At 46.1% G+C, this 72,089-nt stretch overlaps 1 protein-coding gene across 1 annotated transcript; it reads right to left on the bottom strand.

The window, feature by feature from the left end:
- Nucleotides 1-27,362: 27,362 nt before the first annotated feature.
- WNT11 (Wnt family member 11) lies at nucleotides 27,363-58,479 on the bottom strand. The gene is given in 8 exon segments (XM_065647316.1): nucleotides 27,363-30,144; nucleotides 41,753-42,045; nucleotides 43,486-43,763; nucleotides 45,230-45,465; nucleotides 54,735-54,876; nucleotides 54,879-54,948; nucleotides 58,248-58,448; nucleotides 58,450-58,479. Coding segments are annotated over 8 exon segments (1,425 nt in total). The 3' UTR covers nucleotides 27,363-29,969.
- Nucleotides 58,480-72,089: the final 13,610 nt, after the last annotated feature.

Raw genomic sequence — 72,089 nt, 5'->3', positions numbered from 1 at the left:
AAAGCAAAGCAGCATTTCAGCAGGCACCTTGTTTGGCTTGCAGTAATTTTGTGTGATTTACCCAGGAAGAGAAATCCTGTCCCAGCATGTCACCCTCTGACTGTGACCAAACAGCAAAGCCAAACCAGACGTTTTATTTGCTAAGATTGTACGGGAGGAAGCAAAGACAGTGCCTGGTGAGTCATTCTCTAGGGGAGGAATACTCTCATTGAAGACCAGCATGACATTCTGATTCAAGCACCAAAGTCCAAATACTTGCACAGCATGAAAGAACCAAGGGGAGTGGAAAAAAATACAAGATGAGAAGGAAGACAGCCAAAGACCAGAGCTTACCATTCTCACAAGCTGGAGACCTTGTAGAACACCTTTTTGGGGTCTTTTCCAGACCAGACTATTTTCTTGGAACAAAACATGAACGTGAAAGAGCGCTCCATGTACTGAGAACTAAAGGGAGTATAAGAGAAAGCAGTTCTTTGAAGCCACAAGTATATTTGCCCACTGCACATACGAGCTACAGATGCAGATGTAAGAGATTACAGATCTGCTGAGACTTGACCGGAGGGAAACAGAAGGAACACAGGCCATGAACTAGCAGCAGATACAGAAATATATGCAAAATATCACATACCCCCAGAAGAAATACATTCTGGAGAGTTTCCTGTTCAAAAAACAAAGGTCAGCCCCAGTTCACTGCAAGACGTGCATGAGAGTTTGAAAATAGTCAAGGCCTTTGCATCAGGGGGTGAGGTCTCTGGTCCAGCTCACTGCTAGACTTCATCCCTGTCTTTTCTTACTCTATGGGCCAACTATGGGGCATACATTACCTATACATTCTGCAGCTAAGCTATAGACTAAGATGAGACCAAGAAACCTCCCTGAACTCAAAATTTAGCCTTATAATTCTTCAAAACCAGTAAATATCTGGCCAGTCTTCCTCCAAATGGTGGTGTTGTAACTATGGTAAAAAAACCCCATAACATAAAGATAGATGTTAAAGGGAGAACGTTGGAATGTGAAATACGGAAAGAGATTTGTAACTATTACCCGTTTGTGTTTTCAATTTTCCTTTTCAAAAAAAAAAAAAAAAAGAAAAAACATGGAAAAGGGCTTTACCGAAGGTAGCATCCTCTCAGGGGAAGGTAACATAATAGCATGCTTATGCTTAAAGCAGTTTTTGGAATGGAGGGACCCCTAATTGTGGGAAATGGTCAATAGAGGAGGATTGCAATGGGAAAGGAAGGGATCAGGTCTGCGTATTGAAAGTCCCTGTTTATGCTTGAACTCTGACATCTGGTACAGCAGATTTGCTGGAGGGTAAGTGAAGAGGGTTATGACATTAAAGCAGAGGAAAAATGTATGAGCTGGAAGTAATTTCTTGCTAGTGTTTTAAGTTTTGAGAGGTGGGACAGATTCCTTCCTGAGTTTCCTTACACCAAGCACAGGTTTTTGGAGGTTGGTGTAGAAAAATAGTCAACTATCTGTCTGGATTTTGTTACTAGAAAATGCATCTGTCTGCCTGACTGTCAATCATGGTCTTTATATCTAAACATTATTTCATTATGCAGGCAAAGGCTGGGCTGTACCAGGAAAGTGATCATCTGTAAGGGGTTGAAACCTTGCATGGCATTGAAAAAGAATCCCTTTCCCTTCCAATATGTCAGATTGATGGACCAGAAAGGGTATCAAATCCATCAGGCCTGGCTGTGTGTGTTTAGTATTAAATGGAATGTAAAACACATTTGGGGCTCACCTGCTGAGAAATTCAGATGAAAGTTTCCCTTCAAGATGCCTCATTTTCACAAACACCAAAACCCTGCATGGTGAGGAGGCCTGAAGAAACTCCTGCTGTTACTCAGCGTGAGGATTGCACAGCTGGGATGAACTCCGTTAATCAACAGTGCCCTCCGAAAATCCTCTTCTGCAGGACTGTGTATTCTCTACCTGGAAAGCAAAGAGGCAAAGGGCTTCAAATCTGTGAAATACTTTGATTTTCACCAGAGGCAAAGTGGCAGTTTCTATCTCTGAAACTTAAAGTACCCTAAATCAGCAGCGTTTGATCCTATCCATCTCATTCCATTTAATCCGTGTAATCAAGCAACCCTGCACCTAACATTAGTCTTCTGAAAATTTCTTTCTTCAGACAGGCAAGGTATGCCCGAGGGCAGCAAGTGCTGATGAAGCCCTGCTCATAGAGTAGATATCTGCAAACCCTGGTCTGACTTTCGTGGAAAAAGGACTGAAACTAAGTTTCTAACCGACGGTTCATTTGCTGACTTTGGGTAAGAGTACCTCAGATGTCCTCCTTGTTTTGTCTTGCTGGACTCTGTGGAGCAAGGTTTCCTGTGATGCTCTTATCGTATCATAGAATCATAGAATATTTTGAGTTGGAAGGGATCTTCAAAAAGATCATCCCAGTCCAACTTTGGGCTGATGACTGGGGAGAGCTGCATATGCACAGCATCTTAGACCAGAGGGATTTTGCTTTGGGTGGATCTGCGGGGAGAGACACATGAGTTTGCTGAGCTGGATAGAAGAATTGAATCTGCAAATTTATCATAGATTCATAGAGCAGTTTGGGTTGGAAGGGACATTCCAAGCCCATCCAGCCCAAGCCCTGCCATGAGCAGGGACATCTGCACCAGCTCAGGTTGCTCAGAGCCCCGTCCAGCCTGGCCTGGGATGTCTCCAGGGATGGTTCATCCACCACCTCTCTGGGCAACCTGGGACAGGCTCCCACCACCTTCACTGTAAAAAAATCCTTCCTCATGCCTAGCCTCACCATGCTGAGGATATCCTCACAGTTTTTGGAGCAGGAACAGGGATTAAACTAGTGTCTGCACTTACAACTGAGCCTTAAATTCCACCCTGTCAGATGCTCTTGGTCTCTTGGTTGTCTGTTGTCTTGACCTGAAAATTTTCCTGCCCTTATTTGAAGAAAAAGAATAGCTGCAGTGTGGAAAAATGAAGGTGGGTGAGAACAGCACCCTCCCCACAACCAGCGCGATGCTGGCATTGCTGCATCTGCTGACATGACTCTCTCCACTTGAATGTTCACATGGGGCTCTGCAGTCCCTCTCCCATCATTTCCAAAAAAGTCCTCACTTGTCCATGATTGTTGGTGTCAGCACTAACCACAACCATATTAGGTCCAGCGGTCAGGCTGAAGCTAGCAGTAACACAGCTGAGTGATGACACCCTCTCTTCTGTGACAAAGGCTCCTTCCCTCATCTCAGATAACGACTTTTTAAAAATTATTATTATTTATGAATAAGCAAATTTCCAGGGGATAAGAAGCAATGAAACAGCCCAGGCTCAGCTTTCCAGGGACACAGGAATTCACGCTAAATGGGATCCATCCCATGACTGTTAGTATAAATTAAACAGTTTCTGATTTAAGTGCCTAGACATGCACATGCTTGTAAGATAGTAACAGTTTTAAGCTAATGACGACCCTTGTGTGACTTGGTTAAGTCCTATCCAAACCGTTACATGTTTCAGAATCATTCAGGCCTTCATCTGACATTCGCTAATTGGAAGTCTTTCTGGCTGACTAAATATTTGCAGATTCCCTTTTCCCGGTGCTGCAAGCAAGTGCTGGAGTCTCAGCACTGACATCCTCCTGGCACCATGTCCTGGGTACCGTCCCCAGGGAAGGTGATATTGGACTTGGACATTATCTGGACCTGATTAGCATCGGATCTTCTGGCATCTGTCCCAGTCTCCATCTATTTTATGTTGTCCCTTTTTCTATTATCCCTATTTTTTTTTTTTTTTTCAAATAAAAGGAATATTTTTTACTAGCATCAGATTTGGAAGGAGACTGTAGCCCGTCAGGAGTCGCTTAAAAGATTCAAGACAATGCTGAGCTTGTTAATTTTTTCAAGGCTACTTCTTTTCCCAGAGGGAGGTTATTGTGACTTAATTGTGGCGAAGACTCCAGGGTAATGTAACTCCTAGACACAGTTATGGGTTGAGGTGGTTAGCTCCATGGGAAGGTGCTACTGGAATGACAAAGGAGTTGTTAGATTCAAAATAATTGCTTAATTCCCCATTTGGCTATAGCCTTCCTTTTAGCTTTTGCTGCCTCAGTTCCCCAGATGAAAAACAGAATTAATCCATCCTTTTTTCCACTCTTTTATCTGTACTTCTTACTGTAAGTCTATGAGTTTCCCCCCATCTAATAACAAAGGAAAGGCTGCGCTGGGTTAACCTCTCTGTCCTACCTCTGAGAAGATGCAGGAGCTCAGGAAAAAATGATTGAGCCTGATACAGCAAGATCTATTTTGATTCTGCTCTCAATTTTTTCCAGGACCTATAAAGACTTTTGTTTTCCATCCTCCTTCGGTTGCCGGCATTTTTCATTGAGGCAGTAGACTCAACATCTGAGGCAATTACAGTGCTGGGTGCTGCTGTTAGAAATGGAATGGAGGACACCAAAGGTACCTTCATAGCAGCAGCCAGACAGGAAAGTTGCATTCTCTCCCTGTCAAGCCAGGCAGTTTATGTCTTACCTCTTTTCCACCACTGCGATATTTTTCAAAACTCTGCCTGAACTATTTTGCAAGTTGCTGGGGATAAAATGCAAATGCACCATACCACTGACAATCCAAGAAGTAACGCGAGATGGCTTCATTTCTATTTTCTCCATCAGCTTAAGAAGTACACAAGTGCTTCCTAGCATTTCTCTCTTCAGAGATGTTAAGGATGGCAGAAACAATCGAACCCCGAATTTTACCTTCTGCATAGCACAGAACAGGCGCTTTCACCTCGAAAATGGACTGAGCCCAGTGACCTGGATTTGTTTAAAGTATCTTTTCCTGAAGGCACCCTTATGATTGGCCAACCCTTTAACCGTTCCTTGATAGATTGCCCCAGGCTGTCAACCTCCCCCTTCAATTTACAAGGCTCACTTGCTTGTAACCAACGTTTTTTTGGCTTCAGCTCCCAGCTGTTGGCTCTGGCTAATTTTTTCTCTGAGTAAAGTCCTTTATTATTCCCTTGTGTTAAGGTAATATGATTGTAGCTCTTGCTGGAAGCGTGGATGCTTTTGTCCTCTGAACTTATAGCAGCTCTTACCCCATATCTATGCTAAATTAAGAGCACTCTCAGTAACCAGCAAAATGGGTAGGCTTGAACCAACACAGCCCAGGATTTGGCAGAAGAGATTTCCTTTTTTTTTTTCTTTTTGTTTCTTTTTCTTTCTTTCTTTTTTTTTTTTTTTTCCCCCCCAAAGCTATTACCCAGCAATGAAATCACAGTCAGGTTTCTTTCTCAAGAGGAAAACAGGTCAAATTTGGGATCCCGACTCAGGAACACAGTTCAACAAATACCTAAGAACAACTCTAAGGGTTTTACCAAAAAAAATGTGTGCTTAAGCAAGTCTACTGTCTTCAGAAGACAGTAAGATTGGGGCAAGGCTAAATCCCTGTTGTATCAGAGCGAAAAAAAAAGAAAGCATGGCAGCGGGAGGAGAAGACAACCCTTTGCCTTTCTGCAGTGACGCCCCACTTCGCCACGTCACTTGAAGCACAAGTCTAACGAGGAGCATTTGAGGGAACTGGGGGTGTTTAGGCTGGAGAACGGCAGGCAGAGGAGAGACCTTATCACTGTCTACAGCTACTTGAAAGAAGGTTGTAGCATGGACGGAGTTGGTCTCTTCTCCCAAGTAGCAAGTGATAGGACAAGAGGAAATGGCCTCAAGTTGTGCCAGGGGAGGTTTAGATTGGATATTAGGAAAAAATTCTTCCCGGAAAGGGTTGTCAGATATTGGAACAGGCTGCCCAAGGCAGTGGTGGAGTCACCACCCCTGGAGGGGTTTAAAAGGTTTTTAGACAAGATTCTTAGGGACATGGTTTAGTGCTAGAGTTAGGTTATGGCTGGATCCTGAGGGTCTCTTCCAACCGAAATGATTCTATGATCAGCTCACTGTGCTTCAGTGATGTCCCAGAAAACCTGGCAATTTTATCAGTGGTCAGACAGGGGTGGGAGATGTTTATGATGGGGTTTCTGAGCACCAAGAGCCCTGTGGTTCCACCTCACAGACTGCCTGGCATCCCTGTACTGGGGAGACCTTGCTCTGTCCTTTTCCCCATCCTCCCTCTCAGCTGCACCTCCAGTGCTGTCCAAAGCTTATTGAAGTGAAAAATGCTTTTCTGCCAACTTCAATGGGCTTCAGCTCAGGCTCCCAGCGTGTGCACGTGTCTCTCATTTCCAAACACGGCTACCCCAGTGCAGACACGGCGTGTCTGAAGGCTCCTGGCATCCACCTCCTGCAGCTTTCCTCCCCAGCTCTGAGCCACATGGCCAAGGACTTCACGCCTTGAGTACGGGCCATCGCCTGGCGGGACGTGTGGCTCCTTCCAAATTGCCAGCGTTAGCGCCTTGTCCATCTGCAGCTTCAGCCCTGACCGGTGCGATGGTGTGGCTGATGTTTCTCGGGGCCCACCTACAGCTCTGCGTCCTCCCCCCTCCCGTCATGCACACATAGACACACATATGTGTATGCAGAGCCATGTGCATTTCCTGGCTTTGTTTCAACAAGCAGAAAATAAAATAAAATAAAATAAAATAAAATAAAATAAAATAAAATAAAATAAAATAAAATAAAATAAAATAAAAATAAAAAAGTGGGAACCTCTGGTCGAATCTACACAGGGACAGGATTCCTGAATTAATAAGTCACCAACATCTAATTCACCTCCCTGTCCTCAGCAGAAAGTGTAATGATTCCTTCTTTACCTCTAATAAAAGCAACAAAAAGAAAAAAAAAAAAAGAAAATTCCTGAACAATCTTTTTCTTTTCTTTTCTTTTCTTTTCTTTTCTTTTCTTTTCTTTTCTTTTCTTTTCTTTTCTTTTCTTTTCTTTTCTTTTCTTTTCTTTTCTTTTCTTTTCCCTTTCCTTCCTTTTCCTTTTCCTTTTCCTTTTCTTTTTCCTTTCATTTTCCTTTCCTTTCCTTTCCTTTCCTTTCCTTTCCTCTCCTTTCCTCTCCTTTCCTCTCCTTTCCTCTCCTTTCCTTTCCTTTCCTTCCCTTTCCTTCCCTTTCCTTCCCTTTCATTCCCTTTCCTTCCCTTTCCTTTCCCTTTCCTTTTCCTTTCCTTTTCCTTTTATTTTCCTTTCCTTTCCTCCTCTCCTCTCCTCTCCTCTCCTCTCCTCTCCTCTCCTCTCCTCTCCTCTCCTCTCCTCTCCTCTCCTCTCCTCTCCTCCTTTCCTTTCTTTCTTTTTTCTCCTAACATCAGTAAGTGGGGTACTTCCACAATCCTGAAATTAAAACAATCCAGATAAACAATATGTCGAGCTCTGTCCTGCTTCCTTCTGCAATTATTCTTAATGTTTGGCCTCAGATCAGAGGCAGCAGCAATCTCTATAAATACGACAGAGGAGCAGAGAGTTATTTCCAACAGAAACGCAAACGCCTCCCGAATCATGTCAGGAATTTATGAGGCTGAGAATGGGCCAAGATTGAAATATGTTCTGGATCAAATGGCATTGCATAGGTGGCTCTGATCAGCTTGGCAGTGGTAGGATGACGGAGGAATCCTCCAGATGGAGGAGTGGAAGGATATTTATTGATTTAAAAAAATAATAAGTTAAAGCGGAGAGTGACAAGAAAAGGCATTGGTATTTTAAAACTCAGGGTCTGCCAGACAGAGACAGCAAGGAAAAGGCTTTAACAAGTCTAGACTCCCCTGCTTCTTTTTTTGGTGTCTGTATGTGGTTATTCATACTGTTAAAACTCCCTGGACCACTTTGTGCCTGGTACATAGGAAGAAGGAAAAAAGTTGCAAAAGAAGCATCGGCATCTATTTACTTTCACTGCACTTGCAGACACTCAGTGTTAGACCTTTTCACTCCATTTTGCTGAACTATGAGGTAACCAGTACTGCAGGTAACGGACCTCACTCATGCAGAGACACAGTGACCAGTGCCAGCTCAGACAGAGCAACATTTTCTTTAGTAGGCAAATTGAACACATAGCAGCAGCATAGCCCTTGACCAGGATTTTCCGGGAGTAAACTCCTGGTTAGCACCTTGATAGGGCTTTTGGGGAGGGACAGCATATTTGGTGCCACGTTGTGCTGGGTTTGGCTGGGATAGAGTTAATTTTCTTCATAGTAGCTAGCATGGGGCGATGTTTTGGATTTGTGCTGAAAATAGTGTTGATAATACAGGGATGTTCTCATTGCTGCTGAGCAGTGCGTACACAGTCAAGGTCTTTTCTGATTCTCAGGCAACCCTGCCAGCAAGTGGGCTGGAGATGCATGAGAAGTTGGGAAGGGACACAGCTGGGACATCTGACCTCAACTGAACAAAGGGATGTTCCACATCATATGGTGTCATGCACAGCATATAAAGCTGGGGGGAGAAGAAGGGTGGAGAGGATTTAGGAGGGTCACAGAAATGGTGAGAGGGCTAGAACAGCCCTCCTGTGAGGACAGGCTGAGAGACTTGGGGTTGTTCACCTGGAGAAGAGAAGGCTCCAGGGAGACCTCATTGTGGCCTTTCCGTACTTGAAAGCAGCCTGTAAGAAAGATGGGGACAGACTTTTTAGCAGAGCCTGTTACAACAAGACAAGGGGTGATGGTTTTAAGCTAAAAGAGAGGAGATTCAGGCCAGACATGAGAAAGGAATTTTTGACCCTGAGGGTGGTGAGAGCCTGTCCCAGGTTGACCAGAGAGGTGGTGGATGAACCATCCCTGGAGACATCCCAGGCCAGGCTGGACAGGGCTCTGAGCAACCTGAGCTGGGTGAAGATGTCCCTGATCATGACAGAGGGTTGGGCTAGATGAGCTTTGAAGGTCCCTTCCAGCCCAAACTGATTCTCTCCCCCATACCACAGAGAGAGGGAGTGAGTGAGCAGCTGCGTGGTGCTTTGTTGCCAGTTAGGATTAAACCATGACACAGGTTTTGTGAGAATCAGTCAGACTCCATGAACACCAGGCTGCTTTCGAAGGATCTGTGACAATCCCAAAAGTCACAATTAACATTTTGCACTGAAACCACTCCTAGATGTCAACCCCCAAAAGCAATATCATATCTAGATCAAGATGGCATGATCCCATGTTCACACAAAGAGTAATGGGGTCATGGAAAGCTCATGACCTCTGTGAACTTTTGGACTAATTTGCTAATTGTCATGATAAATTAGCATTTGGTGTGACACCAACTACACTGTCTCTATAGTCGATGGAAGGAGACAGGCAATGCAAAAGAACAGTTTATTCACCATGGTCAGATATTGAGGATGGGATATTGAAGGAATGTGGACAAGAATTTTTGTCTAGATGCCAGGGCTTAGAACCAACACCTGCCGTTGGCTTCTTATTCATATGCCACCTCAGGGATGGGGTATAAACTCTATTTTTCACACTGCCCATGATGCTGATAATATATACATGATGAGGGGAGTTTGATGGGAAAAAGAAGAGGTCTTTTCTGCATAAATGAGGATATCCTACAGAGCCATTGGGAAGTGCCTATATACTGCCAAGGTGAGCGTAGCTTAGAGCTGACATGTCTAAGAGAAGGAGATAAGTAGCAGAAAAGAGAATATCTTTATAAAGTAGACCCTATCTCAGGGCCAAATCCTCCATTAGCTTCAGCAAGTGCTCCTGAGGTTGAAATGTGAGTCTGGTATAATTGCATTTGAATGCAATAAAACTGTACCCTAGACTCACCCATGTCAGAAGCTAAGAGGGCATTGCAAAGGAAAGAGGAGTCGTTACTTGCTTTTTTAAATACTTTTAAAAATATTTGTTTCTGACTACATCTGGGTAGGGGACGCTCTCTGTGGCCTGGTCTAATGTAGTCATTCTTTTAATCTTTTGTAAGGACAAGAAGTTAGTAGAGATGACTTTTTGAAGAGTCTCTCTCCAGTTTGTGAAGATTTAATTAAATTCTGCTGTGGAGGCAGATGAAATCATTTTAAGGGCAGGATGTTGCCCCAACTCACACCTACACAGCCTGCCGGGTTGTGCTGTATACTCTTCTCTTCTCCAACCACTTTGCGCATAAGCTGCACATATTTAGACTTCCTGGCTCTCCCTCACCAACGTGAAACTTAAATCTTCATCTGTGTGACCCCTGACTTTTGCCTCGAACCTTACAACTTGTATATCATTACTGAGTTCCTGCCCCATCATTGCTGGGCCTCCCTTGGCCTTTTCCATCAGCTTCACTGGAGATGGAGTTCCCATCTTTTTCCAATATTCTTCCACCCGGCGCTCTCATTCCTGGGGCCTGTCCATAATGCATAATGTTCTTCTTCATGTTCCTGCCAGGTAGGTCTTTATTAGTTTTGGCCTATGTGTTGGATCATTGTTTGGATCATCGCATGACTAAGTCCTGGACGATAACAGGTTTCTGTGCATTCGCTAGTGTTTCCGTCATCATTTCCAGGACAGAAATTTCCCCAATTAAAATGAAGACAAAAAGAAAATAAAAACAAAAGAAACGCACAAATCACCCACTGCTACCATCTACTTGTGAAACTCATCTCACCAGTGAAACAATGCTCCCGAAATTTAGCTTCAGATGTTACAACCCAAGTGCAATAGCCTTTGTCACCTTTGACAGCTTTTTATTGCTGTTTCCTTAAACACAGGTCAATATTTGCATAATAAAGTTTCTCTGATGCTGGAATGCAGCCATGTTTTTGGAAACAAGCCCTGGCTCTGTCGGGAATGCCTCTTAGAATGAAAGACATATCTGAATTCCCTTAATTTGTGCAGGGATTTCCCTTTCAGTAGCTTGGCTGGCCCTGGTGGAATAATAGCTAAAGGAGACACTGTGCCCTGCTATTTTCTTCTTTCTCTTTGTGCTTCAGAGGTCAAGATTGTATAAGCTGCAGCTCTGCTAAACTGGAGGGAAATGTTCTGATAATCACTGTAAAGGCACAATAGAAGATGCAGCTGGATTTTTGCAGGGAAGCAGCTGGGGGATATGTTTCGAATGGGTAGGATTTGGGGAAATTCCTAAAGGCTGGGAATACGTGTAGCATTTCTAAAGTGCAACATACCTGGCAGATACAGAGCTAACATCGATGTTTATTATAGTAATAACACCCATGGCCTCTGAGACCTGAACGCTGCACAGAAGGGAGATACTCAGGGCCTTGTAAGCCTGCTGAGATAAATTTGGGGTGTTAGTTCAAATCCATCCTGGTTTGATAGTGGTGATAACCTACCGTCTCCTCACTGCCTGGAGTCAGTAAATAGTCATGTCCATCTTATAAAAGCCACAGATGTCCCCTGTGATCTTCTTGTCAACAGAGACATGAGTGCTGAAGGAGCCGCTTCTTCCTCCAGCATCACTGCAAGAAGAATGGTTTCTCTTCCACATCATCTCTGAAGACATACCCAACCTCTCATATTGTTTAATCGAGGAACACCATTTCCACCCTGGCAGATGAACTGGTATCCCAGCTGGCAAGCCTGTCTTGTTTGCTCTACCTGACCTGGGATCTCCAGAGCAACTTCACGCAATGATGCCTGAAGACGGAATATGGTGACAGCTATCTCCTTTGAGGTGGGCCAGGTGAAAGTTTTGAGGAATCTTCTCCCAGCAGCTACAGAAAGAGGACAGCAGTGTCCCTGTACACTCAGGGATGACGGAAGAGAGTCATGAGGTTGAGTGGTTGGGAGGTGAGCTGCTGGCTTTCACACCTACATAGGCTGGCTCTTCCAGGCAAACAGCTCATTGTGTGAAGAAATGCAAATTCCTCAGAATCACAGAATCACTGTGTCCAGTTCTGAGCATTCGAGTTTAAGAAGAACAAGGAATTGATGGAGAGAATCCAGCAGAGGGCTATGAAGATGATCAGGGGTCTGGAGCACCTTTCTGATGAGGAAAGACTGTGGGAACTGGGTCTGTTCAGCCTGGAGAAGAGAAGCTGAGAGGGGATCTCATCAATGTTTGTAAATATCTCCAGGGTGGGTGTGAAGAGGATGGACCAGACTCTATTCAGTGGTGCCCAATGACAGGATGAGGGGCAACAGGCACAGACTGAAACACAGGAGGTTCCATTTGAACATGAGGAGAAACTTCTTTACTGTGAGGTGCCAGAGCCCTGGACCAGGCTGCCCAGAGAGGTTGTGGAGTCTCCTTCTCTGCAGACATTCAAACCCGCCTGGACACATTCCTGTGTGATCTGCTCTGGTGACCCTGCTTTAGCAGGCAGGTTGGACTGGATGATGTCCAGAGGTCCCTTCCAACCCCAACCAGTCTGTGATTCTGTGATATTCCTGTAGAATACATCCATTCTATTGAACAGATTTAGATCACAGGCATTTTGGCACCGTTTTGTATATATAAGAACATATCTGTGCTCATGCTGCATGGGGACCTAGAGGTTTGCTCTAATATATACAGCAATGTCAAGATATGCCTGGAATGTCAAATCCATGCATTCTGGATTAAAGACAAGCTGGGTTTTCTTTCTCACAGAGCAGTCAACATCTGCTGCCCCTTTATGGAGATGCAACCCATCATCTGTGAACAGCTGGATGCCGGGGTTCAAACACACAACCCATTTGTGTCAGCTGAACACGTTGCCACATGTTGGCTGAGATGTAGTAACTATCCCAGTGCATATTCTCCATGCAAGGCAAGCAGAAGTTGGACACTTGTGCATGGTAAGTTGAGTTGATGTGAATGACCTCACACTTGGCTGCCATGGCTTACCTTGCATTTGACAACCCTATTAAATGGCTCTGTTGTGCTGTGGGCTTAACCAGGAGTAGTTATAGAGACTTGCTGGGTTTTGCATGTTACCACATGTCTTACCAAAGGAAGATTTATCTAAGCCACGATTTTCATCACGTGAAGGTGAGCTGGGAAGTCAGTCAGATGAATGAACATCTCACAAACTGTTTCCAATGCCTGCATTGGCAGAAGTCTTTCTTACCTTCTAAGGACATGGGTCCTCTAAATCCACATTTTCCTCTGTAGTCCTAAAGCAAAGAGGGTTGTGCTCCCATTTAGCCTTGAAGTCCAGTCGCACAGCCTGGTTTGTATCACCACACACAGCTCGGGGCTGCCAGCAGACTGCCTGGTCCACACCACATGGCATTTGGCCTTCAGCCTCCTCCGGGTCCCGTGTGATGCCCCGTGGCCCTAGTTCACAGTAATTATTGGAGGAGGGATGGAGGGGTTCTGCTCAAAGTGTCTGAAATATTAAGTGGGCTGTGCAGCAGCCTGCCAGAGTAATGTTTTTATAGCAAGAAACTGAGGGTAGGTGTTACGAGCTCTGAGATGTGGCATAAAGACTTGTGGGGGTGTTTGAAGGTGCAAAGCCTGCCGGGACAGTGCTGAAGGACTGCGCAGGGCAGAGGGAGCCAAAAGCGGTCCAGTCTCATCAGCAACACCTACTCTGCTAAATGAAGCCGGTCGGGGCCAATTTGCTGGCCCTGAGGCCAAGTGTCACAGCATGGCTTGTGTCCAAACACCTCAGCTCTCCTATGCCTGAAAGCAGGGTTTGGGAGTGAGCTAATGGTGAAGGAGCATGGACAACCGGTCTTCCAAGACCTGACCTCTCTTAATGAGCAGTGAAGATATTCCCTGGGATTCCAGGAATGATTTCAGGAATCTTTAAACCAGTTCCTCTATGGTTCAGAAGCAGCAAGGGCCTTCTTATGGGGACTGCTAAGGACTTCAGATTGTATTTTATAATAGAGTCTGAAATTTAAATCATTGCCCAGATTTCCTTCATCAAACACATCAGCAGAACTGCCCACCTTCAAGTGCAAGGACACTCCAGAAGAGAAGACAACCACATCTTCTGGTTGCCCTTTCCACAGGCCATTCACACAGGCAACATCATTCCCAAAAAATGCTATTATTAAAATGGGTAATTTCACACAGGACTGACAGACTCAGCATTCCCCAGATAGTGAGGCCAGTCACTGGTCTCCTGTCGCTAAAATGAAGTGGGTCCACTTTCTTGGAGGTGCCTGTTTCTCATTACCGTTGTATCTGAATGATCCTCAAGCTGACAGGAAAGTTAAAACATTATCTTGCAGATATGGGGCGGGGGCGGAAAGGGGAAATACAGATGAAATATCATAAGAAAATCTCACACCAAAAATCTATACCTTTCATGTGAACCGTGTCCACACCAATGGCAAAGGTCACCTTGTTAAAGAAACTCAAATTTTATACTGTGTAACTCAATAGATTTGTACAACAGCATAACATACCGGTTATATCTTCTCAGCATCTTCCTGCATATGTTATGCAAAAGCTGGATAATACACCCCAAATGTCCCAGCTGCTTTATGACCAAATACACATTAGCCTGGCTAGCAATCACTCAGAAGAAGGCTTGTTAGGCAGCTCTTTGCCATTATTTTTTTTTTTTTTTTTGCTCAGATATTAAACAGCCTCATCCACCTAGATCATAAAATGTCTTCCTAACCCTGCAGACTGTTAAAAAGTGTGCCTGCAGACATCGACTGTCACATCTGGAAAAGCCCACACTATCATAATGCCTTCAATACAGATTTCATCAGAAGACACATGGAAATTAAGCTGGGTTCACCAAATCCCTTGCAGGCCATTCCACACTAAGCACAAAAGAGCTGACTCCCTCTGTTTTAGGGCCAGCTTGGTTTGCAGGTGAGTCTCCAGGACTAATGTTAGGTCAAGTTGCCAACCTAGAGTTATGCGATTTTCTCTGTTCCAGCGATCCTGTCCCTGACTCTGGCTCTGCACATTTTGGATTCCTTCATCCCCCTGGGACCCTGGTGTCTGATTCCTTCTCTGATACATGCTAGCATGATGAAGTCGTACTTCCTTTCTCTTGAAAATAAACCTTTGTAGAAACCTCAGGTTTGACTATGAGATATTTAACAAACAGTTTAGGTCAAGAGAGAGCCCCAGTGTTTGTTGCAGTGCTAGTAGGGACTGTGTGCTCCCTACGTATCTATGAGCTGAGATGACTGCATACTAAGTCCACTCTGTCCTGGTGGCGCAGTACCTGGAGTACTGTGTCCACTTCTGAGCTCCCTAGTTTAAGAACAAGGAATTTGAGGTTCTTAGGGACATGGTTTAGTGCCAGAGTTAAGTTATGGTTGGACTCAATGATCTTGAGGGTCTCTTCGAACCAAAATGGTTCTATGATTCTATTAATTACTGGAGAGAGTCCAGCAGAGAGCTACAAAGATGTGGGGTCTGGAACATCTTTCTGATGAGGAAAGACTGAGGGAGTTGGGTCTGTTCAGCCTGGAGAAGAGAAGCTGAGAGGCGATCTTATTTATGCTGACAAATATCTCCAAGGTGGGTGCCAAGAGGATGGACCAGATTCTTTTCAGTGGTGCCCAATGACAGGATGAGGGGCAACGGGCACAGACTGAAACGCAGGAGGTTCCATCTGAATATGAGGAGAAACTTCTTTCCTTTGAGGTGCCAGAGCCTGGACCAGGCTGCCCAGAGAGGTTGTGGAGTCTCTTTCTCTGGAGACATTCAAACCCACCTGGACGTGACCATGTGTGACCTGCTCTGGTGACCCTGTGTTAGCAGGTGGGTTGGACTGGATGATCTCCAGAGGTCCCTTCCAACCCCAACCAGCCTGGGATTCTGTGATCTGTGGAAAAGAGTGACTGGTGGCCAAAGTCATCATCTCATCCTCTTGTTTTCTGGTTGTCACCACTCTGTGATGTGGTGTAAAGTCTGCAGTGAATCGCCCATAATCTGATAAAATGATACGGTTTAATGGGGGCTCCAGAAAATCACTATTGCACATCTTGTGTTTTGCTCTGGCACCAGCTGTGGCTGGGGAAGAGCAGACCCAGAAGAGCCCTTGGCCTGTGGTTACCCTTCTCCAGCTGATGGAGCACAGATCAATTGGAAGACAGCCACGCACTTCACAGTGATATCTTCAAATGATCAAGGTGGCAGCACTATATTTCCCTTGTAAATGTCTCAATCCCCTCCAGGGGCTAGAAAATTGTGATTCTGAAGACTTTGCCTACAGAAAGGCTGTTTCCACACAGATTACTACAATATGAAATTTTGCAAAATGTAGACATAGAAAAACATTTCTTCCTTAAAAAAAAAGCCTGCAACGTCGCAAATCCAAGTACTGGAAATCTTGCTGAGAAAAAGCCTTTTCTCTTGGTGAGCATAGACTGGTTTTTAGTCCCAAGTTTGATTTCAAGCCAGGAAGGACAAAAGTCCTTTTCATGAAACTTTAAAATAACTGTGAAAGAAATACAAAGTTTACAAATTCCTTTCAATGCTCCTCCTTATTTTGCCATCGTTACTGGAAACCCACTGGACCTGAAACCTTTCTGGCTTGAAAACCAATCAGGTGACATTTTAAAATACAGCCTTGAGAAGCAATCAGTGACTTCATTCCCTTCTTTTCCTTCATTGTCCTGCTTTCTTTTCTCCATGGCTCCCGACTCTCTGCCTTTCAGCCCAGCCTTAAGCCTACTACCTGCCTTTTCATGCACACAAATGACCCAGACTTCCCACTCGTTGCTACAACCAGGCCACAATTGACTACATATGCTTAAAAAAAAACCCAACACACAAGCTCTGCAAGGAACTCCACCTTGAGCCATCCAACACTCCTAATTCTCTTTGCAGATCCTTTCCCATGGATGCAAAGCCATGATGAAGTGGATGTCAGTGCCTCCATACACACTGTTTTGCACCCTCTTTGCAGGCTGTGAGCTGGGCCAAGAAGAGGTCTGTATCTCTTAATCTTCCTTCTCCTGGCAGGGAGCTTTGGCCTGCTTTTGGAGAAGAGGGCACGTTTCTCCAGCCTGCTCTAGAAAAGGTTACAACATCTGCTTGCCAGGGAAGAAAAAAGCCACAGTACAAGGATCACATCTGCTTTCCATCTTGACATGAAGCCAGAAAAGCCGATTGGTTTTTCGTGTCCCACAGATACTTGTGGAGCTTAGCTCCTCATCTTCTTATCCATGCACCAGGAATAGAGGCTACTGGTGAGGTTTGGTGGTGCCATGAAGGTCTTGTGGGCTGGCTCTCCACCCCCCTGCCCAGCTTCTCAAGAAAGGGAGGCCTCTGCTTCCCCTGCAGACCTCACCTTGTGATACCTGAACATGTCTCCATGGTCTTGGGGATGGTGCTAAGGCCCCCAGCTGAGGCACAGACCTCTGTGACCCAGGTGAACCCCACGCAATGACCTCCTCAGGAGTTTGTTCTTGAACCCCCAGTGCCCAAAGTTAGCTGAGCTGAGGAGACGAGGGAAGTTACCTGCTCCTGAAACATTTTGGGATCAATCTCTTGTCCTTGTTGTGTGCTCCTCTTTCTGAGCAGCATATTAAGGGATCTCATACAAGGGTAACAAGTATAACAAATGTACAGAAATTTCCTGCCACACATGAGAGGTGGGAAAAATATCAGTTTGCTACTGGTCCTCGCAGGTTAGCTCTCTCATTCTCCTGTCCCATTGGGAGATATGGAAAGAGGGGGGTTTTGTGACCTCTGTTAGTACCCCCAAGGGTGATACATGCTTGTCTTACTCCAGAACATTTGTCTGGGCAGCCTTTCCAACTACATCTCATCTACATGCAGGCAAAGTGTGATCAGTGTTTCCAGCCTGTCATGGGGGGTCAGGGCTTGCTAGGACCTCCATCCTCTCCATCTGTCTGCAACAGGCTTTGGAGAAAAAACAGTAGCTCAGAAGAGCCAAGGGACCCACTCGTTCTTCCTCGGCTCCTGCCTCAGACTCCAATTTATTAAGCAAGAAGGTAAACGGCTAAATCAAAACCTGACCTGGTGTCACGGATGAGGATGATATGGTTCCTATCCTGTGTTTTTTTACCTGAAAAAAACCCCAAAACATTGTTTCTTTTCTCCTCACCATTCACCGTGTTGTGGCCAGGGAGCACTGTCTGAGCTCTCTCCTTGGGGTATGAAATCTTCTGGGAGGCACTGGGACAAGAAAAATAAGCAAATGTGACCCAGACCTGCCTTGGCTATCCCCTGGTGAAGCCTGGATGGATGTTACAGTGAATCCTGCTCCTCACAGGCAAAAAGCTGCAAGGGCTCATTTCTGAGGAGGGAGAAAAAGAGAGGTCTACAATCTATGTGTTGCTTGACTATGAGCTATAGTGATAGCAGGATATCCCTCTTATGCCTGTGTTACACATCCCTGAGGATGACGAGGGTGATAGTTACATGAAAATGAGAAGATATACCGGAGGGATGAAGAAGGATCTCTTTCAGTACAAGAACTTTCTAGTGTAGAAGGAAGACCAGGGGACACCAAATGAAGCTGTTGGGGGAGAGGTTCATGACAAACAAGGGAATTAGCTCTTCAGCCAACAGCAAGGTGAACTACAGGACTCTCTGCTGTGATATGAGAAGGTGAGAGGAGCTTAAGGTGAGAATGTACAATTTCAGGAAAGGAAATGCAAAGGGTTACGAAATGCTTTAAGCCCCCAAGGCTGTGTCTGTATTAAAAAGCCAGCTAGAGCCAGAGCAATGGTTCCAGCTTTGTTCCATGATCACCCAGACTGCTTATATCTTAGCTCAGTCCTCATCGTGTCTGAGGTCCACACCAGCTAGTGAGTCCAGACATCACCCATGCATGGTCATCTTAGCAGAAGGCAAAGATCACTGACAAAACTCAGTAGGAATGAAGTCGTCTGTTTGGGCAATAAAAGCCATCTGTTTGCAAGTTCTGCTGTGCCACTTGCCATGGGCAGCCAGCAAACAGGCTCCAGCCCGGTTTATTTACTAGTCGAATGCAGCCAAAGATGGCAGGTATCTCAGGGCTACACACAGGCGCTTGAGTCCAAGAAAGAAGTGTGATTTCCAACACGTCTCTCTCTTTGGCAGCGCCTGTTGGCTGGGCTGAGACATTCCCCTGTGAAGCACTCCAGGCTGCTGTGATGCTGAGATGCCAGTGGTCCTCATTTAGGCATGTCCATCTGGCCTTGCCCCATCCACTGGCAGGGCTTTGTCTCCACCAGTCCTTTCCCCATTCCTCTGATCCAGGGATTTTTAAAAGACAAGGACAATGTGAGCTGGGAGGGGTACCAGGAGGAGCATGACACCCATGGCAGGAACACAAAGTCCCATTAGTACCTCGCACCTTCCATGAGCAGCAGAGTTGTTCTGGTCGAAACAGTTTGCCTGATGGTGTTTCTGCAAGTGAGAATAATGTGGTCCATCTGGTAGCTCCAGAGCTGGGATTTAAGCCCAGCAGCTCAGTCAAAGTCCAAACAGAAAGTTCAGCCATAGCTGGGACACCATATTTAAAGGATAATATGTTTTTCCACTCTCAAGCACGCTCTTATGAAATCCCGGTTATAACCAAGCACAAAGGAGAGCAGGAAAATGAATTTGCATTTCACAGAGAAAAGCCTTTCTTTGACTTATTATGCACATAGATTTGGCATGTTCCAAAGGCAATTTAGCCAGAACAGAGACAGGAACCGAGCTCCAAGAGTTTGGGATTATTATCACTAAATTAATTTACCTAGCGCTACATGGAGTACAGTTACTTTGTTTTTCCCTCTAAGTATAACAAGTATAATTGATCATCTAGGAGACTAATGCTGAACTACCCTGGCAGCATGCTGCCTACATCAGAGACGTTCTGGGCTGTTTTACACAAAGATGAAACAAGTCCCTGATGCCAATTTCTAATCACTGTTTATAAAGTCCAGGATGAACTAGCTCAACAACAGAGTTGGCTTAAGTAGGCAGATGGAATATCATCCCACCTTTGATGCTCTTGAAACTCCAACATCCTGCCAAAGTTTGCTGGAACTCATCACTGAGAGCAGAAGGCACCTGAAAGGACAGAAGATGGACATACAGACATTCATGAAGGCAGAAGAAGAATGTTGCAAAAGGCTGATATCCTCAGAAAATCAGAGCTCAAACTGCCATCCCTCCAGGTTACTACAACTTGCCACCTCTCCCACAGCTCTCAACTCTGATAGACGAATTCTGGCCAAGTTTTCTAGATGATTTAGGACATTGCCACTGCCAAGTGTTCATTCCTTTCCCAACCCTCTGCCAGGCACAGCTAAGCCTGTGAGAGGAGCAAACTGATGTTCACCGGGTTCTCAGATGCCCCTGATCAGAGGTCCATATATCGATTGTCAGTCCTTGGCTTCATTTGCCCCAGGAATAGATCCAACAGCCTTTCTGAGAAAATGAAATACATTAAAAACAAACAAACAAACAACAAATATTGCTTCCTATTTGCCTTCTTACTGCACTTCCATCACCATGGTGGTGGACACCTATTCCCACTTCTTTCCCTCCTGAGCATCCAGCCTGTGGGCTGCATCCATCACAGCTCCAGATGCCTCTGGAGGCCCCTTAGATCCCTCTAAAGCACTGTGGGCTCCAGCGGGGCTTGCAAGCTGTCAATACCTCGTATGGGATATTCAGCACCTCAGCTTCAAGTCACTTGCCCATGATGTAAGAGGGAGCTTAGACCATTATCACCCAGCTCCTGGTCTGTTCTGCAATGACAAGTCCATCTTTCCTCTTGTTTAATCATGCAAACAACATGGGAATATAAAGTATATTTAAAAAAAGGCATAAAATACAACTGTATTTTCACAAAATGTTCTCGTAGCTAATATAATACACAGTCCAATGCACTTTACAAGGCAGAGCCTCTAAAAGCTGCTACCAAACACCAGAATTCATATGTTCAGCTGGTATAAATCATTGCTGCTGATTTACACCAGCTGAGAACTAGGTCACAATTGCCTAATTAAATAGCTTCTCTTTGAGCAAAAAGCTACACATTTTAAAAGTGTAACTGTGAATTACTTTATATAGCTCATTGATGGAAAGAGAGAGAAAGCAAGAAAGAAAGCAAGAAAAAGAGATGAAGAACAAGAGAAAGCAGAAGAAAGAAAAATAAAGGAAAAAGAACAGAAAGAAGGAAGGAAAAAAGAAGGAAGAAAAGAAAGAAAGGAAGAAAATATTTATTTATTTTGGGAGCTCAATTCCTTTCATTGGGAAAGAATGGGGAATTTTGGGAAACCCAGACTAAATCACTCACAATGATAACAGGGTGATACTAAGAGCAGTAAAACTAATTTATTGGGCTGAGTTTATCTGATTCCAGGGAAAGTGAGTACTGCTGAGTGCAGTTCTGACTCTGTTTGCATCTGACAAGACACACAGTTCAGATGCAAAATTACATTAAGCAGATGTAGCCCATTAAGAAGCTGAGTCTGAAAATGTACTTCATCCTGTCAAGGCAAATCCTAGTTGAAAACTTTGGGTCTTTCAAAAAAAAAAAAAACCTCCTGCAAGAAGATGTTCTATTTTGAGTTTTATTGCTTTAATCTTTTTTTGTGTGTCAGTCCCAGTTACAGGGTGATGATAAATATAAACCCACCTCCGCCGGATTTCTAACATAACATAACATAACTTCATTACCCAGCATCAGCTATAGAGGTGAAAAGTCCTCTAGCATGAAACCCAGCAGAACCAGTCCTGGATTCAATTAAAATCCAGAATTAGGTGAGGCTGGCCAGATCTCAGAAGCAAACCAGGTAAAACACAAATCATATGTTCCTACCCCAGACCACACTAAAAAGCAGAATAACAGATGAAAGGCAGCCAGTTCATCCCTTCCTTGCATCCATCTGTCCGTCCATCCATCCATCCATCATGAAGATGGTGCAGGGTTAGCTCAGATGGGGGTGTCTCCATCCCCATCACCTGAAGCTGTGTGAGATGATTCTCCCCCCAAGTGCCTGTCTGCATGACAGCATCTGAAAAATATGTGGGATATGGCACAGAAAAAAAACTTGGATTGGATTTGGGGTCTGTGGAGTCGCATTTGATTGTGTTGGAAGAGAGTGGGAGTTTTATTTAACAAAAATTGTGGTGAATTCCCAGACCCATTCCTTTATATTTAACCTATTTATAAACCCACATTAGTTGTAAAGCTGGGAAGGAACAATAACTCTGGACTAAAAAAGGTTAAAATATACAGGAATATATTAGCCACTGAGGGACTCCATCCTCACTATTGAATTTAGGTGCCTAAAAGGAACTTTAGATCATCTTACCTCTAAATGCTGATTTATTGATTCATTTTTTAATTTTTGCTTTGGAGTATTTAAGCTCATTGTCCATGATTCCTTTATTCTCCTGCATTTCACCCAGTGCACACACCACTGAGAGAAGTGTTCAAAAGTATGAGCAGGATATCAGCAACAAGAAAGAAGGTCAATCTTATTAGACTGGCCAAGATCAGTTTAAGGAGAAAAAGGATGATGTTGAAAGGATGATCAGTGCGTTTCTATGCAGGAAGATCTCTGAGCTTATCTAAGTCTCCTAAAGGTAAGCCAGGGTGCTTAGGCTATTAACCAGCTTACACAGAGTAATGGAAAATATTTTGGAAGGAGAAATCTTCTACCAGCAATTCAGTGTTAGTGTAAAACACAGTTACTGCATGGCATTCGTTTTGTTCTTTGAAGTTTCTTTGTTTACATTTTATTATCTGGAATAGCCTCTTTAATGGCTGAAAAAAAAAAAAGATACTTTGTACAAGAGCAATTAACAATATGGGTCAAGTTCAGGGGACTGGAGTCTGACATTTGCAACTGCAAAGTGGTCAGTGCACTTGAATGGTTTTAATTTCTTCATAAACTCCACAAAAAGTAACTTTTTTAGTTTCCTTGGAATTATGTGCAAATCCCAAAACGAAAATGTTCCCCCTAATGGAGAGAAGAGGAAAAATAAATCTAAGCAGCTACATTTACATGTTTATAATGCTTGATTTAATCCATTGAGTCTTACTGTTTTATTTGGAAGTATCTTTAAGCAATTAGTGTAAAATAATAGGTGCCAGCTGTAATTATTTTGGGTATAGGACTTTTACAAGATCATGCTCTAATGCTAATAGTCCAGTTATGCTTAACCACTCATTAGCTTGGTTTATAACAAGACCAAACATCAAAACAAAAGGACCTCTACACCAAGCATCAGGCTAAGGATAAATCTCATCTGACTTCTGACATCTGCTGTGTGGATGTCTACATGAAAAGGGTCATGCTAGCTCCCAATGGACACAGCTTGTCTTATCCCAATCCGCTCTTTGGCGGCACGCCAGGTTTCTAGCACTCTAGAAATATCTTTATTGACAGCGCAGAGAGCTGAGGACAGCTTGCTCAACAACCTGTGTAATGTCAGAGTAGGTGAATTCCTCCTCGGGGGAATTCATTCAACAGCTTGGAACCTTTCGCTATGGTCCTGTTTAACTCAGAAGCCTCTCTTGGTGATTAGGGGCCTTTAAGGACCAGATCTGGAGGTCCAACCTGGCCTATGTGTGTCAGTGGCAATTATGAGGCAAGATCAGTCCTGTGGCTTTGCAGAGCTCATTCTTCTGTATCACCTCATTTGTTGGTCCATGGTAGACCTGGAAAAGCCCTTAGGACAAGTGCTGTGGAGCAAAGAAAGTGTCTTTGAGATCTTGCATCACCCTGTTGTGATAGGACAAGGGGTGATGGTTTTAAACTAAAGGAGGGAGATTCAGGCCAGACATGAGGAAGGAATTGTTGGCCCTGAGGGTGGTGAGAGCCTGTCCCAGGTTGGCCAGAGAGGTGGTGGCTGAACCATCCCTGGAGACATCCCAGGCCAGGCTGGATGGGGCTCTGAGCAACCTGAGCTGGTGCAGATGTCCCTGCTCATGGCAGGGGGGGCACTGGGGAAGCTGGGAAGGTGCCTTCCAACCCAAACTATTCTATGATTCTATGAAATGTCAATGCTATTTAAAATGTCCTTGGGTGTCCCCTTGATGTTCCTCTTCCAGCCTTGGTGGGCAGGGGACTCCTGCAAGTTGAACATCACTCCAAAGTCCTGTACAAAGCCTCGAATGACACCAGATGCTTCACTGCTGAGAGGACCCCTACATCCATCAGAGGAAGAGTTATGTGTGGGGGTCAGGTTGAGCAGGGGAGTTGTGCCTGCCTTAAATTAGCCTTAAATTGCAACTGTCAGCTTGACAGTTTTATGTCAGGACGAGCGCTGCTCCTCAAGCGTGGATATACAGGGAGTTGCTAGCCATCATTTCCCACTTTCCCCAAATGCAAAGAGACTTCCAGCTCACCCCCCCTGCAGATTTCACACTGCCTGAAGCCGGGAAGGAAGCACCTGCAGAGGTGAGCACTGAGGTGGTATTTTAATCTATCCCAACCAGATGAGGAGTGGAGCCCTGGACAGAGCAGGGAGTTTAGAAGATAAAACAGTTTTCCTGTCTTAAGCCTGGCCCTGGTCAATATGTGCAGCACTTTGTAAAATTAATTGCATATTGAGCAGGTAGCGGACTGGAAAGCAGCTGCAGGTGGTTACGTGTTTTCAGTGTCTGCAAGCAGCAAAGAAAGTTCTGGATCCTTCTTTGCATCATCAGCCTCCTAGGCCTGGGGGAAATTCAGTTTGAGATAATGCCCACCGGTTGGTTTTCTTTGGTGATGCAGTTGCTGCTGTTGATGACTTTTATAATGACCCTAAATGTCAAGATATTTAGGATAAGCTTAATTATCTGAAGTGCTAGGGGTGTGTGACAGCTCAACCTCAGCCTCCCCAAAGATCGGCTGCTTTCTCAAAATTCATACTGAATTTCAGAGAAAAGACAGATTTTTAAGTCCACATCATTTAGGATAAACCTAAATAGCCTGAAATTTCGGATGAGATGCTATAATCTGGGATAATCCTAAATATCTTGAAGTTTAGGATGAGAAACAACAGGGAAGGAAGGAAGCCCCATAGAATGATGGACTTAAAATCTCCTTCCTCTGAAATTCAGTATGAATTCAAGTTCAGTATGAATGTTGAAGTTGAACTGTCACACACCCCTAGATCTTCAAACGTGGTGTTGTGAGCACTCAATTTTACCTGTTTTTATTTTATCATCCCACCTTTGTTCCAGTCCAGATTCATTGTCCATCACCACTGAGGAATGCAACAGACCCGATCCCAGACTGAGGGAATTTGGGGCCTGGCGTTAGAAAATCTGAAATAAATGCGGGTCTCCACCAAAAAAAAAAAAAGCACGTTTGTCAGCAGTTACCACTTAGATAGATCTGAGATATCGATAACCGGCATTTACAGGATTCAATTCCCCAAGGTATTCAGTGCTTTGGCCCCGATCCAGAAAAACACTTATACACATGTTTAGCCTTAAGCGTGCGAGCTGCCTCTGTTTGAGTTGTCGCTGCGTTGTACGAGTGGACAGGCTCTCAGAGTAACTCAGCTCATGACAATTTTTAGGTTTAAAGCTTGTCCCTGTGTAAGTGGCAGCACAAGAGCCCCAGAGCAGCGTTTCAGATCCAGTGGCTTTCTCATAAGTTCTGCAGCCTTTGCAGCATTTTCCTTCACGTCCCAGCTCCTGGAGTCGTGCAATTACACGGGACCCTCTTCTGTCTTTTTATTTTCCCAAGAAAAATTTCGAGGCCATGTGTTTCTGGTGAATACCTTGAAAAATTCCACTTAAAAGAGAAAAAAAAAACCTCCACACAAGCCAGAAAGAATCTTTAAAATAACTCATTTCATCTTTACAATACAGGCAAAGTACAGTCCACTTACTCTTAACAAAAAGCAAATAAAAAGGATCCACATTGCATACCATTGTTATTATTTTTATTATTATTGTTGCTGTTATAATTAGAAAACAAAGCTAATGCTTCTGCCCTGAACAGGGGATAACTTTTGCTCTAGATGAATAAACCACAGCTCTGCTGAAATATTTAATCAAACTCTGTCTGATGAAACTGGTCCTGAGGGGAAAACAAAACAAAACAAAACATGTTGTACATGTTAAAGTCATTAATCTCAGGTGGATTTTAAGTTTCCTGTTCTTTCCCCCTCCTCTCCCAAATCTTGTTTTCTGCTTCATCTCCCACGTGCAGAGGACAAAGTCATTGCTGTGCTGGCTCCAATCAGCTCTTGGGAGCGAAGTGATGGTGTTTCTCAACCTTCTGCCCAATGCAGAGAAAACAAAACCTTCTTGGTGGGGTGAGAGAGTTAAGAACAATTTCTTAATGCAGATATTTCTTGGATGCTGGTCGCACTGAGCATTGAAATTGAGAGCAAGGACACTTTTCTGTCCTCTCTGTGCTTTGCTACTGATGCCAGGAAGAAAGAATCGGAGACAGGCTATGAGGAGCAAGATGCACCATGAGTTGTTCCACCAGTATGGTCCCACGTTATAGATTCTCTTTTTATTCCTAGTTTGTATTAAAATGAAAAGAAAACAGAAAGCACTGCATCTCTTTCTCATAGAAAGCCTTTTCATGAAAAATTGGAAAATGTAAGACCATCAGGAGGGAGATGACCCTAATTTGCTGGATGAAGCAGGACCGTGCAACAAGGGACGCTGTACTTTATCACACCTTGCCCTGTGCATGAGTCTCAACTTGGTGAAGCACATCACCCCGGGCACATGGCTAACGCAGGGTGCAGCCACTCTGGAGAAGGACTCTGAGACATAGGAGTTAGAGCAAAACTGGTGTAATGGTTTTAATTCATAAACCAACAACCTAGGACATGGGCCGGGGCCACACAGACTCTTAGCTCAAAGAAGGAAAATTTGGAGGAAGCCCATGATGGATTGTTATTGTATCAGCACCTCTGTGGCCAGCAGGACCAGGGCAGAGACCGTCCTGTGCTGGGCACTGGGGAGGCCAAACCGCGAATCCTGGGGGCAGTTTTGGGCCCCTCACACCAAGAAAGGCCTTGAGGTGCTGGAGCGAGTTGAGAGAAGGGAACGGAGCCGGGGAAGGGGCTGGAGCACAAGTGTGATGGGAGCGGCTGAGGGAGCTGGGGGTTCAGCTGGAGAACAGGAGCTGAGGGGAGACCTTCTGATCTCTGACCTGCCTGAAAGGAGCTTGGAGCCAGGGGGGGTCGGGCTCTGCTCCCCAGGAACAAGCGCCAGGACCAGAGGAAACGGCCTCAAGTTGCGCCAGGGGAGGTTGAGGTTGGATCTGGGGAACAATTTCTTCCCCAAAGGGCTGTGGGGCATTGGAACAGGCTGCCCAGGGCAGTGCTGGAGTCACCATCCCTGGAGGGGTTGGACAGACGGACATGAGGTTCTCAGGACATGGGTTAGTGCCAGTGTTGGGTTAACTGTTGGACTCTATGATGTTGAGGGTCTTTTCCAACCAAAATGATTCCAACCAAAATGATCAGCAGAGATTTTGAGCCCGGATGCCCCAAACTGCAAACCTCCAGACACTGCAGCTGTTTCAGTTCAACATCTTCAGTAACGGACAGCTGGGGTCAGAGGCAGACACAAAGCATGAGGTACTACCATGGCTAAAGGTCTGCTGAGGGTTCATTTCCCATCTGATAGACCCACAGATGCCTGGTAGGCTTGCACACAAGTTTTCGTGCTCTGCAAAGTTCTGATTTCTTCTGACATGGGAAAAACAGGTGAGGAACACCGGCCTGATACCAAAGGAGTGAAAGGCGGCTGAAAATAATGTCCATATAGAGCATTTCTTCCATCTCGCTATTTTTTTGCCAAGCAGAAAGGCTCAGGAAGGACATCAGCAAGGGAGCAAGAAAAAGAGCCATTACAGAATAGCATTGAAATGTTCAAATTTTTCTTTGGTCAGAACAACCCTGCGTTGTTGGCTTCATCAGAAACTGGAAATAAAAATAAAATTCCTTAAAAGAATGAAAGTAGACCGTTTCTTTACATATCTAACGGAGCCAAATCCTGGCTTTGGAGAGCAGTGGGATTTCTGCCATCAGCCTGTCTGCATGTCAGCCCAAAGACACCCACCGCTCATCACACTGCACTGCGGAGACATTTCAGTCCACCAGCTTTTATGGGGTGACAATAACACAAACCACTGACAAACTACCAAAGGCCTCTTTTTGCCTGCTCATGGAGGGGGAAGGGAAAGAGGCGAGGAGACCAAACCTGTTACAGCATAGCAAAGTGGCTGAGGAGTACAAAATACCTGTAATTTTGCTCTATGGTCCCCAATGCTTTTCTCCTCCAGCTCCCCAGGGCTGGTCAGGGACACGTCAGAGGCAAATGCCTCCAAAAGAGCAGCTGGGTGGGGAGGAAAAAAAAGGGATTTAGAGGAAGACTGCAGTGTTATGGACATGTTTCCCTCAAGGAAAGTGGTGCTGTCCTCCTCCATTTGTTTAGAAGCGATTTTCTGGCTGCTTGCAGAACTTTGCTTGGGGAACAGGGTGCCCAAAAATGATCTGAAAGACCTCATGGAATCTGCAGCCTTCTGCTCCTGGAGCAGACATCCTTCTCCAGCATCACCCTTCCTAACTGGGACATAGAGCTGTATGCCTATTGCAAAAAAAATGAGCAAGCAAAGGACCTAAATCCAAGCCAAAACTTCCTCTGCACAGCAACTCCTACAACACGCAGGAGCGAGGAGCAATCCAGCCATGAGAGGTATTAGTCACATTTGTTATTAAGCTCCTTAGGGGCACTGGGATATATTACTGATGAGAGTGATTGCTAATATAAAAAGCAAAACAAGAATGGTGACTCTCCCTTCCTCCAAGCGCTCTGTTTCCTTGTCTTGACTGTATCTTGGCTAATTCTGCTCAAAATGAAGAGGCTGGGGAGACAGGGAATAAATGAACTTACCTATCCCACACCAGCGAGTGCCTCAAGCCACGATCTTCTCCTGCCCTCAGGAGGGAAAGCAGGGCTGCTTTCCAAGTAGGAGAGTGAAACATAATAATCTAACATTTTGCTGTTGCATCAGTAAGTTCAGCATTTATTTCATACTATTGTTAATGCTTGTTTATAATATATAGATATATTTATGTGGGGAAGTAGAGTAGACGAAAGCATGGTATATATCTTATAAATATTTCTGTATGTCCGCGTAAAAAAAGAAAATATGTACAGCCACAGATAGTGGTTCTCTGCTGTGTCAGGGCAGGGCCAGGTGAAGGGCTGACACGTTCACACTCTTTTTCTTCTTCTGGGAAAAGTTGCTGCCCTGCATGGATGCTCTCCCTACAGGCAGGACCAGACCTGCTCCACTCTCTGCAGTTTCTTGGGGCTGGGTCAAGAGTTTTGCAGAAAAAAAAAGGAGTGGCAGATTTCCCTAAGGAGTCAATGGCCCAGCATGGCAGAACATCAATGACTAAGGGCATCAAACCCAAAGGGCAAGAGGGAAAGAGAGCAGGAGCTGATTCTTTTTTTTTTACTTTTCACACTGGATTTTGACTTTACTTGGTTACTTTATCATAATGTCTCCACTACAATCTCATGGATCCCATAAAGCCCTTCTCAGGGTACCCTATTCTCACCACCTCCGGGATTCATGGGGGGTCTTGCACAGCTGAATTTGAAACCCCATCCAGCCCAGAAAAATCATGGACAACTTTTCTTGCAGCAGTAACTTCAACGTTGCAAATCTGTGTAAAAGAAAGGTTAAAATGAGCTGTTCATTTCAAGGAATTGACCTGAAATCTTTCCACCTGTATCATCTGGAGTGGATGCTTCCATGTTAAAAATTAAGTCTTTGGCAAAAAAAATAAAGGCAGTTATTGCTGAAAACTTGCAGCGTTTTCCATTCTGGGATGGTCCTAATGCAGACTCAGTATCTCTGCTGGAAGGCACAGACAGGTGTGAGCCTTAGTTATTTTCAAAGAACAGTTGCTTTTCTTCCCTGGGGAAAGCTTCTACTTTCGTTTCTCAAAATACTAAGGGACTTGATGGCCGGACGTCATCGGCAACCATAGGAAATATTTTGGAATAAGACAACATCCCGAATGAGTTTTTGTCTTCTCAGAGAGCATTTTATTCATGGGGGGAAACATTTGTGGGCTGTTATTTTTTTTTTTTTTGAGGGCCTTAGTTTTACTGGTGTGATTGTTTGTTTGTTTTTTTTCTTCCCTCCTAATATCTTTCTTCAAGTCTGTGTCTTTACAAGATAAATGACGTCTAGCCGAGGAAATGTTTTCTCTTCTCCGAATAGTGCTGGGGTGCCGCGGGCCTCTCAGCTCCCGGGTGGAGAGAGGAGGGTTTTCACTTGCACACATATCTCTCGACAGTCCTCTCGCACTTTTTACAGGTCACGTAGCAGCACCAGTGGTACTTGCAGTGGCACCGCTCCACCACTTTGTCCATGTAGGGGTTGTAGCCTCTGCCGCAGCACATCAGGTCACAGCTGTCGCTCCCGTTGGAGGTCTTGTTGCATTGCCTGGAAAAAAGAAAATGTGGTGAGCAAGTGGAAATCGTAGAAGGGCCACAAAAATTATCAGAGGGCTGCATCAGCTCTGCTGGGAGGGCAGGTTGAGAGTTGGGGGCATTCAGCCTGGAGAAGACAAAGCTCCAGGGAGACTTTATTGTGGCCTTTCTGGACTTAAAAGCAGCTGATGAGATATATGGGGACAGACTTTTGAGCAGGGCCTGTTGCAATAGGACAAGGGGTGATGGTTTTAAACTAAAAGAGGGGAGATTCAGGCCAGACATGAGGAAGAAATTGTTGCCCCTGAGGGTGGTGAGAACCTGGCCCATGTTGGCCAGAGAGGTGGTGGATGAACCATCCCTGGAGACATCCCAGGCCAGGCTGGACGGGGCTCTGAGCAACCTGAGCTGGTGCAGATGTCCCTGCTCATGGCAGGGGGGGCACTGGGGGAGCTGGGAAGGTGCCTTCCAACCCAAACTATTCTATAATTCTATGAGTTAGGCTGGAAAAGACCTTTAAGATCATCTAACCCATCCATTAACCTAACGCTGTCAAGTCCACCACTAAGCCACATCCCTAAGCACTCTAAGAACCTTGCAGAGCTTTCCAAAACAGTGCGCTGCAGTGGTTCTGGGAGTTGATATCTCTGCAAGGCGCTGGGTGAAGGCAGCATGGTTGCATCTCAGCTGCAGCAAGCACACGGTGGGGTGAGCACCCAGCCAAGCAGCCTTGCACACATCAAGGGAGGCAGGGAGAGTCCCAGGGCAGCACTCACATCACCTGCTCTGTTGGCCAGGATTGCACTTGCATCACCTGCTCTGACACCCAAAATGACATTAAACATCTGTTCTGGCCCTCAGTTCGGGCTCAGGAGCATTCAGGCTGCTTGCCAGCCAGGACCCAGTTTCCGTACAGGCAGAGGAGCAAAGCTATTGTGATACCTCCACCAAACCGATAACTCATAGTTCCTAGCAATCCATATTCTCACGCAGGCCCCAAAGCTGTCTGAAAGGAGCTGGAAGAAGATGATACCCTAAAGAATAAACACTGGTGTTTGTTGAACACTACGTAACCTGAAAAGGATGGAGGAGGAACCCTGCAGCCACAGAGTATTTGCACAGGCTCTGTGCCAATGATCCCAGGCTATGAAAGCTCCTGAGCAGGTTGTTACAGCCACGATCCAGCCCTGATATTATCAGGGATATCACAACCGAAACTAGCAGGGCTGGACTCTGCACTTTCTCATCTAAATGTCTCTCTGCATGTCACGAGCAGATGGGGAGCAGGTCCTGTAACACCCCGAGTCCTGACCCAGGAGCAGGCAGCACAGCAGGAGCACAGTGTAGGATGACAAGTAGCCAAATATCACACGGACTTCCACTGCTTGTTTTGCTTCTGCTTTTAATTAAAGCCAGACTTGTTGGGATAAGTCTGCCATTGCATGGGGTTCCCTAGCTTTGTCCTCTTGCAAGCAGCTGGCTTGAGGTTTTCAGAAGTAAGTCAAGAACTGGGAATCTCCTTCACTGATCCATTGATCACGGATCCCCAGCCATTGTCAAAAACCAGCTGTCTCCTTCTCCTAAAATACTCCAAGTTGGGTCACTGGACATGACAGAGCAACAGGCCTTGACTTTAAGATGATATTAACCATGTCGTAGAGATACTGTTTCTCCATTGGCTGTAAAGATATCCAGAGTGGAAGACTTCATGTTTGGTCAGATGCTTGGCTGGACACTAGCACTGTGGGGTAACATCTCACGATGCGCCCAACACCATGAGGCTGTGAACTTGATGTTGAGCCTTGAAACTACTGTAAGACAGGCAGTGTGGAGAGCGGGGCACTTGCTGACTTCTCTCTGCAGTCTTATTCTGCATGGCTATTTTGGACAGAAACACTCTAAGGCTGGTTTGGGGCAGGGAAAAGAGACAGGAGCATGAGTCGGACTCTTGAGATGACTCCATTAATAGATGAAAACAAATCCATGAGATTTATAGGAATTCTTCATGAAGTAATGCTTTAGGAGAAGTTACAGGATTAATGAAGTGTTGAGATTTTGTTCTTGTTCTTCCTTTAATTTTTTTCTGAGTCAGCCGGGCCTCCTGTTTGTTGTTTCTGACTCGCATTCCTCTCCAGGTTCAGTGTTTAAAGACTCCCCCCAAGCTCTCTTTCATTCGGGAGTGTGTGTAAATATTTAAAAACCTTTGAAAACCTCTACCGAAGCCGAAGTCTGGAACCACACTGAGCATGTTTACCTAACGCTGAACCAAAGGCGTTGTTACCACCCCTGCAAGCCAGGGCCCCAAACCTCCAAATGACTCCTTATAAATGTATTAGTAAATGCATTAAATATTCAGAGCAAAGGTTCAAATGTAGGCATGTTGACACTAGAAGAGGGGAGGGTATTTGGCAACTTTACTCAGCTTTACCAGTGGATGGAAAGGTTGTTGCCTGGAGGTTCACCTAGGGAGGATGGGAACCCTGCAGAAGCATGGTGGTGGATGTGCCACCTCGTGCTGAGAGATCATTAAAATAGTCAAGAAAAAGAATACAGGTCCACTCTGACTCAAGTTCACCACTGAGGACATTCGCTCATCAAATGTACAAGGCACTGAACAGTCAAATTTACCACATTCAAATAGCGGGGAAAACTCTTCTACCTGCTGTATTGAGACCTGGGAATCTACCTTTTCTTGCATCCACTCCTGTGGTTTGCAAAAAGTAGATCTACTAGGAGATATACCTTTCCATAGCTGACCTCATCCCACCCAGTCTGAAATAAAGATAGGAAAAAAGCCAAAATCTTACTGAAAAGTCTCCAAGCTTCCTTCAGTTTTGGATAAAAGAACAAGGATGTTCTGGGTGGATGAGCTGGAGAGCCAAAACAAAGATTTTGACCCCATCCTGAAACTGAATGAGCTTCTAGAAAACTTTCCTGACAATGCCACAAACCAGAGACTTAGTTTCCTTTTCTAAAGCATAAGCTTGGATGAATTACCTTTATTTTTCTTTAAACAAGCTGAAACAGAGGTAGTTTATCAGCTGTGTCTATACATAGAAAAAGCAAGAGAGGGAAGACAAAGGAGCCCAAAGACCAGAGTTTACCCACAGAAGCTGCCCCAGAGCATCTGCTTTCAGAGCCCACGGCTGCGATCGCACCAGGCTCCCCGCTGATGGGTTAAGTTCAATCTCATTTATTTTGGGCCTGGTCCAGCATGATTCCAGCAACTCAGAGAAATGCCCTCCTCCTGAGCCTCAGAGAGAAAATACGAAGGCAGGAGATTGCATCTTAACACAACACCGTAACCTCTAAAAGCACTTGGAAGATCGGTGAAAAACGATGCTTCGGCCGTAATCCCAGCCAAGGTCCTGGCTCAGGGACAGGCTTTCACATTGTCACAGTGTTTTCTCCTTCTTTATGCAAGAAGGGAGAAGGTCAGCCCTGCTGACTGGACAAATCCCACTCAATATGCCTGTCCAAAATCTCCCCCTTCCAGTCCTCACTTGCAGGAACACTGCAGTACATTGCTCCCTGAGCCCAAACAGCTTCATCACGGGGGTGGCTCCTCAGCAGAGTTGATGAAGGACATCTCAGCACTTCCATGAGTCTTCCCCCAGGTGGAGAGGCTGAGCCATCTCACAGTTACCTCCTGGGGGATTTTCATTTTAAAACCTATAGCGAGACATCACACTTAATTTCATTGTGAATCCCGGTTCACTTCTGTCCCATCAGCAGATATAAGGATAGATTTTTTTGGTTGGCAACAAGCGCAAGTGCTGGATTTTGCATCTGGGACACGGCAACCCTGGCTGTACATGCAGATTGGGGGACAAGATGTTGGAAAGCAGCTCTATGGAGAGGGATCTAGGGTTCTGGTCGATGGCAAGTTGAACGTGAGCCAGCAGTGTCCCTGGCAGCCAAGAGGGACCCATGTCCTGGTGCATCCAGCCCAGCACGGCCAGCGGGGCAGGGAGGGGATTGTCCCGCTCTGCTCTGCACTGGAGCGGCCTCACCTGGAGCGCTGGGTGCAGGGCTGTGGACACAGGATAAAAAGGATATAAAGCTACGGGAGGGTGTCCAGAAGAGGCTACAAAGTTGGTGAAGGGTTTGGAGAGGAAGGCATACAAGGAGTGGCTGAAGTCACTGGGTTTGTTCAACTTGGAGAAGAGGAGACTGAGGGGAGAGCTCATGGGGCTGCAGCTTCCTCACAAGGGGAGCAGGAGGGACAGGGCTGAGCTCTTCTCTTTAGTAACCAGTGACAGAACCCAAGGGAATGGCAGGAAAATGTGCCAGGGGAGGTTCAGGTTGGACATGAGGAAAAGGTTCTTCACCCAGAGGGTGCTGGACACTGGAACAGGCTCTCCAGGGAGGTGTCACGGCTCCAACCTGACAGTGTTCAAGAAGAGACTGGACAACGTCCTCAGACACACGGTGTGACCTGTGGGGTTGTCCTGTGCAGGGACAGGAGTTGGACTCGATGATCTTTGTGGGTCCCTTCCAACTCAGGACATTCTATGATTCTGTGACAGCTGGCATCTGAGAGCCAAACTGAGGCCAACTCTGTACTGTGTCACACACAATAATGACATATGATGACAGGGACAGGCCAGACGTCGGCTGGGACCTCACTCCCTCAGTCTTATTGATAAGCAGAATCTGCTTATTAGTACATTAGAAAAGTTGTTCTGGGTCACAGCAGCCACCTGCCTGGCCCAGTACATCTCCCAAAGGCTGTGGGAGATGCTGCTCAGGGAGGAAAATGCAAATATGGACACTTTCTGTAATCCTTTTCCTCAGCCTTCTCCTCACAGTAGATGTCCCATCCCTGGAGACATCTCAGGCCAGGCTGGATGGGGCTCTGAGCAACCTGATCTGGGTGAAGATGTCCCTGCCCATGGCAGAGGGTTGGACTGGATGAGCTTGGAAGGTCTCTTCCAACCCAAACCATTCTAGGACTCTATATACCACCAGCACCTGGGATGTTGCATTAGGGATGATAGAAGGCATGTTCCTGCCTAGACATCTCAGGATCCCCTTGTGGACATCATGGCCATGGGTTTGTCTCATCTCTTTCTCACTTCAGGGAAACCATCTGCCTCCATGAACTCCAGCAGCTAAAAGTCCCAGAAGACAGTACTGCTGTGTAAAGAAGTAATTTATTTTTTTCTCTTTTAAATCAAATTCCTATTCATTTCTTTAGTGCCCCTTGCTCTGGTAACATCACATTGTACAGCAGTATATAAAAGAAAGAGAAAAAATAACTCAAATCCCCCAGGAGGTATGTAGCACAATAGACATTGGTTAAAAATACATCAAAGTGCACAACTTCATATAAGATTTTGAGGGCAGGATCTTAACTACTTTTAAATTGCTTTCTCATCCACAAGGAACAACTAGAGACTGACACTGAACAACTGTACGAAAGAGCGTTATCAATAGTACATGTCAGCAAGAAGATGTCAAGGGAGACCCTGGAATCAGCCTGTATTTTCATTAATAAGGAGTAGAGAGTGAGCCTAAACATTTGTGGAAAATGCTGGAGCAAAAGTAGCTGAGAACATTTTGTGAGAGTGGATTAAAATGCAAAGTAAGCAACACACTTCGAGAAAGATCCAGATACATGTGGGAATGTTCCCAGGAGAGCCAGAGGAGCAGTTCAGAAAATAGAAAAGCTTGAAGGAACCAATTTAGAGAAGTTCGTAAGAAGAACTGTCGTCCCATCTATAAAAGATCATTGCAAAAGGGAAAGAGAAGAAATGTTCTTTATATTCAGAGAAAAGAGGAAAAGAAACGACCAGTTTGATTTGGAAAAAAAAAATAAAAGAAAAAAATACAGAGGTGAATTTAGATTAAGAAAAACATAATTCTGAGGATAGGAAAGCTCTGGAAAAAGTTGTTTAGGGCAACTGTGTGTAAGGCCAGAGTAGACAAACATCTTCAGGATCAGCTCAGGTGGTCTCAGTTCAGTCTCGCTCCTAAAAAGATCAGGCTTCATGGAAAGTAATTCCCAACACTGATGTTCCTTAACTCCAAGAATGTTTTGATGCAGAGGGACTAAGTACGTATTTTTTATTGTCTGAATTCAATATCTGCTACAATTTTACTGTGTGAAATCACTCTTTCCACCAAGAAATGTATTATTCACAAATCTGGTCAGGAAACTTTATGGACAAATCCAGGTCTCTCAAAGTGAGAAGGACTCAAACTTCTCCAGGGATGAACTGAGAAAAAGCCCACGAAATCACAGCTGGACCAACTGCCCAAATGGGCACCAGCTACAGGCACATTGCCCTAGGAAAGTTCCTCCACTGCAGGTGAGAGAAACAGAAAGCCACAATTTTCTTGACTTTCCTTCAGTTTGAACTTCTGGGGTACTCACAGAATAATTATTTGCTATTTGTTAGTCATCATTTGTTGGATCCCATGAAAAAGCGTGGTACATCTGATAACAGTTCCAAAAATTACTAAATCACCATACACATTATAACCAAGTGAAAGCCAGAGTTCATCATGTTGCTTCTTGTGCCCTCGCTAACAGAAACTAAACCAAGACATAATGAAAAACCACCACCAAATGCTGTTGTCTACCCATAACTACCAATCTTTGCTGTACAAGCATGAATGTTAAGAAATGTCATGGCCCACATAACCATGCAAGCAAAGCATATTTTCAGGGTGGCAGGAGACAAGTGGTACCAAAAACAAGGGCTGTCACTGAACGTGGAAAACCACTCCATCCTTTTTTTTTTGCAGAGTTTGATCAATGCATCTGTTTGGACAACCAAGATACCAATAGAGGTAACCACCAGCCACCAAGTCTTTGCAGTCACCACCGAGAAAGAGATGTGTGCTCAGACAACTTCATACATGTTCCTATCCAAGAAAACATAACAGCCTAAGACACCCTGGGAGACACTTAAGACTAATATTTTTTATTGCAAAAAAAGAACGAATACGTGAGCAATGAGCAACCACCACAGAATGGCCACGTTCTTTGCCAAAGTGTGTCAGCTAAGGAGTGGTGGATTTCTGCAGCATTAAGAGAGCTCCTTCCCATCTTCAGCAAGGAGGGAGAAGATTTCTCTTGGCTCCATGACTGCTCTGGGAAAGGTCAGTAATAAACAGCACAATTATCTCTACGAGGCTTCAGGAACTGGAGGTTTTTGCATGCATGGCAGAATTTCCCTTTCCTTGAATTCCTTAAGGGACCTTAAAAAGCCTTTGAAATATGATATACTACACACTACTGATAAAGAAGGTTAATGCTTATGCTTCTTTTCTCACAAAAGACATCTCAATTTTATAATCCGCTATTATTTATCATTTACTCAAAGCTGCTATAATAAATTTCTCAGGCAGAAGAAACTGAACTACCTTTTTAAAGGATGAGTTGTATGGTGCTTCTGTCCAAGAAAGCTCTGAAATGGGAACACATGCAGTTTTTCCTAGTGGTTAATTTGTTGTATTGAAATTTGTGCAATCCCCTTGCTGCACCACAGATCAACTTCTTCAGATTTTTCCCCAGAACATTTTTTATTGTCTGTGGAAGTGTGATGGTGACATACAAGCACATGGAGTTTGGCTGCAGTCGATAAAGGCTGAGGTTGCGACAAACCTGTTTGCTGGAGGTTTGAACAATGGTTGCAAAACTCAGCTCCTTAATCAGATTTTGAGCACTTCAAAGAGGCTTCAAATCTCAGGTTCAGGTTCAGCTCCCTGGCTTTGAAATCAGGATACACCCCAAGCTCTTGGAGGCATGCAAATTCCCAATTTCTAATTTCAACATGAAAATGAGGAAGGCTGAGTTGTCTCAGAAAACATTTCAGGCTTGTGCAAAACAAGGCTTTGAAATCCTTTCAGATAAGAGCTCTAAAAGGCATTTGAGTAACGGAATGCACATTTTCCACGTGGATTTTCATGCAGTTCCACTACAAGGTAATTCAATTCCCTTTCCTGCCTGAAAAACACACAGTAAGTCCACATAACGTGAGGCTTAATTAGAGAGATGGAAGCCACCGATTAGATTATCCCTTCCACCCACCTGCTAGTGCAGGATTTTTCCCTACAGCATACACTGAAATTCAATATGTCCAAGGTGTTGCAACTGAGCCATCAACCTCTGTCCTGCTTCCAGCGTGCTCTGAGTGAGCACCAGACCTGGGGCAGAGGGAGGGAGAAAAGGACTTTTTCTCCATATGATGCAGAACTACTCATTTTCTGTAAGAAAAATGCAGCAAACGGAACTTTTAAATCCAGTAACAGGGAAAAGACATGGATCTGTGGGAGATGGGCCAGAGGAGCCCCAGAAATGATCTGAGGCTGGAACAGCTCTGCTGGGAGGACAGGCTGAGAGAGCTGGGGTGTTCAGCTGGAGAAGAGAAGCTCCAGGGAGACCTTATTGTGGCCTTTCTGTGCTTAAAAGGGGCCGAGAAGAAAGATGGGGACAGACTTTTGAGCAGGGCCTGTTGTGATAGGACAAGGGGTAATTGTTTAAAACTAAAAGAGGGGAGATTCAGGCCAGACATAAGGAAGAAATATTTTACACTGAGGGTGATGAGACCCTGTCCCAGGTTGGCCAGAGAGGTGGTGGCTGAACCATCCCTGGAGACATCCCAGGCCAGGCTGGACGGGGCTCTGAGCAACCTGAGCTGGTGCAGATGTCCCTGCTCATGGCAGGGGGGGCACTGGGGGAGCTGGAAGGGCCCTTCAACCCAAACTATTCTATGACTCTATGATAAAAGGGGTTGTTAATGGGGCCTCCTCCTGTCTGCCCCACATTGGAGGTATAAAGTGGTCTGGAAAGCTGTTGAAGGTGTCCATATCAAGGTCTTCTGGAGCATGGTGAGAGAGGTCTGCACTGTAACATTCCATGGGCTGACCCCTGCACCCATCGTCATGGCTATAAAAAAGCCAAAAAGAGAATAGGCAGGCGGTGGGAGAAGAGAAAAAATGAACTGAGGGACCACCAAGAAAAATCCCTTTTTGATTGCATTTGCCATAAAAGACCCTAAAAATTAGCTTAGTAGGAAACAATGGGATCTCCCCCCAGAAAATGTTGATGTGCATAAGGATAAAACATTAAGATGCCTCCGGGACTTGACTTATAAAATAAAAACCTGTTTGGGCTATTTTCATGTGAGTGTTTTTACATCTTTACCGAACAACATTCTTCCCTGCTCTCTCTAACAGCATCCCTTTTGTGCTCCTTCTCCCTCATCCCTGTCATTAGCCGCTATCTCTGCAGCCCTGCAGCCAGCTGGAACAGAGCCACCACATTTAAAATACATTTAGATGTCCTCTCCGGGAGAGAAAAATTGAGAAGGTAAAAAAGCATCCATAGGAGGAGGATCCCACCAGGAAGAACTGACCAATCTGCAGACACATTATGTGCATTTTACACTTATTTCCTCTGCTAATTTAATGCAGAAAAGTGGCTTCTATGGATTGCGTTACACCTGCCAATTTTGAGACACCAGGCATCTTCTCAAGAGCTGGTAGATGGATTTTGATGAACATGACTGTAACTACACATGACCTTAAAACTTGTCCTAAGAGGTGCCTGCAGCTCAACATGGGACTATCTCACCATCCTCCCCTCCCACTGCCATCACTATCTCTCACATCTGAGAATAAGGAGTATTTCTTTACAGGTTCCTTTTGAAACTCATCCCCTCCTGCCTTAATATCTTGGTTCTCTAAATCCTCACTCAATCTTACTTCCCCTGGACTCTCGCCCGGCAGGCTCACAATCACCACTGTCACCCAGATCGGGATAAACGGACACCTGCAATATACATTTTCTTATTCTTCGTAGAAAAAAAAAAAGAAAAATCATTTAAGACCTTGACATATTTTTCATCCTTTGCTGGGATAAAAAGGCCAAATCTGCTGCAAAATGAAATTAGATGAAGAAGAAGAAGACGCCTCCCTCCTCCTTAAAAGGATTTCAGCACTGGGAAAACGTTTTACTTGGCAAATCTGTAATGAATTCAGTTTGGCTTTGACACATCCTGTTAATTTCATGCAATTCCTATAAAACTAATCTTCAAATAACCTCCACAATTTTTTCATTGCAAAGCAGAATGACAAAAACAAAGATTTCTTTTTCAGGACACAAATTTGTCAAAATCCATACAAATCCACAAAACTTTGCTTCCACTCAGATGACATTTTCCCTCAGAAACCAGATTCAATGCATTCTTTTTCCCTACAGTCCTCAGTGATCCATAAACATCTTCACTTGCTAATTACTGCTCCACTGGTGGGCCAGCAATGCACGTCTGCCTAGTGTTCCCACCACAGAGCTGCTAGATGAACACTGTTGTAGAGCAGACCAACCACTGGTTTTGGTCCTAATGGAGGATACAAAACTGTAACTGCTACAAAATATCAGAGGACAAAAAGGACATGCTTGCCTCACTCAACTGTCATCATCTCCTGATCAGAACCACCAGTTAAATACAGATATATTGTCTACAGAGTTGAGGTTACAGATTAAATGGCCACTGCCAAAGGATATTTTCTAAAGTCCCCTCATGAAGCACTTCCTATGAATCAAAGGAATCCAAAAAGGATGTACCTTTTCTGCATTTGGATCATTTACTTCATTTCTGTCACAGCAAAACCTTCACTCATTGAACTTTTCAATACACAATGGGAAGACCACTACACCCAACAAGAGTTGGAGTTGGAGACATTCCGCAATAGTGTAGATGCATGCATCTTGCAACTTGATTGCGTCTCCACCACAAAATAACACAAAGAGCAAAGAAGAATTATGAGAACTATCTGAAGAAAGCCAAGACAGCAGATAGCAACTAATGACAGATCTGTAAATCCAGCCTTTGTAACCACCTAACAAAAAATCTGGAAATGCAGCAAAATTCTGGAAATACACAATTATTTGGTTGTTGAAGGGTCAGCTGCCCACCTAGAGATGCTCAGACTGCTGAAACGTGGAATTAGTTTGTCTTGGAGGGAATTAAACAGGTCCCAGGAAGAGATAAGCACGTCTGTTGCCTCTGAAAGGGACAGCACTGTGCCCAGTGGAGGTTTGGGTATGATGACCTCGAATCACAAATATTAAGGGGATGAAGAAATTCCTCTGCAGAGACATGAGCAAGACAAACACACCTGGATTTTTAAAACGCAGTGGAAGAAAAATTCTAAAAATTTACCTTTGTAATTTACAGGGCTTTTTTAAGGCTGCCTGGGAACACTGGTCCGAATTGGGTTAACACTTGTCTACTTAGAGGAGAGTTAAAGTAGAATAACAACTCATCACATCAGCAGTGACTGCAAGAAGTGACTTAGAGAGACTCAAGACAGTAAAAAGCAGCTGCTTGATCATTACAAGTTCCTGAAGAGGTGAGTTGCCTAGGGAAATTCAAAAGGTATCTTGGTCCTGCCTATACAATGCAAAAAGCGCCTGCAGCCTTGTCTTGGACACAACCACCCCTAACAGACTTGAGCGTCTGTGGACAATACCATATATTAGAGACATCCTTTACCTGCATGTGCTACGTCACGAATTATTTGCCTCTTATTCATACGTGTTCCCCTCTTCCCCTTCTCTCTTTAGAGCTCAGAGTGTAGCCAGCACTCGCTGCAGAAACCCTCACCTGTCCTGTGTCCCGTGTGACCCCACTTTCTCGTTCTTCATGCAGAAATCGGGCGAGCTCTGCAGGTAAATCAGCTCTGTCTCTTTAACCGGCCTGATATCAATATCCTTTGGCACGAGGTATTTGCGTGTGCCCATGGGCCGGTGAACGACCTTGGTGGCTGATAAATACTTGTTTTTGAGGTCCAATGCAATGTCTCGCAGCTCTTGAAGGCCTTTCCAACAGGTCTTGATAGAGCATGACCCAGAAACTCCATGGCACTTACATTTCATTTCAAGAGAGGCTTTCAAGACCTGCAAAAAGGAATGCAGGAGTTAGGAAATGCCCTTCTCTTTCCTTCAAACATTCCACAAACTTGCTAAAAAAGGCACTTTTTAAGCAGGGACTGCTATAGAAAAGGACTGCTGCTCTGATTTCTGCTCGGTCACTCTAGAGTAGCTGCTGTACAAAGGGAATGAGATCCCACAGCTCCTTGGTGATCGCTATCAGCCCAGGACTACTTTCACCAAGGCATCTTGGAACTCAGCAGACACAAGAGTATTTTGAATTTCGATCAGATGTCTACACAGGGCTCCATTTCGACCCCCTGAATTCCTAAGGAGCTGAAAATCAAAGCAATCCATAAATAGATAATTAACATCCATGTCTGCCTCTAGCAGCTTTGGGCTTTAGGTAACAGGGATGTCAAGGCTCTGACAAATTCAGGGTACCCTCACCTTGCCTTTCTGTTGGCCATGGGGCCAAAAGAGCCTTTTACTTTGGTTCTGCACTACTCTGATTTCTGAAGGACATGGCAGGATGCTGCCAGGAAGGGGTGAATGCACCAGCCATGGCAATGCTACATCCCAAACAAAACTTTGCCCATTGCAATTAAAATAAAAACTCAGGACATTACGAAAATAATAACAATAATAAAAAAGAAATAGAGTGGGAATGGTGGAGAAAAACACCCAGGAGAGGCAAGTTCAGCGTGGTTGTGCTCTGCAAAGGTGAGTTCAGCCTGTAGCTACACAGTAAGCTGCCAATTTGCTCAACACGCTCCGAGTTGTATCTGCTCCAGCGCCCAAGCACAGGCAGCCCTGGCAGGACTAAGCTGTGTGGTAGGACCAGCCTAGGGAACCCCTGCAGCCCCAGAGGTGGGTGCAGGGCTCAGCTTTACAGTCCGCCACCCGTTTCTCCAGGTGCAATGGGGATTTGCACCTCTGTGTGCACCAAGCACGGCACATGGTAAGTATTATCCCTCCACTAGATGCAAGCTGTTAAAAGCAGCTTCTGCCAGATATGGGAATCATCACTAGAAAAGTAGTTTGAAAAGGAAAAATCAGCCCTCCTGGCTGCAGGGATGGCTGGGGGGCAGCTGCTGCCAGACACATCTGGCAGATAATTCCTCCACGCTCGCACAGCATTTCGTCTGTGCAACGCCCTTGGCAGAGCACGACGGGACCCATCCCCACCACAGCTCCTGGGGTAAGCAAGCCAGAGCCATCCTTGGCTGTGGAAAGGGTGGCAGTGAGACATCCCACCCGCGGTTATATAGGAGTAACAATAGTGTTCAGGACCTCCCGAGTCCCAGCGTGAGTTATAGAGCCACGGTCTTCAGCAGGCCAAAGGAGTTCAGAGCAATCTGGGAGAAACCTGCTCCTTTCACTAGCTGATAGAGACACTGAACCTCACAGAGCGACCAACCACTACAGATGATTGTATAAGTACAATAACTCTTGTGGATTTGTTACCTGTCTCCCTACTTCACTGTTGTGTAGATGCATCAGTTTATTGGCTTGTGATCCTGATTTTTTCATCTTCATGGGAGCATCTGAAAATTTGGACCCCATGATAAGACCATAGTTGAGGTTGTCTGCACATCCTCCCCATCGATACCCAGGTCCAGGTGTCTCACCTGGGATGGGACCACAGGAACAGCCAGGGAGGTCCCCGGTGGTGCAGGCTCTGGCAATGGTGTGGCTGATGGCAGCAGCAGAAAGGGCATACACAAATGCTGACTCCCTTGTGCCTGGAAGAGACAAGAACTCCAGCTCAGCCTCCTAGGACAGCTGAATGCTCCCCAAAAAGAGACCCACATAATCTGTACTCCACGGAACAGCAAACACACCAACTCTCTGCAGCTGAGACCTCTTATGGCCTCACCAGCTTGGAATACATTCCCTAAGTGAGCTCTTCAACATGAGGCAACATCCCAACAGGGCAAAGACACACACAGATTTACACAACTTGCCCATTGTGGTGTGGTCTGCTCTTGGAGCACATGAAGAAGCACACCCATGGACTCTTCTATCTCTTTTTACCCTTGTGCTGGCTGCTGCTTGCCAGCAGGTCATGGAGGGGGTACTCATGGAGCTGGGGGAGGTGGTGGGAGGCCATAGAGCTGCAGCACAAGTGTGCAAGGATGCTCTGACCCATAGAAGAGCTGACTGCACAGCTTCACGCATAGCACAGGCTGGTTGACAAGTCTGGAGGCTCTGAACAGCAGCTCCATGGCTGCGAGCAAGCGCACCATAACTTCCAGTGGGATGAGCAGACCAGATTGGAGGCATGATTTAAGTGGGAGACCAGGTGTTGGACTTGAGAGCTCCTCAGCATGACTGGCACCATAATGATGAACATGGTCTCAGAGAACAGGAAAACTAGGCTATGTATCAGGCTGGAAGATGAAGGGATGGAGAATAGCCCTGTGGAGAAGGACTTGGAGATGCTGGTGAATTAAAGACTGGTGGATGAGCCAGCAATGTGTGCTTGCAGCCCAGAAATCCACCCGTGTCCTGGGCTGCATCCCCAGCAGCGTGAGCAGCAGGTGGAGGGAGGGGATTCTGCCCCTCTGCTCCGCTCTGTGAGACCCCCCTGCAGTGCTGGGCCAGCTCTGGGTCCTCAGCACAGGACACACATGGAGCTGCTGGAGAGGGGCCAGAGGAGCCCCAGAAATGACCCGAGGCTGGAACAGCTCTGCTGGGAGGACAGGCTGAGAGAGCTGGGCTGTTCAGCTGGAGAAGAGAAGCTCTGAGGAGACCTTAGTGTGGCCTTTCTGGACTTAAAAGGGGACTATGAGAAAGATAGGGACAGACTTTTGAGTAGGGCCTGTTGCGATAGGAGAAGGGGTGATGGTTTTAAACTAAAGGAGGGAGATTCAGGCCAGACATGAAGAAGAAATGTTTTACGATGAGGGTGGTGAGAGCCTGTCCCAGGTTGGCCAGAGAGGTGGTGGATGCCCCATCCCTGGAGACATCCCAGGCCAGGCTGGACGGGGCTCTGAGCAACCTGAGCTGGTGCAGATGTCCCTGCTCATGGCAGGGGGGGCACTGGATGAGCTTTGAAGGTCTCTTCTAACCCAAACTATTGTACGATTCTATGTAGTCCCTTCACAAGTCTCCTGGCAGCACAACCCTTCCCAGCCCCAGCACACACACACACCTCCCGCTGACTCTACTCACTCATGTCCCCGGCTGAACCAGTAGTGCTGTTTACCTCTCTCTAAGTCCAGCAGGTAGTTAGGAGCCAGCTCAATGGAAGAGCAGTTCCACCGCATGTCTGAGAAAGTTTTACGACAGGTCTTTATCACTTCCCGTGCTGCCTGGATGATGGTCTGCATTAGCTCCAGGTTGCTGCGGCACAGCTGCACCTGGGAAACCACCAAGCCTTCAAGCTGCTTGCAGTGCTGTGTTTGATTCAGGGCCAAAGCCGAAGGAGTCTTGGACAGAGCTCTGAGGAGACAAGCACATGCAAAAAGGCATTAAAACCAGCAAAAATTTAGTCTTCAGGTCAATCTTAATTCCTCCACTACCTCCGGTACTTTGGCACATGTTCATCTTAATTTTAGCTACCTGAAAATAAGAGCTTACTTTAGGCTGGTGAGAGATATGGTCAACTTTTAAGAGTGATTTATCTCATCTAAAGTAGATGTTTAAGATATGTGGGAAGAAACACGCTCTAGAAGTGTACATTTCTCTCCATCATCTAGGGGAGCCTGGACAAAGATCCTGGGGCACATGCCAAGTTGACTGAATGTGTAAATCCTTATGGAGAGGGGTTTTTTGCTGAAGAATGAAGAGGATGGACATCCCAACAGAGTGAAAAATGACCCATCAATTCCGTGATAACAGAAAGCTGGATTTTCCAAGACTGCGGTATTCAGGAAAGAAAAAAAAAAAAAAAAAAAAGTAAAGTTGCTGTTATCAGTGTTTTGCATTCAGCATCTGTCTCATACACTCTCTAGGGATTATGCTAAATGTCATGTAATCAATTATGGAAAAAAAATCCCGTGCAAAGCCTAGGGAAAAGCCACCAAGCTTGCAAAATAGATGCTTTCTCTTAGAGTTAACACCAAGGGCCTCCACCAATTCCATCACTGTTGCACGTAGATAAGTCTGTCTCTGTAGTTTCCAAAAATGTAGAGCAGAAATACAATGAGACTATATGCAAAGAGAATATCATGGTCAGAACTGAGAGGGGATCCACTAGCACCAGCACATTTGTATCCACAGAATAAACCAACAACATCCCAAAAACCTCATTGATTTTTCTAGTGTGCAATTGCCAACGTTTCCAGGTAAAAAAGAAAAAAGCAAATGCTGCCATGCGTCGCACAGGGCTGTGCTCTTCTTTCTTAAGCACCCACAGCGATCAGCAGAAGCCTGGTGTGTAACTCTCTTTGTGTCTTTATGACCTGCTTAGGGCAGTCATAAATGTTATTCATTCCTATAAAACAACTTTCTAGCTGGCTGCATCAGTAACTGGCATCTAATCCTGGCACCACAACTGCCTTAACACATATTTCCTTCTCTCCTTGTTAAACGTGTTGCCTTTCAGTTTCATCCTAAGCCATCTTGGTTAGTTTGGCTTATTAGCAGACACATTTCTGGGAGCATTTCACTTTATTACTGTAACATCCACGTCCTTCAGAAGTTAAATGGGATGGAAACGGAGCTAAAATTGAGCCCTAACCAAGATGGGGGGGGCGGTATTAGCTCTGATCTCTGACTTTCAGGAAAACACATCTATGTTCCACCAGCTCCCTCAGGGTTGGCTTGAACCAGCTGCTGTGTATGTTGGAGTTCTCTCCGGGTTCTGCATAACTGCTAAGCCCAACTCCTCTTCCAGCAGGGAAAAGCTACCATCCTTGCTAGGGCTGAGCAGGTCTGTACTGACAAATTCCCAAGCTGCTGGAGTTTGGCATTTCTGACACCAGATAATCAGTGGCAAACTTGGAAGGGAAACCACCACTCTGCTAGCTATATAAATATATACATCATACATATATTTAAAGAGGTCCATTAAATATACAGTGAACAGAACTTTTCGCCAATGAATTTCAAGGGAAAGGAAGAAGTGGAGTATTTAATGGTCTGAAACTCTGCCCTGTTGTTCATCTCTGTCCCTTGCACACTGTTCATAGAATCATAGAATATCCTGAGTTGGAAGGGACCCACAAGGATCTTCGAGTCCAACTCCTGTCCCTGCACAGGACAACCCCACAGTTCACACCATGTGTCTGAGGACATCATCCAGTCTCTTCTTGAACACTGTCAGGCTTGTTGTCCTTGTCTGGAGAAGAGCATCTCCAGGAGGCAACATACCCTGCCTTAGATGTGAACCAGCACTGGACATGAGTTGACGGAGACAAAACCTGTTGGAGATACTCTGGGTGCTCACGTATCTCAGATATATTATATCCCTGAAGGTGGAAGCATGAGTCTTGGGACGGTATGAATGCCACCTGACTGCAAACCTCTACAGTGTGGACCTCATGGTGGTCCTTCCTCAGCCCATGGAAAGAAAAAGCCATGTCTAGAGAGTAATTAACCTCATGTGTTTTTAAGATCTACAGCAGGATAAGGTGACTCATGCCATAGGAGTTCTCATTTTCTGCTCTGGCTATAGAGGGAACCCAGGTACTGAGCTCAGATGCAGGCATCTGGACTGTATAAGCACAGAGTTGGGTGAGATGAATCCAACCCCTAGCACTTGGCACCAGAAACCTATGAAAACTTATCCCAGAAAGCCTATCAGCAACTCTTAGGAACGGGTTGAAGTGCAAATCGGGCAAGATGCCAAAGCACCTCATCACCAATAGAGTGAAAATGATAAATACTCCAGCACAGTATGTCTCAGCAGCAAAATAAGGAGGCAGATGAAATGAGAGAGCTCCACAGCCTGAGCTTCAGGCAAATGAGGAATACTCTCAATTTTCTAATGAGAGGTGCCAAGTGACACTTTGGAGAGCTTGGGATGTTTCACCTGGCCCTCCAGAATGATGCATGTATCTCCTACATCCTGTACCACATTTCCTAATCCTGGTCTTCAGCATCTTTCAAGGACCTGGAAGCCTACACTGAAACACCTGCATCTCATGCTTACAGGTAAGTCAGAAACAGCAGAAATAACCACCTACAAGTTGGGATGAGAGCTGAATTCAGACTGAAACTTATTCCCATTGTGAAAAAAGGGAATGTGATACAATGAGATCATATTATTACAGATAGCCTGGAATGATCTCCATTAGAGAAGCAGATTTATAATGCAACAAGAAAGAAATTTGCTTCATGGAAGAGGGGAAAATATCTGACAGACGGTCAAGAGAGGAAGGACCATGGCCCTGTTGGGGAGACAAACTCAGTAAATGGCAGCAATGGCTGTTTCTCATCGAATGAGCCGAGCTCCAGGGAACCCGCCAAGAATAAAAAAGCAAGACGCAGGAAGGTGTTTTCTGAACATCTCCCAGGCCTGAACTTCATGCCTTTGCTGGTGAGAACCTATAATTGGAAACATCTCCAAGTGTCGGGAGGAAAAAGTAAAAGGTAATGGGGATGGAAAAGAAAACTCACAGTTACTGGAGTTGCTTGCCGAGACCGAAAAGTGCATTTATAAATCACAGATCAGGAATGTGAGAGGCCTATTAGGTCATTTAGTCCATGCCCTGACAGCCCAGGTTTGCTCAGTCTCTGTCCTACATTCAGAAATGCCTTCTCCACTCCTTGTCGCTTCAAACTCTCTCCATGGAAAGGCACCAACCCTCCCTGCTCCCCAAATTCTGGTGGAACCAGGGAGGGATGCCCACCACCTGCAAAGGACATTGTCGGGGAACAAAGTCCATTCATGGGGCAGTGGAAAGGAAATCACCTTCCCCAGAAGAGCCTTGTCTATGGTGGGATTTGGTGGTGGGTCTCTACCCCATCTCTACCCAGTCTCCATTGACCACCAGCACTGGGAGGGGAAACAGCCAGCCTGAACAAAGCAGCCCTCAGGGAAGAACAACTTTTAGCCATCAGTCTGGTAAAAAAACCCTGATAAACATCTTTCTTTGGACTCACACTCTTCATCCAAGAAGCAGCACGTGGAGATTTTACCTGCTGCTCTCCCATAAATGCTGCTTTTCAATGTTTCTTCCTGCTAACATTGCGCTCTCCTCCCTTGACTCCCCTTCCCCATCCTTCGTTCTCCAGAAATCTGGGGACAAGTGAGGGGTGGTTGGTTTTTTTTGGTTTGTTTGGGGTTTTTTCTTTGTTTTTGTTTTGGTTTTGTTTTTTTTTTTAACACACAAATTTGACCCATCCCTTTAAATAAACAGGCCCCAAACCAAACATCTCCTGCTTTATATATAGCATAGCAGGGCTTTCAATTGAAGTTATGGATACTGACAGAAAACCATAAACGTAATTACAGGGGAAATATGATGCACAGATGGATCATGACTTTCGTTTACTCTTTTAATTATCTCAGGCAGTTAATAAATTCATTTGAAAACATGAATGCTCTACAGTGTTAGGTCCTTTGAGAGGTATGGGCTCATGCCTGCAGATCTGGGCTTCATGAGAAGACTATTCATAGGAGCAACAGCTTGGAAGAATTACCTTCAGATCTGAGCAGACATGGTTTGGTTTACAAGGAGCACTGTGCATTGGACACTGCTCCTGGTCAAGCCAAAAGGAGAAAAACTCATTGAATTGAGTGTTTCAGCATTGGTGCCCTGTAAAACAGCCTAGAAGGGTAGAAGGTTCTCCTCTCTGTCTGATGTGGGCTCTCTTGAAGGCATCTCCCCATCATCCCTTGTGTGATGTTACCCAAGAAGGTCTCACAGAGGGACTGTTGGTGAAACCATGAACTTTTGCTCCAAATTATCTGCTTGGTTTTTTCATGAACGCACCCTTGTTTTTACGCCTGTTCTTAAACCACTTAATCTTCCAGGGATTTGTGTGAAACAAAAAGATTTAGATGAAATTACATGGCTGTGGAGAGCGAAGCGTGCGGTAAACTTTACTGAAGAGAGGCAGCGATTGGGGACTTTTTGCATTTGATCTCATTGAACGTTTTTTTATCTGCAGGAGCCTGATTTTCCCAGATTTTCAACTAGAAGAGGCTCACAGGGTTGTTATAATAACCTTGTGTAAGTTCCTGGTAGTCAGAGGCAGCCCATGTCCTTGCCACCCTGCCTTGCATCAGCCCTGGCCTGGGGACCACAAACACTGGGAAAGCCACCACATCCCCTGGTAAATGCTTTCAGTGGTTCTGCAAAGCCTTTTCAAAACAGAGAAGAGGGATTTCTACAGTAAAAAAAAAAATGAAATAAAGAGGAGAAAGACGGAGAGGAGTTGGAGGGAGGGGGGAGGGGAAATAAAACAACCCTGAAGTAAAAGCTTAAAATAAGAGCTGCTTTCAGATATGGTGCCAAATCCAGCGCTGGCAGTAGTGGGCACCAGGCCATTGACTTCCAGCCCAAGCCCGACTGAAGTCGATGCCAGCGGCGAGTTGGCTCGCCAAGCGCCGAGGAAGGCCGTGGAGCTTTGTCAAGATTTCCCGAGCTGCCTACGGAGCGAAGAGAAAAAGCTTCAAAGCCGTTGTGTCCTCCCGGCTTCTCCTCGCCCCCACCGTCCCCGTCCTGCAGTCTTTTCACAGCAGCTCATCTAGCAGCCCCCTTGCCAGGCAGACGGTCTCCTCGCAGGCGCCCGTGCTCCCGTGTCCCATCTCCCCCTCCCCTAGTTGAAGGAGAGAAGCAGAAGCTGCTGGGAAGCACAAAATCTTTCCATTTTCTCCCCTGCTTTCTGCTGGCTGCAGAAAGGCTGCGGTGCTGCTTGGGGTTGGTGAGCTGGGGGACACCCCAGGTTCACCAAAATGCGTGTCTGAGCCACCTTTTGTTCCCAAAAGGCTGTGATTTAACCACGGGAATCGTGCAGCAAAGCTGACCTTGTAGCTGGGAATGGTGCTTAGCTGAGGATGGCACCAGAGGGCCATGGGGCATGTCCAGGCCACCACAAGAGGGACAGGCAGAGACTTCCCAAAGTGATCAAGCTCCACTTAAAAATGATGGGATTCCTAATGCCACCACTTGCTATCATGGGCTGATCCCGCAAGCCATGCAAAAAAAAAACCCACTTGCTGTATTTGGCCTCTTTGTGACCACTCACATTGGCGGTGACAACACAGAGGAACAGTCCAACCTGTGTCTTGGCACCTGGGCAGAGGAGACGCCAACACCCAGAGAGGCAGAAGTGCCTTGGAAGCCGCATCCCAACATCTGCAGCCATCTGCAGCATGCACATCTGGCTGCAGCTCCCTCTAGTGCTCATCTGGTTTTCAGCTCCACTCAAACAAGTTGCTTCAGCAACCTGCTTGGCCAAACCCAAGCCGCCCCTAGGAAAGCTAAAGGGGGTGCAAAAGGAGAAGGATAAGGTGATAGAGTTCCTACATGCATTGGCCCTAAGACATCTCGCATTTAAACCGATAGCTGCTTTGACTCTCCAGCCACTGTGATGCAAAACAAGCACTGAGAACTACAAAGCAACAAAAAAGAAAAAACAAAAAACAACCAAACAAAAAACCCCCAAAAACCAAACAAACAAACAAAAAACAAAACCAAAAAACCCCAGCAAACCCTACTCTAAGGATAGGCAAGTGTTTGCAAAAAGCAGCATGCAAAAATAAGACTCAGGGGCTCATACGCATTGAATGGAAAGGCTGCTTCTCCATGGCAGCCCTGATCTTGAAAAGATCTGTCCATACCCTGGCTTTACACCTGAACAGCTTGCTAGAATTTGGGTGGAAGAGGCCAGAATAAGAAGTTTCTCCAGCAGCAAGAGCAAGTTTTTTAGATGCAGATCATCCCTGCACCGCACTGCATGCTCAGCGATTGACACCTCCATGGCAGGGAAGGGCATGGTGCCGATTTGCAACATCTGGAGGTCTGGACCACAGAGCTCATAAAAATAAGCCAAATAAAATTAGAAAAATAGATCCCTTTTAACTTCTTCCCACTTTTCCTAATTTACAGATGTTATTTGTATTACACGGAAGTTCTAAATGGCTGAAAAGCGTGTTTTTCTTCTCCCCTTCCCCCATAACTACATCACACGCTGAATCAAAATTGAATTTCCTATCACCTTTCATGTCAGTTGCTCCCTGTTCCTCAAGCTTGCAAACCCAGCACGCCAGGCTGGCAAAACCCACCTCCTTATCTTCTGCCCTCCCCTCCCAAATCCTCTTTGAAGCTCGCCTCTGGCATCATGCCTACAACAACCAAAAACATCTCGTAGCGCTTTCCTCCCTCTTCATCCCATCCTCTTTTTCCCCCTCTCCGTCCACTAGCACGGGAAGGTTTGGGTGTACAAAACCCAGTGTGTGAGTCCAGGAGTGGGATTGCAGCTCTGAGGTATTACTCAGCATTTGGTACCATCGATTTCTGTTCACCAAGAGTTTACTCATGCAATTTCCGAGGACGGTCCCCTAGAACCAAGGAAGGCAGCACCGCTGCAGTGGGGAAAAAGAGAGATGAGGAAGGAAGGGAAATTGGCCCATGTTTCCATAGAAAAACAAGGGTGTGGAAGGGAGGGGAAACAGCAAATGAAAACAATAACAAAAAACCCACATAATTTTTAGAAATCATGGCTGGCAGCACCCCAGTTGTGCCAAGTGCCCTGGGACAAGGAGTGCAGGTCTCCGTCAGGTTTTAAACAGGTGTGAGAGGAGCCCCCGCAGCGCATCTGGTTGCAGTTCATGCTTCAAATGCCACTTTAATCCCAGCTTTCATCTTCCCCACTTGCTTTTCGATAGGGGGGATATGTCTGCTGGGAAGGGGAGGAGCGGCAACCAAAGTGTGTTTCCCCCAACTGCTTCTGCCCCCACCCCATCCCCAAAACCAACCAGCTTAACCACTTACCAACAGCTGCTTTTCCAGCAAGGCTATTAGAGACCTTGCCTTGCCTTCCAGCCTTTTTTCCTGTCTACGGCTTGTCGCCGTGATATCAGGTTCCCTCTGAAGCTCATCTCGCCCCTGCCCTTTGAAGGAAGCCAAGCCCTTCACTCACGATTTAGGATTTGCTTAAGTGGGACCCTAACACCAAGTATATAAGTCAGCATCTTATAAGATGCTGAATCAGGGTGCCACAAACCAGCTTTATTTCTGTGCTGCATAGAAATAAAGGTCGCAAATGAGTCCAGGTTCTGCCAGCCCATGGGAACGTTGCTAAATATCTTGCAGAGAGGAGATGCCCACCCTGCGCAAGGTGCTGGATGTATGCAAAGCTGAGAACCTAAATACTCAAGGAAGCTGTCAGAAAGAAATAGCTGGGCTACGTAATTTAGTTGTAGTGGCTATTAAAAGGTGTAAAGCCGAGATGGTGAAGAGCAAATCAGATCCTGACTCTCCTCTACTTCCAAGGTGGTACTTGAAGTAAGGAGACAGCAAATGAAAGATGCTCTAAAGTAGGTGACTATTCCTCCCTGACCATGTGTATTTAAGCACCCTGTGGAGGGATTCCCTCTGCTTCTCTTTATGCATATAAAAGGTGGATGTGTGATCTCTACCAGCTCCTTGCAGTCCATGTCATCTCTGGACAACATCTCTTGACGTTTCTGTTGGATGTCTCTCTTCAGAGCAGGTGAATCCCCACCTAGAAGATCCTCTTTCCCATGACTGCATGCAGGGCAATGAAAACACTGGCTCCAACCAGACATCTGACTTGAAGATGTCCAAATTTAAGAAAGCATGGTGGCATGGAGAGAGCCTCAAGTGACAATGATTGGGACAGTGGAATGGGAACTGGACATAGTAGAGAAGAAGGAACAAAAAAGGAACCTCCCATCTCAATTTCCTCACCTAACCCCAAAATCCTCATCTTTACACACTATACCCTCTACAACAGACTCTCCATGGCATTGCGTTTTATTGTGCCTTTTCTTCTATGGAAGATGCTCATTTGAGGCCAGCCCACATCCCCTTATTTATTTTGCACACCGCTTCAGAAAAGACAGATCACTCATCAAGGACGTGAAACCAGATGGGTGTTGGAGGGGCTTGTTTGTTTATTTTGCAGTAAGCAGCTAATTGATTGCTTGCTTAAGCAATGAGATAGCGATGTTTTCACTTTGTTTGCAGTGACATTACCTCCGAGGAAACTGGATCCAGACTTGACCACACTCCCTGATACTTCTTCACCCTCCTCTCCCACTTCTCCCCCACCATCCCCCCCCAACCCCGGCTCATTTTTAACACCCTTCGCAAAATCCAAAGGTTAAAAGGTCCGCAAAAAAAACATGTTATCTGTCAAGCATCCCCTGTGTTTGGAGATTGGCGGCATTATCTTAGTTGCCGTCCCTCCTGCTCTCAGCTCCTACTCAGCACGACCAGCGGTCCCGGTGGGAGAATTTCCCAGCGTGGCAGGAGCTAACGCTAGAAACTTCACTAAATGGCTCATGTGAGCGCTCAAGTGTGTGTCTTTCCTTCAGTATCAATGAGGAGAAGAAAAAAGCGAGCCTAAATCATGCATATTTTGGAAAAGAAGATGGAGACATATTGTTAGCACAAGCCCCTAGTACACACACTTGAAATCAATGAATGCCCAGAGAAATGCAGCGCTTGCTGCTCTTTAAATGGCTTTACAGTGTGCCTCAAATAGCAGTTGCAAAAAAAAAAAAAAAGGGTAAGAGACGAGCAATGCCTACAAAAGACTTTAAAAATGCAAAGAGATAGCCAGGTACTTACATCCATTTTATGCCATAGCAAAGCCCCGTCTGCAGAATCAAAGACAGAAAACCAGCTAAGAAAAATCGCAGGCTCGGCTTCATTTTCTCCACTTGCTGAAGGAAATCAGCTTCTCCGAAGGAAAAAAAAATAATAATAAAGGAGTTTTCCTAATTTTCTGCACGACGTATTTCCCTGCAGTTTGGGTGTTTGCTCCTCCTTGGAGATGAACAACCTGAAAGGAGAGAAAGAGCACGAGCTACAGTTAACTCTGAAGTTTAGCGAGTCGTCGCGAGAAAGATCTATTATCCAAATTGCAAAGGAGTGGTTTATGAATCACGAAAAAAAAAAAAGTTTGGATTATCCCCTCTCAGTCCCCTCCCTCGCCAAGCCTTGATACAACCTTTCGAGTCAACAGACAGACAAACCGTATGGCTTGAATTACACCCTGAGTTATGGTCTGATTGTGTGTTTCCATTTAACCCTGCATATGGCAAGACTTCATTCGCTGCTTCACTTTTTTTCTTTTCTCCCTTATCCAAAAGGTTTGTGTAACTGCTTGAGAAGGAGGAAAAAAAAAAAAAAAAAGAAGAAGAAGAAAAAAAGATAAATCTTTAGATGAGCCCAAATCTTCAGCTATTCATCTCTCCCTTGTCTCCAGATTTCTTTTTTTAATTTCTCCTCTTTTTTCTGCAGAGAAGACAAATTATAAAAACTGTGTTTCCCGACTTAACGCAGGTGCCCGTGCCCTGCAGATGTTTCGGTCTGATCTGTTGCAACAAATGTGTTTTGCTCTTTCCCTTCTGCTTTCCTTCTCACCTCATTAACTCTGCCTCTCACTTCTTCCAAGTCTTCGGGCACCTGGAGCTTACGGAAAAGGGCTGCAACTTCGTAAACATAAAATCACATTTCTGACTTCAGGGGAGCAGCCAGGAGGAGACAAAAGCTCTCAAGGATTCCCCCAAACCTCCTTGGGGTTTTGTTGTTGTTGTTTTTCCTCTTCTTCAGTCCAAACAAATAAACAAACCAGGTGCAGGACTTAAATTCTTAGAGGGCTTCTCTCTGTCTCCAGGGCACAGCTTGCTTATTTTAGCAGCGGTATTAATAGCAGTAAATGGGTTTCCCTTCAGTTATTCACTTCAAACGCTGCTCCGGGCTGCTCCTTGTGGTCTTTGTGGTGGTTTCCCACCCCACCAGAAAGCCAATAATAAAATAAACACAAAAACCTGCCTGCCACATTGCACCTCTGGAGTCTCAGAGCCCCACGTTGTGACCGCGCATCCCCCCGTGTCACCCCCTCAAAGGGGTTTGGGATGAGACTGGGATGGGACTGGGAATCACTGGAGTGGTCAGCATCACTTTGGGGAACCCTTTACCCCATAAAAAACACATCCCACCTCATCCCCAGCTCTGGATCTGTCCCAGCTGCAGCTTTCTGCCTTGATACCCCCATTTGGGGAGCAACTGGGTTACAGGGGGGGAAGGAATATTTCTAGGTGTTTTCTCTGCCTTCTGCAGCATATTTTTCCATTCAGGCTGGTTTTTTGGCTGTCCCAACCTGGTGTAAAGGGTTACTAGAGAAGTGCTGTTATTACAAAGGATTTTAATAACCTCTAGGGGCGAGTTCCCGGCTCCCTTGAAGTCCGAGACAAAACTCCAACTGACTACAAGGGAGGCAGGATTTCATCGCCACGGGTTGTTTTTCTTTAATGCCTGCTCAGATTTGGGTTTGATGTGTCGCTTGAAGGCAGCGCTCCCATGAGCATCCAGCTATACTTCTTGTTTCAGGGTATTTCTCTATCTTTTAATCTTTGGAAACTCTTTGCTCCCCCCACCCCAGCCCTCCACAAGCACACTGGAAACCTTCAGCCCTTAATCCTGCCCATGCCTTTTAGTGTCCATTTAGATATTTCAGACTCCTTATCTCCCTCCTGTGAACCGCCGAACAACACAAGAGTTGGGTGTAAAATGTCTCAGATGGTCTAAAACCCCTCTCGCTAACCCTGACCAGACAACATCATCCTCTGTTCTCACCCTACCTTTAAAAAAACCCCAAAAATCACAGTTTGAGGTTTTCCCCCCACTCAGGAATGAATAGAAATTATCTAAGACCCCCATCCCCACTGCAAGAGCTGCAAGCTTGGCCTGCAATCACACCCCTGTTATTTGTGGAGGTAATAATGCCTTTTTCCGCTCAGTCCAGCACAGGTTATGTTTGCAAGAGGAATTTGCAAGGGGAGGGGAGGGGAGGGAGACTCTTTGGGGCAGACGTGATGTTTACAGCTCTGGAGAGCTCTGGGTCACTGATCAAACCAGCAGCAAGTGGCCTGCAGACTCCTAAAAACCGGAGCCGTATTTAACTCAAAAGCTCCCTTTTCTCTTCACCCCGAGGCTGTTTGCAGCCAGCCCCAGCCTTACATGCAGAAAACAGTCCCATGCAACACCTCCGAGAGCCTAGTCCCAGGGATGAGAACAAGCAATATGAACTATATATAAGGCGTGAGTATCCGTCTCACATTTTTCCAACTTTCCCCTCCAAGAAGGACAGACATCCACCTGACCCCCCTGCCAGCCTGCAGCTCTCACCGGGAGCGCAGTCGCCTGTTTTAGGGGTGGCGCATCCCCAAATGACCTGCAGTGAGGATGGGGAGCAGCGACGGGGAATGGGGAGTGGTGGGGCTGCTTGCAGCCCCCAGGTCTCCCCCTCTCCCTTGCAACTACTGGCTCTCTTCTCTCCTTTGCAGCTCTCTGCATCTCTCCTCCCCATTGCAACCCCTGGGTGTCCCCGCTACTCTGCAGCCTCCCAGTCTCTTCTCTCCCTGTATCTCCCTTCACGCTTGCAGCCCCGAGTCTCCCCTGTCCCTTACAGCCCTCGGATATTACATGTCCCTATATCCTTCTCCATCTCCCCTCTCACTTTTAGCCCCCGGGTTTCCCCTCTCATTTCAGCCCCCAGGTGTCCGGTTTCCCTTGCAGCTCTCGGATCTCCCCTCTCCCCTGCAGCCCCCGGGTCTCAAGTCTTTCTATACCCCCCGATTCGCCCCCTTTGCAGCCCTTGAGTCTCCCCTCTCCCTCGCAGCCTCCGAGTCTACCCTCTCTCCTGCACCTCACGGGGTCTCGGGTACCGCTGCATCCTCTCTCTTGTAGCGTTCGAGTCTCCCATCTTCCTGCACCCCCTGGGTCTTCCCTCTCCCTGCGACCTCCCGGTCTCTCCCCTCCCTGTATCCCTCCGGGTCTCCCCTCTCCCTTGCAGCCTCCAAGCCTCCTCTCTCCTTGCATCTCCCCCGCTCTCCCCTCTCCCTGCGTTCCTCCAGTCTCCCCTCTCCCTTGCAGCCTCCCAGCCTCCTCTCTCTACATCCCCCCCGCCCAGTCTCCCCTCTCCCTACATCCCCTTGGGTCTCCCCCTCTCCCCTGCAGCCTCCCTGGTCTCCCCTCTCCTGCTTTTGGCCACGTTCTCCCTCGCACCTTCGGCATTTCGAGGGGCTCCCGCAGCTCATAACCCGCCCCCAATCCCGGGTCTCGGTCCCCGCTTACCTCCGCCCGGGCTGCGCGGGCGCGGAGGGGCCGGGGCTGCTCTGGCGGGGCGGCCCGTGGAGCCGCCTTATATGCGGCCTCCTCGGCTTTGATATGCGGCGTGATGTCAGCCCGGATTAGCATAACAAAGGGCTCCGCGAGGAGAGCTCCGCGCCCCGCGGATCCCCCCGCGGGAAGGGCTGGGGCTCCGCGGGGCTCCGCGCACGGGGTGGTACCCCCGCCCCGGCAGCATCGCCCCCTCCTTCCACGGGACATCACCCCCTCCGTCCCTGGGATATTCCCCCGCCTCTTCCCTGGGACATCCCCCCTTCCTTGCCCGGGACATCCCACCCTCCTTCCCCGGAACATTCCCCCGCTCTGTCCCTGGGACATCACCCCCACTTTCCCCAGTGCATCCCCTCCCCTGCCCCGGGACATCCTCCCCTCCTTCGCCGGGACAACTGCCTCTTCTTCCCCAGGACATCTCCCCCTGCTTCCCCGGGACATCTGCCTCTGCTTCTTCGGGACATCCGTCCCACCTTCTCCGGAACATCCAACCCCTCTTCCTCGGGGCATCTCACCCTCCTTCCCCGGGACATCTCCCCCCACTTCCCTGGGACATCTCCACCTGTTTCCCCAGGACATCATCCCCTCCTTCCCCGGGACATCTCCACCTGCTTCCCCAGGACATCATCCCCTCCTTCCCCGGGACATCTCCACCTGCTTCCCCAGGACATCATCCCCTCCTTCCCCGGGACATCTCCACCTGCTTCCCCAGGACATCATCCCCTCCTTCCCCGGGACATCTCCACCTGCTTCCCCAGGACATCATCCCCTCCTTCCCCGGGACATCTCCACCTGCTTCCCCAGGACATCATCCCCTCCTTCCCCGGGACATCTCCACCTGTTTCCCCAGGACATCATCCCCTCCTTCCCCGGGACATTCCCCGCCCCCCCGTCCCTGGGACATCACCCCCACTTTCCCTGGTGCATCCCGTCCCCTTCCCCGGGACATCCTCCACTCCTTTGCCGGGGCATCCTCTGCTCCTTCAACGGGACATCCCTCCCCCTTCTTCACTGGGACATCCTCAACCCCCCCACCCCTTCCCTGGGACATCACTCCCCTCTTTCCCTGGGACATCCTCCACTCCTTCTCCGGGACATCTGCCTCTCCCTCCCCGGGGCACATCCCCGTCCTTCCCTGGGACATCCACTCCCCATGTTTCCCGGAACACCCCTCCCTCCTTCCCCGGGCATCTCCCCCCACTTCCCCGGGAAATCTCTCCCTCTTTCCCAGTGCATGCCCCCCTTTCCCGGGGCATCCCTCCCTCCCTCCCTGGGACAACCCAGGTCTACAGCTTCCTCACAAGGGGAGGAGGAGGAGCAGGCGTTAACTCTTCTCTTTAGTGACCAGTGACAGAACCCGAGGGAATGGCAGGAAGATGTGCCAGGGGAGGTTCAGGTTGGACATTAGGAAAAGGTTCTTCACCCAGAGGGTGCTGGACACTGGAACAGGCTCCCCAGGGAGGTGTCACGGCCCCAGGCCTGACAGTGTTCAAGAAGAGACTGGACAACGTCCTCAGACCCACGGTGTGACCTGTGGGGTTGTCCTGTGCAGGGACAGCAGTTGGACTCGATGATCCTTGGGGGTCCCTTCCAACTCAGGACATTCTATGATTCTATGATCCCCACACACACACTTCTCCAGGACATTCCCCCACCTTCCCCGAGACATCTCGCCCCACTTCCCCAGGACACCCCCCTTGCAGAGCTCTGGAGAGGGTGGGGGGTGCCCGGTGTCAGGACCTGGGGATGGTTGGATTCGGTGCTGCAACCGTTAATGGCGTTATTCTAATGAGCGGTTAATGATTAGCAACAAAAATAGCTAGTCCGTGTTTTCGCCGGAAACTTTTAAACTTTCCCTCTCCAGAGGGTGATTAGCGCTCGCTGGGCTGCGCGACCGACTTCCCAATTAAAGGACAAAGATACTTTTCATGCACAGGGCCGTCAGGTGGATTTTTCGTCTCCTGCGAGGCTCAGAAATCACTGCCCGGCAGTCCTAGGGCAGACTGCGAGCACATGTCCTGCCTGATCGAGTCCTGCTGTCAGCCTTCAGGTTTCACCACCTCTTGTTCTTTGATCTGGCTTTAATGAGTGGAAAGTTCAGATGGTGAGATCTGATTTTTTTTTTTTGCTTTCATGCCAGTATTGGGGATGGAGGCTTGATGGTTGCTTGCTAGAAAAAGAGAAAGAAAAAGGGAAAGAGAAAAGGGAGAAAGAAAAAATAAAACAGAAAAAAAGGAGAAAAATAAGAAGAAAAAGAAGGAAGAAGGAGGAAGAAAGAAGAAAGAAGAAAGAAGAAAAAAATAAGAGAAAGAAGAAGAAAAATAAAGAAGAAGAAGAAAAGGAAGAAGGAAAGAGAAAAAGAAAAAGGAAAAGAAAAAGAAAAAGGAAAAGAAAAATAAAAAGAGAAAGAGAAAGGGAAAGAGAAAGAGAAAGGGAAAGAGAAAGAGAAAATAGAAAGAGAAAGAGAAATGCAAAGGGAAAGGGAAAGGGAAATGGAAAAGGAAAGAGAAGGAAAAAGAAAAAGAAAAGGAAAAAAATAAAAATAAAAAGAAAAAGAAAAAGAAAAAGAAAAAGAAAAAGAAAAGGAAAAAGAAAAGGAAAAAGGAAAAGAAAAGGAAAAAGGAAAAGGAAAAGGAAAAGGAAAAGAAAAACAAAGAGGAAAAGAAAAAGAAAGAAAAATAAAAAGAAAAAGGAAAAGAAGAAAATAAAAAGGAAAAAGAAAATTTTTAGAAAAAAACTTAAGAAAAGCACAACCGGCTTCTTAAACTCAGGCCTCACAAGTCTGAAATTAAGACATCTGTGAACAAATAGGGGCTGGTTGCAAAAGTACCTGTGTCATTTTGCTCACTGAGTTTAATCACAGGTTTCAGGTGAAAAGAAAGAACAGAATAAACGCTTTAGTCTCAGGGCCAAGAGACTCAGAATAAATTTCCTAAAGGTCTATTTTCGGAACACGATAATATTTTTATATATATTTTATGTCCCTGTGCCGGAAAGATTGCATTCATATACACAGGTCGCTAATGGGCTTTCCTATGTGAACTGCAAAGAACCCTGTATACACAATCCCAAATTCCCAAAGCCACTATATTATTTGTTTAAGATCCAGTTTTGCCAGCAGCTTTGCACAGTATGTCCATTTTTCTTTGTGTGACAGTTGCCCATAAGTGCTCAAACTGCTCGAGATTCCCATTTCCCCATCCCACTGCCCCCAGAAACGTGTCCCTACAAGGAGGAGTTTTTGTCAGGGATCTCCAAGGAGGACTTATTTACATTGCCTGGAATATCTACTGCAGTCCAGCTTGCTGTGCAAACGCCCTGATTTCTGCATTAATAGCTTTTTTCCAAATTACCTTAATTTTTAAAGGGCTGTTGGGAAAATGCAGTTGTTATTCATCAATAGGAGCAGAAGTACTAAGTAGCAGTAGCTGTAATACTCGTGATTTTGCAGCAGGCACCTGCTGTGCTTGGAGCTGTGCGAACACGACATAGCAAGGCAAAGTCCTACAACCGGATCTTCACGGTCTAAATATCGATGATGAGAGTCGAATGGTCAGAAATGATGGCGTAGAGGAGGAATATGGAAGGGAGATGGTCCCAGTCTGCATGCTTGTCTTAAAGGCTTGTTAAGGTTTCTTAAACAGGGCAACATGCTGGAGAAGCATTAAAAAATGCCACTGGTAGCACAAGTATTTATTAATACTAGTATCTATTGATACTCCTTGGCGAGTTCATGAGAGATGCTTGTCCACTGTGTTCCTTGGGACAGAAGGACATAGGAGACAGAGGTCAAAAGGTGAGATAAAGACTAAGAAACCAGAAGGATAGTGAGAAAGGATGCATACATAAAGAACATAGGATAAATATGCTCTAGACTAACCACATGTATATAGGGAGTTATTCAGGAAGAACTTTATGAACTTTAAAACCACCTTGAACCTTTAATCTGAGACAATTTCATGCACAGACAAGCCCCTAGGTCCTGATATGCCAAAATATTTCAGCATGTATTTAAATCCTCTTAATCTCTGTGTGACATGTCGTGCTCAAAGCGCTTTGCTGAATCAGGGATGTCCACTGCTGAAATGCTGCAGGTCTTTGTCTCCTGCTCCTCCTGCACACGTCGGTCTGTGGGTCTGGTGGCAAAGCACGGATGGTTTTTGGGCACCTGGGAAGCAGTGTGCATATGGGATTTTATGTCACGGGATCTGAGTGCTGAACCAGGTGCCTAAATCTAAAAGTTTAGCAATCATTTGCTTTCGTATCGCCTCTGTGGGTCAAAGCTATCATCATTTGCATCAGCCGAAGACAAACTGATTCATCATTTTCTTTTTTTTTTTTTTGTAAAACTGGCCACGCCAGTGTGATAAAAAATAAATCAGATCTATAACTTTCCAAAAGCATTTAAGCAAGTGGTGGTTGAGCAAACAACCCTCTTCAGCACCGTAGCCTGCAACGACAGTCTTTACATAGGGTATGGATGTATCCGTCCATTCAGGCTGGACATAAGGAAGACATTTTTTATAATGAGGGTGGTAAAACACTGTCCCAGGTTGCCCAGAGAGGTGGTGGATGAACCATCCCTGGAGACATCCCAGGCCAGGCTGGACGGGGCTCTGAGCAACCTGAGCTGGTGCAGATGTCCCTGCTCATGGCAGGGGGGGCACTGGATGAGCTTGGAAGGTCCTTCCAACCCAAACCATCCTGTGATTCTGTGATTATTAGAAGTGGAGACAGTGGGACAATATTATCTGGATTCCTAATTGACCTAATTATTACACTCAGAGAAATGTTTGGAAAATCATCTTCTTGTTAATCTTTAGAGAAGTCTTTGAGATGGTATAAAGAAATTTTTTAGCACGTCAGAAAGACACCGGGCTGGAAAATAAGGATTTGTTGTCATCTGTTACATTAGGTGTGATAACCTCAGGAACTTGAAACCCTCCTTAAATCTACCAGCAAGTCCTTGCAGGATTTACCAGGAGCACGTATGGTGATGAGAGATCAGTCTTCAAAGCAACCGTAGGCAGGTGAGACTCCCTTCACCCAGACCGCAGCTACATCTGTCCCTGGCCTCACACGTAACTCATAACAAGAGGCGGGGGTGAGTCCTGCAACCCCTTGCAAAAGCCCTAATGCTGTTGCAGACCTCACCAGACTCATGCTGCATAAACCATAACACTGCTGTAGAGAGAGGGAAACCACTCAGGTGCTGAGGAGCTCATCTGGATTTCAACCAACCGCACAGATGCAAAAAAAAAACAAACAAAAAAAAAAACAAAAAAAAAATATTCTGTTACTAATGCCCTGGGCCCACACATGCAGCATCATTTATCATCCATTTTTATATTGTGTCTCCTCACCCTCTCTTCTTCCAATCACCCCCACTGGAGGAGAAGACCCTCCATGGATGACTCAAGATAACATTAAACATGTGCAGAACCAGGACCCAAGTGTAAACTCTCCTGGAGCAGGGGGCCATGCTCCTTTATTTAAAAAATATCTCTAAAGTGCTGTGCCAAGCCGTGGCACTTTGCAAATATTTATTAATATGACATAGTTATGTATACTGTGGGGTGTGGTATTACAGTTTTATCAGTGAGTTTCGAGATGTTCTGTGCTATGAATGAGCTATGAAAGCCATCACACCCACAGAGGGGTTAGGATAGCACTTCACCCTGCATTAGTGTGTGTTCTGCATGTGACAGTCAAAGGAGCCATTTATAAATGTTCTGGAGGGGTTTTTTTTAAATTATTGAGTTGGGACCGGTGGCCGGAAGGTGCCAGGGTATGTGACAGCACACCCTGCGATGGGATGCCATTCCTCTGCTTTAAATGAGTATTCTGGCCCTCTTCAGACATGGGCTCCAGCTATAAATATAAATAACTTTGGGCTAGTGACCATTTACTGGCCCGATGCACAACTGGCTCTGCATGCCTTGTGAATGTAAAAGTCAAGCTCCCTCACCCAAAGCGGGGTGGCCACATCCACACTCTGAACTACGAAACATGGGTCTTAAATCCCCCAAGCCTTGACCAGGCTTTGGTAAGGGGTTTTTTTTATTAATAATATTTTTAGGTCCTTGCCCAGGTTTGTGCCCTTGACCCTACTTAGTTACTAATATAAGCAGATGTAAGTTTTTCACTGGGTCTCTAAGTTCCAATTTCAAGCATTGATAGGGACTGGTTCTACTGCTTCTTCACCTACTAAAAAAATTTAAAAAAAAAAAAGCCAAATTATTATCATATGAGTTTTGAATATTCACCCACATACTTTTTCTTCTGATGAGGGAACAAACAAGGACTGTTTGATGCTAAAATCTCCTGCAAAATGCTGAAGAACAGGGACACATTAAAAAGTAAGGACCCAGTAAATGAGATTCCTCCAAATTAAATCAAGAATAGGGCATATACTACAGGAGTGTTTTCTCTAGGCTGCATCAGCTCCGCTAATGCCTTGGTGGTGAGTGGCAGCTATAAGGGAAATAACAGAAAAGACATTTTTTTGTCCCTGGAAAGTGCAGCCAGAGGGAAGCAAAAGCTCAGCAGTTTCTCCTTGTAGGGCCCAAACCCAAAGGCCAGATCATACAGAGGATGCATGCAAACTCCTTTGTACCTATGGCATGGACAGGTTTAAAAGGGGATGAGGCCACTGTTTGTCCCTCCCCTGCATGTGAGACCATCCCTGTAAAGCAGCAAGACTGCAGCAAACTGAGATTTCTCCCCTACCAGACATCTTGCAGAAAGATTATAGCATTTTCCTGGGGAAAATGCAAGCCTGGAGCATTGCAGCTCTGCCTAATTCTGCTTCTTTCCTCCCCTCACCCTGCCCTCAAATAACAGAGATTTTTGTGCGCTGACATCCTGCTTACCTGCCCGAAAAGGGGCAGGACTCAGAGCTGTAGCCGCAGCTCATTTTCCCTAAATTTCCGTGGCGTTTGTCTCCCTCACCTTTTCTTTAATACCATCACTCATCGCTTATGCTGCAGGATCGCCCAGTCCGTGCCCAGTCCAAGGCATAGCAGAGGCCAACTCCTGTCTCACTGGACCAGCCCAGCTTCCATCATCACCGGCCAGAGGAAAAAAATCAAACCAGAGCCTCTCGACTTCTGTGCCATTTGGCCAGAGACCATCCAAGCCTGACCTTCCAGCCCAGGGACTGAGCAGAACATGCTTCTCCTCCAGACCAAAGGTCCCACCCCTACCCAACACTGCCTTTTAAAGGCCTCCATCCTAATAAAAACCAGCTGTCAGCTCCTCTCTCCGAAGCTGAACGATCCCTTCAGGGTGGGGTAGAACTTTATTTTCCCTACGAAGAGGCCCAGTAACCCTCTCTTTGCCGCGGTGCTGGAGCCCTCCTTGCAGGGGGGCTCAGCAATGGGCCCAAAATTAATAATAGTGATTTACAAAAGTGGAGAGATGGAGACCAACTGGAAAGGATAAAAATGCCTGAAGAGCCTTCTTGGAATAGGAGGAATAACGTAAAATGTTCAGGGGAAACGTTTGCCATTATGGCCCCGGCTTTGCAAACGCTGGCTGAGAGTAAAAACACCTCATCTGTGAGCAAGATATTTGTTAGACGTCCCTGTTTCTGCTCGTTTTTAACCTCGACCCTGATCCCAACACCCATTCGGACTCTGCGATGGGAAGCAGGGACCAGGACAGAGCTGCGCCAGGTTTTGCTCTGACTCAACGGGTCTTGGGACCATCTCATGCGAAGGCAGCGCTAGGGCCAGGTTATCCAAAGGGCTTTTGGAGAGGTTTTCAGGCAAGACCAACTTGCAGAAAAGAAGGTGGACTTTTTGCTGTTGGTTTTATTAAAGAACAATCTTGAAGGGCTTGCTATGAAAACCCTCCATCCTTTCCCAGAAACACTCAGGCTTGATTGTTTTGTTCTTATCTAAAACTGCCAGGAAAACATTGGAGATTAATCCTTTTTGTTGACAGCAGTGATTTTTTTTTTTCCCTGAGTGATTTCTCTCTGATTCTGATGCGATTTCTTTCTGATTCCACCTTGGTGGTTCAGTTAGACTTTCTGTTTACCTAAAAACACCTGATTATGGGCTTTGGTTCCTATTCCATGATAGAGTATATCCATTTTAAAACTTTGTGAAATAGGCACTGGGCAAAGTATAGCACTTTTGAGGCTGTAGCATGGATTCAGGGCACTGAATTACTTTAATTTTATTCCAGAGCATTCCAGAGGTTAATTACAAGATGGCATAAAAACACAGGCAGGCATTTGTTCCTTTTGCCTCTCAAGGCATTGCTGCGCTATCGCTTGGACACCGTCCTGCTCTTAGAAAACCCAGGCTGTTACGTATCGCTTATTCACTTAATTGCATGGAATCTGCAGAACAAATATTCACAAAGCTATTTTAATTGAGGAAATCTGCAGGGTAAATATTCACAAAGCTCCGTTCTCTCCTCAGCAAAATGCAAGGCAAGTTTGAAAGCCATTTTGTCACCTTGCTCAAAAAGTCGAGGGGTTGGCAGGGTGATTACAGGGAGTTCATCAAGGTGAGGTAATGGGGAAGAGAAATGGGGTCTTGTTTAAGCCAGGCTTACCTGGGCACACCCCAGCAGCTATAGGACCGTGGTACACCAGCTTGGTAGAACCCTCTTCAATAACCCATGAGGTTCACCAAGCTGCTGCCAGTTCAGCTGCTGGAAGGATGTGGAGGTGTGGAGGTGGTGCTGAGGGTCAGTGTTGGCATGTTGTCTCCGAAATGTTTGGGATGGCGGATGTCGGAGAGAAATGGGTGGGGTAATTTAGGTCTTCCCCAGTTCCCAACTTATTTGTGAGCAGTTTCATTGCTTTTGCTTCCTCTCCCATCCTTCTCCTGGGGACAGCGGGCTGTCATGGGTACAAAATCCCTCCTACTACATGCATACAAGTTGCCCTGCACAAAGCAAGTCAGGGCTCCCAAACATCGCTGCTGCAATATGTATAGTATTGTTTATTTTTAAACACGGATACAAAGGCATCAGGCATCTTGAGTTATCCCTATTTGTCAGACTGGCAGTTTCCTAACCCTGCAGAGCCACGGATACCATGTGTGGGTGTGCATGTGCTTTAACAGTCACAGTTCACAGAATCATAGAATAGTTTGGGTTGGAAGGGACCTTCAAAGCTCATCCAGTGCCCCCCCTGCCATGAGCGGGGACATCTGCACCAGCTCAGGTTGCTCGGAGCCCCGTCCAGCCTGGCCTGGGATGTCTCCAGGGATGGTTCAGCCACCACCTCTCTGGCCAACCTGGGACAGGCTCTCATCACCCTCAGTGGAAAACATTTCTTCCTCATGTCTGGCCTGAAGGTTGTGAAGGACCAACGTGTCTATAAACCCAACACATCTGGATGCCATCACAAAGGATGCACTTGTGCTCACAGCGGTAGGGACTTGATGCCATAACCACTTTGGGGAGATTCCCCGTCTCTCTCCATGCTGGAGGTCTGACCGAACACTTTCTTCTTGCCTTTCAGCTCCTGAATCCAGTGCCCACTCAACTTGGTGGAAAAGCTCTATTAACAGGACACAATCAGATGTGAAAAGCTACGGCCTCAATAAACTGTAATAATTCATATTCACTGCGGAGCTGATCCTCCTCCTCACTGCTCCTTTTAGATTCCCACAGCTGTGATAACAGTAAGACTTTATGCCATGAGAATAACCCAAAACTTGCTGCTTCCATGTGAAAACATAACAGCTTCAATTCCTGACTCATCCTAATACTCTGCGGGACAGCTCTTATATTTTTCTACTTTTCTTACCGTTTTCTGCTGTCCCTTTCTTCTGGTCTTCTTCTCTTTAGCACAAAAAGAGCACGCAACTGTTCTTCGGTTGTTGGGGTGTTGTCTTGTTTTCTTGCTTTTGTTGTGGTTTGTGGGGTTTTTGAACTGGAAAAGGTGGAATACAGGGGCAAGGGGAAGGAGCATAGCAGAATGTGTTAAGGCAGACATTGGAATAGCAAGCCAGCAGTTATCCAAGTATGTGCAACAGAAAGCATCTCTGAATAAACAATAATACTAAAATAACAATAATAATAATAATAATAACAACAAAAGCAGCACAAAGCTCTCTCCATCCAACCAGGCCAAAAAAATAAAGGTTTGGCAAGGCACAATCTGAGAAAGTGTCTGAAGAGCTGGAAGTAGGTTCCGTATCATACAGAAGAGCCAAAAATGTGTTTGGCCACAAACAGCGCGTGATGCATTGCAAAACGTTTCACAAGGAGATATTTAGAGGGTGGGATGGTTGGCATGGAGAGGAAAACGGGGAGAGGCATCGCTGCGGGAGGAACATCTTTAGCCTTCAAACAACAGCCACTAAAATATCCCGAATGCTCTGCGTCCCCAGAGGTGCCAAGGGTTGAAAGTTTCATGCAGAATGGCTTTCGCAGGATAACGTAATCTCATTTAAAATTATCTCTTTAGCTGCCCCTTTCATAGTGAGAAGGAAAAGCCCAATGATAGGACAAGGATGTCAGTAGGCTTCGGATTAATGGGTTTTGGATTGGACCCACGGTGTAAGACACACTGCTCCACTCTAGCCATAAATAAAGTGGCTTCCATTAACGTTTATATTTGCTTTAATTTATTTAACCAAGAAAGTCAGCAGAGGCCCATAGGTCTCAGTATTAAGAATGAGCTGGCCAAGACAGCAGCAGATAAAGCTTGCACCAGTGTAAATCAAAGCTTCCATAAGTCACACTCAAGAAACCATGGGTGAGTAAGGCAATAAAACGTGACCATTGTTTCTTTATTGTATCATTCTCAGCTTTCAGTTTCTGCTGGAGCCAAGCGTCATTTCTGCTCCATCTTTTTAAGAGGTCCTGGAGAAGATGAACCAAACTCATTGCAAACCCAGGATCTAGAGGAGGAATTCAGAGGCTGGGATTTGCAAGCAGCTCACAAATACTTTGCGTCCCTTTACGGCCAGATAATAACAAAGATGAGATCCAGAAGCTTTATTACTCTTTTTTTTCCTACTTAAATGTTGGAAAAGGCTGAGCCTCCACCTTCTTAGACCCACGTCGTGAAAAATCACCGCAATCCAGCATTGCTTTACACAACATAATCTGAGTTTACCCACACACGGACAGCTATCCATCCTGGAAATGGATATATTTAATTTTCCTCGTCTCAGGAGTCCAAGGAACTGGCAGGAACTCCACAGAGGGGCCGGTTCAGCATCTCACCTCCCTCGACATGGGGCCATGAAGACACAGTGGATGCCATTTTGCACCGTGGGGGAGATTTAATCCTTTTAAAGTTCATCTTGGCAAGATGCCCTTTTCCCATCCAGTTGCAGCATCCACCTCCTCAGACTGTTTTGGGGGTACCAAGTGCTGTTTAGACGCCTTTTTTTCGCTTTTATAATACCCAGCAGGACGGTACCAGTTTACGACTGTGTAACAGTGATGTTGTTCCTGCTACTACAATCATGGCTCTGTCATGATTTCCATTATAAACCTCAGACTGGATTTTATTTTTTTTTCTTTTCTTTTCTTTTTCTGGGGTCTATAATTTGATCGTAAAAACTCATGTTGGGCTGAAATTCAGCTGCCAGGTCTTGGTCGGGTATCAAATCTGATTTAACCCTGAGGATACTGAACTGCTTTCAGGTAGATGAGGGCTTTGGGGTGCTGAGCATGCCAAGGTGTGGGACACAAGTCCTTAGGGGTAGCAAGGAGGGGCGGTCCACTTTAATTTGGGGTATTTTGTGACTGAGGTGCAGGGAAAATCCATCTGGTCAACACCACATCCCATGTGCCCTTGTCTCCTCTGCATCTCTTCGGATTGTAGCTGATATGCCTTATTCCTTTGCTTGACATCTTTATTCTCCATCCTCATGGGTATCTCATGTTTGATCTATTCCTGAGCTCTTCACACTGAATTTCTTAATCCATTTAATGCATAGTTTTACACAAAACCCCACACTTGTGAAGTTTTACCAGAACGTATGTCACTCAAAAGCACCTTGTCCCCCTTGCTCTACATCTTGCTGAATCAGACCTTTGATCAACCCTATTCTTCTAAGCCCTCCTCTTGCTGTGCTGAATTTTCCCCACTTAAGTTCAGGTGGGTTTCAGGTTTGACAGCAGCTCCAGCGCACCAGAAACCACTGGTTCCTGGGGCCAAACCCATCCGTTCAGTGGCTCAGACGTACCACCAGCTCAGAGAGCTCTTCAGTCATCTTCTCAAGGAGAAATCAAGGTGAGGACTCGAGAGAGCTGAGCACAGCACAGACACAGCTGTGTCACGGACAAGGATATTCTGGGGGCAAAAATAGCCAGCAGCAGGACACATTGCATCAGGGAAGGCAGAAAGGGAACTGCTGATGTATCAGCTGCCCACGGATTCCCCATCTCTGTAAATATGGGGAAGAAAAGCGCAATGAAAGGGAGTGACACCACCTTGCAGTTATGGTGGGATGGAGCAAGCACACCTCTGGTTCAGCCTACCTTCTTTAGATACTTTCTCTAGGATGGAAAAAAACCCCAAACTTTATGCCGTGGTGCCTCCCTCTTTCTCATTTTTTACCTCTACACAATTCTTTATCCTTAAGCACCCAGCTTTTAAACACAGCTAAACCAGTGTGAGGTGGATTCTGACGGCAGTGGGTGAGCTTTACCCCATGGATGCTGCTGCTCTGAGATGGTCTGAGGTCACCCATTGTGCTGATGCAGCTCTGCTTATAAAAACTGGTGGTGTAAATGTGCTGAAGCTCCAAAGAGCAGAGCAGACGGTTCAGTGGCTGGGATTCTACTAGGCACCTCTAGGAAAGCTTCCAGTCCCTGATCCATCCCCGATTCAGTCTGGAGAAAATGTTGTTCCTCTCTAGACATGCTTATCTCTCCCCATTGCCTAGGGATGGAGAAGAAGAAAAAGCTCTTTATTAAAGCAACACAGCACAAAGCAGGGCCTGTTGCGATAGGACAAGCGGTGATGGTTTGAAACTAAAGGAGGGAGATTCAGGCCAGACATGAGGAAGAAATTGTTGCCCCTGAGGGTGGTGAGAGCCTGTCCCTGGTTGGCCAGAGAGGTGGTGGATGAACCATCCCTGGAGACATCCCAGGCCAGGCTGGACGGGGCTCTGAGCAACCTGAGCTGGTGCAGATGTCCCTGCTCATGGCAGGGGGGGCACTGGATGAGCTTGGAAGGTCCCTTCCAACCCAAACTATTCTACGATTCTATGATTTTATGATTCTATGAAACCGGGACACCGTGTCCTCATCTGGCAAGTGGGTGTAATAGCACTTTCCTAGCCGGGGGGGCACAGCGAGATGCCGTTAAACAGTTTTGCATTGATCAGATACTTCAGCCGTGAGGGCTCTCGTGGGAACTTAAAATTGATGGGATGAGGTATCATGGCTGTACAAACCCCTAATCTATCAAAGCAATAATCTATGGAAGAAAGATACTTTACAACACACTTACACAGCAGATGGTAAGTGACTTATGATGTATTCTACCTATCGTCCGCAGGAAAACAGTATTAATAAAATATGCTGACATGACAGATTAATAGCTCAGAACTGCGGTCCAGAAGAGGTTAGGACTAGCCTATTCTTCCTCTGGGGTTTTTAACAAAAAGGAATTAAGTAAATGTTACAGACCGAAGATTACGTGCACGCAATATTAAAGCAAGGCTTGGGTCTGGATGGAGGCTGTAAAACCTGCATCGTGGGACTCGATGTTTATTGTGCGGTGGTGACACCATTGTAACTTTGCGCGGTTTGCAAATAAAGCGTGGCTCTTCCTTGCTGCTCGTGCTGCCAACCCGTCCCAGGATC

The sequence above is a fragment of the Caloenas nicobarica genome, chromosome 1, assembly GCF_036013445.1.
Source record: "Caloenas nicobarica isolate bCalNic1 chromosome 1, bCalNic1.hap1, whole genome shotgun sequence".
Lineage (NCBI taxonomy): Eukaryota > Metazoa > Chordata > Aves > Columbiformes > Columbidae > Caloenas > Caloenas nicobarica.
This window is presented reverse-complemented; position numbering and strand designations above follow the sequence as displayed.